Source organism: Mytilus edulis, chromosome 8 (assembly GCF_963676685.1).
Source record: "Mytilus edulis chromosome 8, xbMytEdul2.2, whole genome shotgun sequence".
Lineage (NCBI taxonomy): Eukaryota > Metazoa > Mollusca > Bivalvia > Mytilida > Mytilidae > Mytilus > Mytilus edulis.
The window spans coordinates 45,725,525-45,797,613 of NC_092351.1; the positions used below are offsets into that span (position 1 = coordinate 45,725,525).

Below are 72,089 nucleotides of genomic sequence, written 5' to 3' on the forward strand. Positions count from 1 at the left end.
CAAAGTATATTCCTAGACTTTTAATGTGGTCTTGTTTCCAGTTTATATTTTCAAATTTATCTTTTGACTTTTTAAATTTGCCAAGCCATAAGCCTTCTGTTTTGTTTCTATTCAGTTTGAGCCCAGAAAGGCTTCCAAAAGTTTCAATGATATTAAGGGCAATACTTATATCTTTGCGTGTTTTTAAAAACAATTGAGTGTCATCTGCCAGTTGACATATTTTTAGTGAGCAAGATTTTCCATCTAATTTGATTTCAAATCCTTTTAATTCTTTATTTTCTCTTAATTTTATTGCCATTATTTCAACACACAATACAAAAATTAACGAGGATAACGGACATCCTTGTCTAATCCCACGAAATGTATTGAAGGGGGCAGACACCCATCCATTATTTAAAATACATCCTTTTATGTCTGTATACATAGTTTCAACCCATTTTATGAATTCTTTTTTAAAACCAAATTTTTTTAAAGATTCAAACATAAAGCACCACTCAAGTGAGTCGAAAGCTTTAGTAAAGTCTAAAAATAAAATTGCACCATCTACATTAAATTTTTCAGAATAATCAATAATGTCTTGGATTTGTCTTATGTTAAAACCTATGTATCTGTTTTTTATGTAACCTTTTTGATCAGAGTGAATAATTTTTGGTAGTACTGATTTTAATCGTTGCGCTAAGGCATAAGCTAGTAATTTAACGTCATAGTTTAATAATGTAATAGGTCTATAGTTATCAAGGGAGAGGGGATCATTTTTTTTAAACAAAAGAGATATGGCTCCAATTTTTTGGGAATTTGTTAATTCTCCTTTTTTATAGCAATAGTTGAAAACTTGTACTATGAAATCTTTAATCTGTTCCCAAAATTTTCTATAAAACTCCACGTTCAGTCCATCCAGCCCTGGGGCTTTGTTTAATTTCATCTTAAATATAGCCTCTGTGCATTCACTTATAGTGATTTTTCCCTCGCATGTATTACTTTCAGATTCATTTATTATTTTACTTTCTTTGATAGTTTCAAAGTATTGTTTTACCTTTTCTGTATCAGGTTTTGTTGAAGTATATAATTTAGTATAATAATTGACTTCCAAATTTAGTATTTTGTTTTGGTCATATGTTACTTGATTATTTTCATCATACAGTTGAGTTATAGTTTTTTTACTTTGTCGCGTTTTTTCTAGACCAAGAAAAAAAGATGTGTTTTTCTCCCCTTCTTCTAGCCATTTTACGCGTGATCTAATTTGATTTCCTTTAATTTTTTCATTATATAAACTTGCTAATTGTTTTTCAATGTTTTCTTTTAGGTTGACTTTCTTCTTATTTATATAATTATCACAATCAATTTCTTCAGATAGGGTTTTTAATGTGTTTTCGAAGATTTCAATAGTATCTTTTTTTATATTCGCCTTTAATTTACAGTATTGGATGGTATAATCCCTTACCTCAACTTTAAAGTTATCCCATAAAATATCTAGGTTGAGAGATGTTTCTGATTTTATTTTATATTTATCAATCAATTTTGAAATAATTTTTTGGTACTGTTCATCATCCAGGATGCTGCTATTTAATTTCCAGTAACCTCGCCCTTTTGAGTTTCTATTTATGTTGATTTTTAATGAAACAGCGTAATGATCAGTGTGTTGAAGAACTATTGGTCTTATGTCGCATGTAATGCAATTTTTATTAACTTCATCACTTACTAAAAAGTAATCAATTCTTGTAGATTCTGATAAGTTTTTCCTTCTCCAGGTAAATTGGGTTTTATTTATGTTTTTGCTTCTCCAGACATCAGTTAGTTTAAGATTCTTGATTAACATTTTAAGGTTATGAACTGGTTTATCAAATTTTTTATTTCCTATTTTTTTCTTTGTGTCTTTTATAGATAATATGTCGTTGAAGTCGCCCCCAATTATTAACTGGCCAATACTGTGATTTTCAATTAATTGTTTTACTGATTTAAAAAAGGTGTTTCTTACTTTACTATTATTAGGTGCATATAGGTTCACTAATGTATATATATTGTCATCTATTTCTATATTAACTAAGATGAATCTACCTTCAGAATCCTTAAATTGGTCAATAATCTTAAAGTTTAATCTGCTTTTTATCCATATGGCAACCCCTCTTGCATTACTTAACCCGTTACTAAAGATTACTTCACCTTTGAATTCTTGTTTTAGCTTTGGTTCTAAAGTTTGAGTGAAATGCGTTTCTTGTAGGAATACTATATCACATTTTTGTTGATTAGCCCATTCAATAATTCTATTTCTTTTTTCAGGTTTTTGTAACCCGTTGGTATTTACAGTGCAGACATGGATACAGTTTTTGTTTGTCATTTTGTGTAAATATTAGGAAGGTAAGTTAGATAATTACAGAGTTCTGTTGTGTTTGAAATTATATTTAACTTGTAAATCAGCAATAATTTAGATTTTATGATTTTATCTATATCCTTGCTTTGTGGATTTTTCTTTTTATATGATATCTTTATCAATATTAAATTCGTTCTATATTTACATCTATGTACAACTACATGTACATGTATAATACTCATGATTATAAATGTGTAAACATAACACAACATTTCAATTATTGACCTCAATATATAGGTCATGATTTGGGTCAACAATGTGACTTCAGATACAGACTCCTCTGTGTCCAAAAAAATTATTTTGGACTCATTAAGTTTGTAAACATACATAAAAATACAATCAATAGCAAAATATATACAGAGATAGTTGAAAGAAAAAAAACATAGCTTTAAGCTAAACACAAAATAAACAACTATTTTTTTTAATGTTTTTACATATAACATAAAAATATATACTGGACTAAGTGGACTTCTATTTACATAATATTTACAGAGCCAATGTTGCATAGTATTATTGGCTACTTGATAAGCTAACTTAAAAACTAGTTTATTTGTTTTAAAAGCTTGTATTGTATTACTTATCAAAGTTTTTGTGTGAATTATAATAATTGAATTTTGTTTTGATTTTTTTAGGTGTGCTTTATCCTGTTGAAGTTTGGTGTATGAAATCGCAGATGATAATCTAATATCAACTTGAATCAAACATATTGATGGATTTATTACGATTACGCTGGAACGTTTCTGAAAAGTTATTTGATAACAGAAAAGTGACGTAAAAGTACTTGTGTAGTTATGCGACACGTGAAATAAAAATGCACAAAAAATTATATGAAAAGGATCTAAAGATTTCGAGATTTTGTGCATGCTGCTTACTATTTGGTGTGAGAATATGTACATAATTCCCAAAGAAATGTAAATTTCTTTAAAGGTGGTAAACTTGTAGCTGTTGTGATGTGTACTGACAATTAAGTGATATAAAATTAAAAGACTTATAGTTAAATGGTCAGCTGATTTTTGAAATGTGGATAAGTGATACATGTGTACTAATAATAAAATATTAATTTATATTCATATTGTTGTGATTTGAATTCTTATACAAACACAGGTAAAATAATTACATGTATGTATATAATTAGGAAACAGTTGTTTTGGACCTCTTGGCAGTAGAGTCGCTCTCTTTGTCGTGAAGCTTCTCAGTTGGTGTCACTGGAGACTTCAGAAAGGAAATACTGACAGGGTGCTTGGATGGAGTTTGAGATTTTTTTGTTGATTCTTTTTTGCTTTGTTTGTTACTAGACATGAATAAGGTTATTTCAGATTGACTTAGTTCACTAGTTTTTTTACTGCTCTTTTTTTTTTTTATTTTCTTCCGTTTTTGTGGATCAGCTACTGGATTGATAATAGATTGCGACTGTCCGTTGTCATCTTCATATCCAGTAGTTAATACACCTTCACAATCAGCAGCTGATGCACCTTCCCGTCCGTTAGCTGTTGTACTTGCACATATTTCATCATTGTTCATTTTAACTGATATTTGTGTTGCATCAGTACCAGATTCAGATTCAGAAGTCTCATCATCTGCATCACTTGTTTCATGGCTTTCTTTTGTGTTTTCTTTATCGGATTGATCTGGTGCGTCTGAATAAGCATCTTTGGTACATGCATTTTGTTTGTGACCTTCTTCTCCGCATGACCTACACACCCAATCATTTGTACAGTCTCTTGTATGATGACCTTCCTGCAGACATTTTGAGCATTTCATATTTTGAGGGTTGTTTTTAGGCTGATCGCGATAGATGATGGTGGCTCTATATTTGCCAATGAAAATGGATCTTGGGATGTGCTCTGAAAGCGGTCCATCGCAAATAATGATCCTATCTCCTGTTAGACAGTTTGTCACTTTGTTGTTGTATCTTAGCCGTTCACGCATACTACTCAAAATTAAGCAGCCATGATAATTCGGATTACGGCCCTTGACTAAGGTAACGGGTGTGTAACCACTAAAGGAAAAAAGTCGTAATTAACTTTGTTTTCTCATTGACAATTACTTCACAGTACTATAGATGCTTGCTAGTATGTAAGCTATCCTATAAGTGACTTAAAATCGCAAAAACAACTTTAGAATAGGTGATTTCAGAAAAGTTATGGCAAAATCCAATGAACAAAGTGAACCCAAAATGGCGTCCTACGCAGAAAAAACAAAAACAGACCCTAAAACAATTGAGCCCTCAGACATGGTTAGTATTAAACCTGTATTTATACAGGAAACAGATGTCTTTGGGTCAATATCGGATGGAGAGACTCTAAAAAAATTATACCTGACTCACCCTGAAATGTATAAAGCTGTCGGTGAAGTAGTACCAGAAAGAACAATTACTGGTCTTCAAAGAATCCGAGGCTTATGGAGAATTTACCTCGATGACGAAGCTGAAAGAGATATTCTCATATCCAAATGCCTCAAACTTCGTGGTAAATCAATCTGGATTTACTCCAGAAATCCACGTGTAACTGCACATGAAAACGTCACTGATATACGGATAAGAGTTAAAGATGTACCGCTTTCAGCAGACGACGGACAAATAATTAGGAATATGTTTTTTTCTAAGCTTAATGCCAAAGAAGGTTTTTTTCCCCTATTTCACGCTCCACTGAACAAAGAAAATGATAGGGCAAGTGGGGAACGGTGTACGATGGACACATTCTTGTTTTTGTCGAGCCTGCGACTTTTGTCGCAGAAAGCTCGACATAGGAATGGTGATCCGGCGGCGGCGGCGACAGCGTTAGTTCACTTCTTAAAAGCTTTATATTTTAGACGGCGAACGACCTGGATGCTCCATACTTTAAATGCAGATGCCTTAAGTTTGGAAGATTCCGTCTGTCACATGTCCATTGTCCTTGAACTCATTTTCATGGTTCAGTGACTACTTGAAAAAAAGTTAAAGTTTTTAGTAATTTCTCTCATATTATGGGTAACTATGTTTAGTATTTGCGTACCTTGGTCAGCATGCCCATCAGACAGTTTTCACTTGACCTCGCCATCATTTCATGGATCAATGAAAAGGATTAAGTTTTTGGTGGTCAAGTCTATATCTCAGATATTATATGAAATATGTCTTGTATATTTGGTGTATGGAAGGATTGTAAGGTGTACATGTCCAACTGACAGGTGTCATCTGATCTTGACCTCATTTCCTTAGTTCAATGGTCAAAGTTAAGCTTTTGAGTTTTGTTCGTTTTTTCTAATACTATATGCAATAGGTCAACTTTATTTGGTGTCTGGAAATATCTTATGATGTCAGCCTCGCAAGTCTCATTTGACCTTGACCTCATTTTCGAGGTTCATTGTTCAGTGTTTAGTTTTTGTGCCAAGTGTCATCTGACCTTGACCTGATTTGTATTGAATGATTGTAAGGTGTAAATGTATTCCTCATTTTGGTCATATGACCTTGATCTCATTTTCTTTGGTCATGTTATTAATAAGTTTATGTGATAATTGTAGTAAAACTTTATATTTAGGTCTATCAACATAAATAAGGCGAGAAATTTCAACGTGTGTACTCTTGTTAGGAATTAGGAACTATGCCTTCTGAACTTAGAATTTCGGCCTAAATATACTTCTGCATATCTTCTGATATTACACAACAGAATTTCATGCGTGTTTGAACTAAATAATCTGTTGAAATTTTGTTTGCTTAGTGACAATGTCGGGCTGTGAAGTATGTGAGCGTGCTCACAAAGGTTCTTTGATTACACACAGTCAATGCATTGTCTGTGCTTCCCAGATACAGTCTGTATGCATTTTCTTTGTTGTAAATTAAATTAAGTTTATGTATTGTACGTCGTTCTTAGTCTTTATACATTGTTTATATGCTTTGACTATGAGTCTAAGATACTTCTATTGTCGGTATATCTTAGATTTGGTCGGTTAACACTGTCTATGGATCAGAGACACAGTATGTATGCATTGTAAGTTGTTCCAAGTTGAAATAAAAGTCTGTATGTTTTGCCTGTTACTGCAAGATAAAGTATGTGCACTGCCTGTGGCTCTTATATACAGTCTGTATGCATTTTCTGTATGCTTTATCTATGGGTCTAATTTTTAGATTCAGTCTGTATACAAACTGTATCTCTGACCCATATACAGTGTCCAAAAAAACTCTGTTTTAAGATCTCTAACCCATATACAGTGTGAAAATGATCTTTGGTTCTAAGATGCATTTTGTTTGATTGGCTGAATGCTTAGTATATATTGGTTTGGTCTGTATGTATTGTATGGATCTTATATATTTGTATTTTTTTTCCATCTGAAAAGTAAGCCTTTTTCAACTGATTTTTATAGTTCGTTCTTATGTTGTACTGTTACACCAAAGTCACAGATTTTTGGAGGTTTGGGATCCCGCTAACATGTTTAACCCCGCCACATTCTGTATGTATGTGCCTGTCCCAAGTTAGGAGACTGTAATTCAGTGGTTGTCGTTTGTTTATATGTTACATATTTGTTTTTCGTTCATTTTTTGTATATAAATTAGGTCGTTAGTTTTTTCGTTTAAATTGTTTCACATTGTCATTTCGGGACTTGTTATAGGTGACTATGCGGTATGGGCTGTGCTCATTGTTGAAGGCCGTACGGTGACCTATAGTTGTTAATTTCTGTGCCATTTTGGTCTCTTGTGGAGAGTTGTCAGTAGTGTTTGTGGGACAGAATGAACCCATAAAGGTGGAAGTCGGACGCTGACTCTATATTTGGACCTGGGTGTGAACGCCGACGCCATATTTGGGCCTTAACGCGGACGCCATGGTCGACCATGAAATCGGGACACGAATTTGAGGTTGGACTGTATGATTCGGACATCGAGACACCGACGTCATATTTGGGCTTTAAACTTGGACGCTATACCTTAATGTTGCATCAGACTACCCTTTAAAGTGACGTCATACCCTTAAAAGTGGACGGTATATTCTCGAAAATGGACGAGAATTTGTCTTTGATAAACGCTTACCCAACCCCTAGGTAATAAGTCTGTGATAATTCTGAAAAGAATCTTCTACCTCTTAAATAATTAACTGCTTATACATGTTTATAACAACTGTAAGAATTCTCCAAGATATACTATTTATATTAATCAGAAAAACTGTCACTCAATGCAGTAGGCGGAACTATTCCCGTGTAAAGAGAATTGGATTAAAATGTTTGATATCAGTACATAAAATATTTGTCTTTATCTTTTTAATTTTTGGATTTCTTATCTTATTAACATGACAATCGTGAAACATTCAGTAGTATTGCTTTCTACGGAAACCCATTTAGGACCTCCCAAAAATATAAAATTATTTGAATTCGAAATCACGAATTTAAATTGTAATCTCGAATTTTATAATTCGTTTTAACAGATTAAATTTGTGATAATGAATTGGTGAAAATCGTTATAACAGATCTTGTAATTCGTTATTAAGAATTAAATTCCTTCTCACAATTTTTTGTAATTTGTGATAACGATAAATTCGTTATAACGATTTTATCGTTATAACGAATTGTGGAATTTGTTTAAACTGATTAAATTTGTGATAACGAATTTGTGGAATTCGTTATCACAGTTTTTATTGTAATTGGTAATTTCAGATTAAAATTCATTATCACAGATTTTTAGCTCACATGGCACACAGAATAAAGAGAGCTTTCTTCCTCACTCTGCACCCATCGCTGTTTATTACTTTTACAAAAATCTTCTTCATTAAAACCTTTTGATAAAGTGAAACAAACTTGACCGCAATCAATTTAGTTTTAACGCATTTTACACTATACCTAGAAATTTTTGTCGTGTAAACGGGTGGGTTTATTAGCCAGTGACCCAGTTTACACACGGAAACTCTCCGGGGGAAAATATGTCTAATTCTCATATTTCTTGACCGAAATATTTTTATTTTTTATTTTCTACCAAAATTTTTTTAAGCGGTGAATATCATTAGTGTGTGTACCTGGAGACATTTTACACAGATGCAACGGAAATAGTTTCGCCAACATGGTTTATCGAAATGTAAACCTAGGGATGAAAATCTTAGGTATTACCCTTCGATTAACCATGTTGCCGAAACTAATTCTTTTGCTTCTGTGTAAAATATATTAATTGGCGATACACACGAAGGAAATCGCCTGTCTGAGAAGACTTTAAATTAAGAAAAAGGAATACAAATGTTACTGTCACGAATTATGGGTATCAAACACATTTTTTATGCCCCCGCCGCTAGGCGTGGGAGAAGTTTAGTCTAGCCCTTGTCCGTCAGTCCATTCCGTTTGTCGGGTACGTTCCCAGAAATGGTTTCCGTTTGCCTCAACCAAATGTTATAAATTCAACTTATACACTATGCCAATTACTAAAACACACAGATAAAATTTGAAATTGAAGGGCGTCTCTTTTATAGTTCGTGAGTTATGCCCCTTTACAAATGGTCAAAGACGTAGTGTTTATTCTGTAATTTCCGCTCTCTACATTTAGTTTGCCTCAACCAAATGTTATTGAATTAATACACAATGTTTATTAACACAAAACACTGAGTCTGATGATCAAGTTTGAAATTGGGTGACGTCACTTTTACCGTTCTGAACTTGTGCCCATTCAGCGCTAATTTACAAAAACAAAACAAAACCAACAAACAATCAAATTAAGTGTCCAATCAATTTTGCTAATTTTTAAAATAGAAATCGTTAAAACTAAATTGCTCGTGGTCAAGTTTGTTTAACTTTGACCAAAAGGTTTCAGTAAAGAGAAAAAAGCTAACTTAACCCTGTGTGCCAGGTGAGGTAGTTCAAATTTAGGTGAAAATGTTTTTAATCTGGAATCACAAATTACATTAAAAAAAAATGTGATAACAAATTCCACAAATTCGTTATCACGAATTTAATCCGTAATAACCATTTATACAATTCGTTATAACGATTTTAATTCGGTATCACACATTACAAAAAATTGTGATAACGAATTTAATTCGTAATAATTCGTAACGAATTACAAAATCTGATATAACGATTTCCAACAATTCGTTCTCACAAATTTAAGATGTTATAACGAATTATAAAATTCGTAATAACGATTTAAATTCGTGATTTCGAATTCAAATTATATTTGTGGGAGGTCCTATGGGCGTCCGTGGCTTTCCGACTTATTTGAACCACTTAATTAATATCCTATGGTCCTGTTTAACATGACATCTCAAATAATTAGATTAAGAGATAAAGCACATGTGGTGATTAAAAATAAGTATCTTTATACACTTTCTTTCAATAACATGTTTACAGGTGTACACTTTTTTATTTGGTTCTAATTAACGGACACCAATTATAAAAATATAGTCTGTGACATTAAATAATTATCTTTATCTTTTAGATAAGAATGACAACCGTAAACATTGAGTAGTATTGCATTCCAACTCATTTCAACCACATATAATTACTATCATATGATTAGGATTTCAACCCAAATGATTAACTAAAACCACGTCTGGTCATTTAAAATTGTTTCTCATTTAACATAATCTGAACTATATATTTGAAAATTCCACGGTCGTAGTTGGTTTTTATCTTCAAAAATACACGGATAATATATTTAATCAATCAATATTTATATACAAGGAGTTTGGATTGGGTTTACAGAATAGAGAATAATGGACGAAAAAATAAATAAAGAATGATATGGGCGAGAAAAATAAAGAATAAAGAAATATGACCAAAATAAATATAAAGAATAGTGAAATAGGGACTGGTAAAATATATCGAATAGAGAAATATACGGCTGCTTAAATATAAGGAATTCAAAATTATGGGATGTTAAACTATAAAAAAATTATAAAGGAATACAAACAAATACGACTGTTACAGTATATAATTACAGTAGCATTTTTTGTTTGTTTGTGCACGTGCAAGAATTATGTCCGTGCAGAGAAACAAGAACCGGTTTGAACCGGTATAAATGAGATGATTCTGGCTCTGTAGGTGGCCGGCTGATATCATACGGTCCAATCAAACAAGTTTTATGTCTATATAGTCCTTAACATAAAATTATGATGAAGATTACTAAATGCTTAAGGAAGAAAGATGATCAGGAGGATTCATTAATTATACAGAAACACAAAAAATTGTATTGACTATAAAAATTATTTCAACCGTATAGAAGATAAATTAGTCTACTGTACTTATACACAACACATTTTAGCCTATTGCAAGGCAAAATTTATGTTCCTATCCAATATACCCTTTATCCCGCGGGGTGGCCTCTTTTACAAGACCTATACCTATTGTATTTATGGTTAACGTGTTCTAAACATTCATGAATTATTTGCCACTGGACGTTAAGCAATCAATTACTATTTCCGTTTATTTCCTTAAATACGGCTTTGAGTATAACAAAGCTGTAAGAGAGATACTAAAGTTTTCACTGGAATTAACACTATGGACGAGTTTTGTTTATTTATTAATAGCGAAAACTCGCTTTCATCCATCGTTTGAAAATAACGTACGTGGCAATTTCAAAGTGCGCCTTGCAAAACGCTATACGTTGGATGGATCGTGGGAATGTGCATTGAAGTTGTCATTCATACCGGAATTAGAAGCCTAAACGAGACGTATGTACTTCTGTTCCGATTTCGTGCACCAGTCGTACGTTAGGGAAAATCTCTCCATATTCTCCAGTCGATACGATTAAATGAAGATATCACGGACGTGACGTTTGGGAAACCAGTTTATTTCACGGTAACCAGGAATGAATTGTATCACATCGAATTTGTTTTGAGATACGATCATCTTCAAATATGTCGTCTAAAAGATGACCATGTATTTCTCTTGCTATATTTTCGAAGGAAGTGAAGTAAATCTATAAGAGGAAACTACTCACTGTCATTTAGGAAATTACGAGTATGTTTAATTGCAATATTTGCTGTAAAGTGTATGTGTGGCCGCACGATCTTCAAAGACATATAAGGAGTAAGCATTCTTCCGATGAGCCACTATACCACCCAGGTGTTACCCAGCAGCAGCAAAAGCAGTAACAGCAGCAGCAGAAAAAGAAGCAGCAGCAGCAAAAGCAGCAGCAGAAGGCTTTCGTGTTTAGACACCCTTTCAACATGATTGTGTCCGGTCCAACCTCCTGCGATAAAACTTATTTTATTTTATTTGTTTCAACACATAAAAAAACTGTGAAGTCCTAGTCCAGACAGGATCGTTTGGTTGTATAAAAGGTGGCAACCTCTTTACGAGGAAATACAACGAACATGCAGTGCTTCCACGCGTTGAATTCATTCGTGGAATTCCTTTTGATCTCGAAAGGGACGATTTTTTCGATCCCAACATTCGAAACATGATCCTATTAGATGACCTCATGTCGACATCGGACAAAGACTCCAGAATAAATGATTTGTTTACGGAAGGGTGTCACCATAGGAATTTATCGGTCGTCGTTTTTAATCAGAATTTATACTTTGGCAAAGACCCCACCCAGAGACGAAACTGTCATTATCTCATTCTCTTTAATAACCCCATTGATCGACAGCCCATCGTGACTCTTGGCCGACAGATGTATCCTTCTCGAGGGGACTTCTTTCTCCGGAAATTTGAAGAGGCAAAGAGGACACCTTTCGGGTACTTTCTTGTTGACCTAAAAGCTAGAACCCCAGAAGCCTCCAGATTGCACACAGAGGTCTTGCAGGTCGGTCAAGGAGAGACACCAGACGGACAGAGGGACGACGACCGTCTCTCGAATACTTTTGAAGACGATAGTTCGGTCTCATCAGACGAAGATATTGCCGACGAGACAACACATATTTCGTCAGAGGATGCTGAAACACGGAAAGATCTCATCGCCTGTCAGGATTGCGGAGTACTTAGTGTTTGCTCACCTACGTGGATGAGAAGCCCAACGTCAGCAAGGTTGTGGGAATAAAAACGGCATTGCCCTTAACGATGACCGGGAAAGATGTAGAGGATGCTTTGAGTGGATTGCCCGTGACCGTTTGCTGTGCAGAAGACTTGCCTAGATATGTGAGCGACAGGCGTAGAAGGTTTGTGGTCAATACGGACAACTGTGATCAAAAGGGGAGTCATTGGGTTGCATTTCATTTCCCCGCATCGGGTCCATCAGAATTTTTAGGACGATTACCGGAAAAGTACCAACGCTATTTCAGAAATGTACTCATCGTCAATGGACCGAAATACTGTGTGGTTTGCAATCAAATCCAACCCGATGATTCAGATACATGTGGCCTGTATTGCATTTATTACGTCAAATTGAGATGTCGGGACTCGAGATGAAGGACATTATCAACAACTTTTCATCCACTGACACGATTCAGAATGACAGTAAACTCGTATCACTATTTGGTTAAATGAAAAATAATGATACAAAAAAAATAATGAAAAAAGAAAGAAAAAAAACAGAAGAAAAGAAAAAAAAAATCTTAAAACACCTACATGGATGTATAGCAGGTCTCAAGTCTTGAAAAACTCTTTCTAGGGTCACTAAAAGTATTCACCCTGGAGGGTAGCCTGGTCAAACATTAAGATATAGCGTCCAGGATTTAAGCCCAAATATGGCGTCGGCGTCTCGATGTCCGAGTAACATGGTCCAACCCGAAGTTTGCGTCTTGATTTCAGGGTCGACTATGGCGTCCGCTTTAAGGCCCAAATATGGCGTCGGCGTCTGCGCCAACTTTCGAATATGGCGTCAGCGTCCGACGTCCACCTTAATAGAGGTCATTCTGTCCCACAAACACTACTGTTGTCTCATTGACGATCATACAACATCTACTTTTTTTATATTATATATGTATTATCTATACGTTTATATTTTCTATATACGAATTTTACATGTTTAGATGATGCAATGAAAATTCAGAAGATATGTGGTAATATTGCCAATAGAAAACTTATCCACCAAAGACAAACGAATGTGAATCAGCCATGAGTTACACATATGTATTCATGTAAAATGCAATTAAAACCCATTCCTGACTAGATGTGACGAAAAACGAAAACTAACAGCCCGATTAATGCTGAAACGATAAACGTAAAATTAATATCAAGACAGCAACAAATAACAATATAGTGCTCCTATATACCGTCTACCAACAGTATTTATCTATACCTACCGTCGGTGGTTAACATGCAATACAGTACTCCTATTTACCGTCTATCAACAGTATTTGTCTATACCTTCTGTCGATAGTTAACATACAATATAGTGCTCCTATACACCGTATATCAACAGTATTTGTCTGTACCTACCGTCGGTGGTTAACTTTCAATATAGAGCTCCTATACATCGTATGTCAACAGTATTTGTCTGTACCTACCGTCGGTGGTTAACATACAATACAGTGCTCCATTACACAGTATTTTGACAGTTGTCTATACCTACCGTCGGTGATTAACATGCAATATAGTGCTCCTATATACCGTCTATCAACAGTATTTGTCTATACCTTCTGTCGATAGTTAACATACAATATAGTGCTCCTATACACCGTATATCAACAGTATTTGTCTGTACCTACCGTCGGTGGTTAACATACAATATAGAGCTCCTATACATCGTATATCAACAGTATTTGTCTGTACCTACCGTCGGTGGTTAACATACAATACAGTGCTCCATTACACAGTATTTTGACAGTTGTCTATACCTACCGTCGGTGATTAACATGCAATATAGTGCTCCTATATACCGTCTATCAACATAATTTATCTATACCTACCGTCGGTGATTAACATGCAATAAAATGCTCCTACATGTATATACCGTCTATTATTTTTTTTTTCTAAACCTACCGTCGGTAGTTTACATGCGATATAGTGCTCCTATATTCCGTCTACCAACAGTATTTATCCATATCTACCGTCGGTGGTTAACATGCAATACAGTACTCCTATTCACCGTATATCAACAGTATTTGTCTATACCTACCGTCGGTGGTTAACATACAATATAGTGCTCCTGGTCCGAGTACACAGTTATTTTCCCCTGTCTGTCTATTATAACTTAATGATAAATAAAAAAAATCCCACCTGCGCTTTTCCAACAAGATTTGGTGTACGTAAAGTTTGACATTAACCACAAAACATATAAAAAAATTAGAAACTTCATCAGCTCATTTTCTCTTGACAACACAAAACACATGGACACCGGTATGGGTTAAGCCAGAGAGCTTCCGAAAAGAGGAAATTGCACGTATGTTTACCTAACCAAATCACTCATTTCTGCTAAAAATATCAAACAGAAATTTTACAGAAATTATCTTAGATGACTTAACACTCACATAAAAGCAAAAAAAGGGGAAAAAATTAAAAGGAAAGGCACAAAAAAAATTTAAGAAAAAATATACTGAAATTAAAGGGAACTATATTTGTGGACAACGAAAATTGAGGGTAGATAACTGTGTACTCGGACCTCCTATATAACGTCTATCAACAGCATTTGTCTATACCTACTGTCGGTAGTTAACATACAATATAGTGCTCCTATATACCGTCTATCAACAGTATTTGTCTATACCTACTGTAGGTAGTTAACATACAATATAGTCCTCCTATATACCGTCTATCAACAGTATTTGTCTATACCTACCGTCGGTGATTAACATACGATATAGTGCTATTACAAATACCGTCTATCAAAAGTTTAAGTCTTTACCTACTGTTGGTACTTAACATACAATATAGTGTTCCTATATACCGTCTATCAACAGTATTTGTCTATACCTACTGTCGGAAGTTAACATACAATATAGTGCTCCTACATGTGTATATACCGTCTATCAACAGTATTTGTCTATACCTACTATCGGTAGTTAACAGTCAATATAGTGCTCCTATATACCGTCTATCAACAGTATTTGTCTAATACCTACTGTCGGTAGTTAACATACAATATAGTGCTCCTATATACCGTCTATCAACAGTATGTGTCTATACCTACCGTCGGTAGTTAACATACAAAATAGAGCTCCTATATACCGTCTATCAACAGTATTTGTCTATATCTACTGTCGGTAGTTAACATACAGTATAGTGCTTCTATACACCGTATATCAACAGTATTTGTCTGTACCTACCGTCGGTGGTTAACATACAACACAGTGCTCCATTACACAGTCTATTGACAGTTGTCTATACCTACCGTCGGTGATTAACATGCAAGATAGTGCTCCTATATACCGTCTATCAACAGAATTTATCTATACCTATCGTCGGTGATTAACATGCAATAAAATGCTCCTATATACCGTCTATTATTTATTTTTTTCTAAACCTACCGTCGGTAGTTAACATGCGATATAGTGCTCCTATATACCGTCTACCAACAGTATTTATCTATACCTACTGTCGGTGGTTAACATGCAATACAGTACTCCTATTCACCGTATATCAACAGTATTTGTCTATACCTACCGTCGGTGGTTAACATACAATATAGTGCTCCTATATAACGTTTATCAACAGTATTTGTCTATACCTACTGTCGGTAGTTAACATACAATATAGTGCTCCTATATACCGTCTATCAATAGTATGTGTCTATACCTACTGTCTGTAGTTAACATACAATATAGTGCTCCTATATACCGTCTATCAATAGTATTTGTCTATACTTACTGTCGGTAGTTAACATACAATATAGTGCTCCTATATACCGTCTATCAACAGTATTTGTCTATACCTACCGTCGGTGATTAACATACGATATAGTGCTATTACACATACCGTCTATCAAAAGTTTTAGTCTTTACCTACTGTTGGTACTTAACATACAATATAGTGCTCCTATATACCGTCTATCAACAGTATTTGTCTATACCTACTGTCGGTAGTTAACAGTCAATATAGTGCTCCTATATACCGTCTATATACAGTATTTGTCTAATACCTACTGTCGGTAGTTAACATACAATATAGTGCTCCTATATACCGTCTATCAACAGTATGTGTCTATACCTACCGTCGGTAGTTAACATACAATATAGAGCTCCTATATACCGTCTATCAACAGTATTTGTCTATACCTACTGTCAGTAGTTAACATACAATATAGTGCTCCTATATACCGTCTATCAACAGTATGTGTCTATACCTACTGTCGGTAGTTAACATACAATATAGTGCTCCTATATACCGTCTATCAACAGTATTTGTCTATACCTACTGTAGGAAGTTAACATACAATATAGTGCTCCTATATACCGTCTATCAACAGTATTTGTCTATACCTACCGTCGATGATTAACATACGATATAGTGCTATTACACATACCGTCTATCAAAAGTTTTAGTCTTTACCTACTGTTGGTACTTAACATACAATATAGTGCTCCTATATACCGTCTATCAACAGTATTTGTCTATACCTACTGTCGGTAGTTAACATACAATATAGTGCTCCTGCATGTCTATATACCGTCTATCAACAGTATTTGTCTATACCTACTGTCGGTAGTTAACAGTCAATATAGTGCGCCTATATACCGTCTATCAACAGTATTTGTCTAATACCTACTGTCGGTAGTTAACATACAATATAGTGCTCCTATATACCGTCTATCAACAGTATGTGTCTATACCTACCGTCGGTAGTTAACATACAATATAGAGCTCCTATTACCGTCTATCAACAGTATTTGTCTATACCTATTGTCGGTAGTTAACATACAGTATAGTGCTCCTATACACCGTATATCAACAGTATTTGTCTGTACCTACCGTCGGTGGTTAACATACAATACAGTGCTCCATTACACAGTCTATTGACAGTTGTCTATACCTACCGTCGGTGATTAACATGCAAGATAGTGCTCCTATATACCGTCTATCAACATAATTTATCTATACCTACCTTCGGTGATTAACATGCAATAACATGCTCCTATATACCGTCTATTATTTATTTTTTTCTAAACCTACCGTCGGTAGTTAACATGCGATATAGTGCTCCTATATACCGTCTACCAACAGTATTTATCTATACCTACTGTCGGTGGTTAACATGCAATACAGTACTCCTATTCACCGTATATCAACAGTATTTGTCTATACCTACCGTCGGTGGTTAACATACAATATAGTGCTCCTATGTACTGTCTATCAACAGTATTTGTCTATACCTACTGTCGGTAGTTAACATACAATATAGTGCTCCTATATACCGTCTATCAATAGTATGTGTCTATACCTACTGTCTGTAATTAACATACAATATAGTGCTCCTATATACCGTCTATCAACAGTATTTGTCTATACCTACTGTAGGTAGTTATCATACAATATAGTGCTCCTATATACCGTCTATCAACAGTATGTGTCTATACCTACCGTCGGTAGTTAACATACAATATAGAGCTCCTATATACCGTCTATCAACAGTATTTGTCTATACCTACTGTCGGTAGTTAACATACAATATAGTGCTCCTATATACCGTCTATCAACAGTATTTGTCTATACCTACCGTCGGTGATTAACATACGATATAGTGCTATTACACATACCGTCTATCAAAAGTTTTAGTCTTTACCTACTGTTGGTACTTAACATACAATATAGTGCTCCTATATACCGTCTATCAACAGTATTTGTCTATACCTACTCTCGGTAGTTAACATACAATATAGTGCTCCTACATGTGTATATACCGTCTATCAACAGTATTTGTCTATACCTACTGTCGGTAGTTAACAGTCAATATAGTGCTCCTATATACCGTCTATCAACAGTATTTGTCTAATACCTACTGTCGGTAGTTAACATACAATATAGTGCTCCTATATACCGTCTATCAACAGTATGTGTCTATACCTACCGTCGGTAGTTAACATACAATATAGAGCTCCTATATACCGTCTATCAACAGTATTTGTCTATACCTACTGTCGGTAGTTAACATACAGTATAGTGCTCCTATACACCGTATATCAACAGTATTTGTCTGTACCTACCGTCGGTGGTTAACATACAATACAGTGCTCCATTACACAGTCTATTGACAGTTGTCTATACCTACCGTCGGTGATTAACATGCAAGATAGTGCTCCTATATACCGTTTATCAACAGAATTTATCTATACCTACCGTCGGTGATTAACATGCAATAAAATGCTCCTATATACCGTCTAATTTTTTTTTCTTTTCTAAACCTACCGTCGGTAGTTAACATGCGATATAGTGCTCCTATATACCGTCTACCAACAGTATTTATCTATACCTACTGTCGGTGGTTAACATGCAATACAGTACTCCTATTCACCGTATATCAACAGTATTTGTCTATACCTACCGTCGGTGGTTAACATACAATATAGTGCTCCTATATAACGTCTATCAACAGTATTTGTCTATACCTACTGTCGGTAGTTAACATACAATATAGTGCTCCTATATACCGTCTATCAATAGTATGTGTCTATACCTACTGGCTGTAGTTAACATACAATATAGTGCTCCTATATACCGTCTATCAATAGTATTTGTCTATACTTACTGTAGGTAGTTAACATACAATATAGTGCTCCTATATACCGTCTATCAACAGTATTTGTCTATACCTACTGTCGGTAGTTAACGTACAATATAGTGCTCCTATATACCGTCTATCACCAGTATTTTTCTATACTTACCGTCGGTAGTTAACATACAGTATAGTGCTCCTATATACAGTCTATCAACAGTATTTGTCTATACCTACTGTCGGTAGTTAACATACAATATAGTGCTCCTATATACCGTCTATCACCAGTATTTGTCTATACCTACCGTCGATGATTAACATACGATATAGTGCTATTATATATACCGTCGGTGATTAACATGCAATAAAATGCTCCTATATACCGTCTAATTTTTTTTTCTTTTCTAAACCTACCGTCGGTAGTTAACATGCGATATAGTGCTCCTATATACCGTCTACCAACAGTATTTATCTATACCTACTGTCGGTGGTTAACATGCAATACAGTACTCCTATTCACCGTATATCAACAGTATTTGTCTATACCTACCGTCGGTGGTTAACATACAATATAGTGCTCCTATATAACGTCTATCAACAGTATTTGTCTATACCTAGTGTCGGTAGTTAACATACAATATAGTGCTCCTATATACCGTCTATCAATAGTATGTGTCTATACCTACTGTCTGTAGTTAACATACAATATAGTGCTCCTATATACCGTCTATCAATAGTATTTGTCTATACTTACTGTAGGTAGTTAACATACAATATAGTGCTCCTATATACCGTCTATCAACAGTATTTGTCTATACCTACTGTCGGTAGTTAACGTACAATATAGTGCTCCTATATACCGTCTATCACCAGTATTTTTCTATACTTACCGTCGGTAGTTAACATACAGTATAGTGCTCCTATATACAGTCTATCAACAGTATTTGTCTATACCTACTGTCGGTAGTTAACATACAATATAGTGCTCCTATATACCGTCTATCACCAGTATTTGTCTATACCTACCGTCGATGATTAACATACGATATAGTGCTATTATATATACCGTCTATCAAGAGTTTTAGTCTATACCTACTGTTGGTAGTTAACGTACAATGTAGTGCTCCTATATACCGTCTATCAACAGTATTAGTCTATACCTACTGTCGGTAGTTAACATACAATATAGAGCTCCTATATACCGTCTATCAACAGTATTTGTCTATACCTACTGTCGGTGGTTAACATACAATTTAGTGCTCCTATAAACCGTCTATCAACAGTATTTGTCTATAACTACTGTCGGTAGTTAACATACAATATAGTGCTCCTATATACAGTCTATCAACAGTATTTGTCTATACCTACCGTCGGTGGTTAACATACAATATAGTGCTCCTATATACCGTCTATCAAGAGTTTTAGTCTATACCTACTGTCGGTAGTTAACATACAATATAGTGCTCCTATATACAGTCTATCACCAGTATTGGTCTATACATACTGTCGGTAGTTAACATACAATTTTTTGTTCCTATATACCGTCTATCAACAGTATTTGTCTATACCTAATGTCGGAAGGTAACATACAATATAGTGCACCTTTATACTGTCTATCAACAGTATTTGTCTATACCTACCGTCGGTGGTTAACATGCAATATAGTGCTCCTATATACCGTCTATCAGCAGTATTTGTCTATACCTAACGTCGGTGGTTAAGATATAATATAGTGCTCCTATATACCGTCTATCACCAGTATTTGTCTATACCTACTGTCTGTAGTTAACATACAATATAGTGCTCCTATATACCGTCTATCACAAGTATTTGTCTATACCTACCGTCGGTGATTAACATACGATATAGTGCTATTACATATACCGTCTATCTAGAGTTTTAGTCTTTACCTACTGTTGGTAGTTAACATACAATATAGTGCTCCTATATACCGTCTATCAACAGTATTTGTCTATACCTACTGTCGGTAGTTAACATACAATATAGTGCTCCTACATGTGTATATGCCGTCTATCAACAGTATTTGTCTATACCTACCGTCTCGGTTAACATACAATATAGTGCTCCTATATACCGTCTATCAAGAGTTTTAGTCTTTACCTACTGTTGGTAGTTAACATACAATATAGTGCTCCTATATACCGTCTATAAACAGTATTTGTCTATACCTACCGTCGGTGGTTAACATATAATATAGTCATCCTATATACTGTCTATCAACAGTATTTGTCTATACCTACCGTTGGTGGTTAACATGCCATACAGTACTCCAATATATCGTCTATCAACAGCATTTGTCTGTACCTACCGTCGGTGGTTAACATACCATACAGTACTCCTATATACCGTATATCAACAGTACCTGTCTATACCTACCGTCGGTGGTTAACATATAATACAGTTCACCTATATACCGTCTATTATCAGTATTTTTCTAAACCTACCACAGGTGGTTAATATGCAATATAGTGCTCCTATATACCGTCTATCAACACTATGTTTCTAACCTGTTTCTATACCCACCGTCGGTGGTTAACATGCAATACAGTGCACCTATATACCGTATATCAACAGTATTTGTCTATACCTATCGTCGGTGGTTAACATGCAATATAGTCCTCCTATATACTGTCTATCAACAGTATTTAGTCTATACCTACCGTCGGTGGTTAACATGACATATAGTACTCCTATATACCGTATATCAACAGTACCTGTTTATACCTACCATCGGTGGTTAACAAGCAATACAGTACTCCTATATACCGTATATCAAAAGTATTTGTCTATACCTACCGTCGGTGGTTAATGTAAAATATAGTGCTGTCTATTAAAATTATGTGTCTATACATACTGTTGGTGGTTAACATACAATAAAGTGCTCCTATAAACCGTATATCAACAGTTTTCATTTATACCTACCGTCGATGGTCAATATAACGTATTATATGGTCCGTATATAGTGCTCATATATACCGTCTGTCAAAAGTATCTGAATTTACCTACCGTCGGTGGTTAACATACAATATAGTGCTCCTATATACCGTCTATTAACAGTATTTCTTTATACCTACCGTCGGTGGTTAACGTAAAATATAGTGCTCCTTTATATACCGTCTTTCAATAGTATTTCTTTATACCTACTGTCGGTGGTTAACATAGAATTTAGTGCTCCTATATACCGTCTATCAACCGTATTTGTCTATACCTACCGGCGGTTGTTATCAAAACAAACTATTTTCAATCGACAGTCCAAAGTTTCGTATCTATACTTCACTCTGAATGACTGATGACATTTATTTGACCAGTAACATTCCCTATTGTATTCATTATTTAGTTTTCTCCCTGAACTTGTCTGAAATATTTGCGGCTGTACTGATGGCAAACAACAATCAATCGATTTCTTAAAGTACTTCTTAATCTAAATAATATATTAGTTTTTAATCTAACCAGTAATATGTGATCGGTGAATGTACGTATGACAATTACGCCAATTTTGAAAAAGCATATTTTTTTTCATTTGCGCACATTGACATTTTTTAATTTGCGCCAAATTGATTCGAAAGGTTAGGTCTGATAAATTTAGATGATAAAATGTAACTTGTTTAACCAAACGCAGCAATTCAATGAACACAAGCTACAATATAGATAAATGTGTGTATAGACACATGTTGAGCTCATGGGTATCATCATTTAATCACACTTCTGGTACCCGAACATTTACTTTCATATATGGAACCGATGCCATAAAGAAAAAAACAGGCTTTAACTTATAAAAATTTTGATAAAAAAGGGGATGCTTTATTGTAGGGAAGATATCACAAGGTTGCAGTTCAACAGAAGTGTTGCATGACAATACTCAGTTAAAAAAGATTTGTGCATATGCAAATGTGCTTTTTATGTCAAACTGTTACAATCTTATTTTATAAAGTGCTACTTCAAGTGTGATGTACACTTGCAATAAACTTATCCTGCTTTCAATCCCCCTCCTCCTCCTCGTCACGTGTGAGCAAGTGGCAGGTGGCAAAAGGCCAGAAGGAATATTTTTGTTATTATATAAATAAATTCTATACATCTTATATGCCTCATGACTTGTGTTTACCTGTTAATTTGTGCAAATGAAGAAAATAAATTTGGCGCAAAGAAATAAAAAAAAATAGGCGCTAATTAAGTGCAGATTGGCGCAAACGGAAAAAGCCGAAGCAAATATAATCTTTTCTCGTATCAAGATTTCAAGATTTTATTCATAACCTCAGACACATACTTGTGTACAAGAGGACAATAATATATACAACCATATTAAGATAATACATAGCGAGACAGGACAAACGAAACACAAATACATAGTATATTTTAAAAGACAATTGGTATAATTAGATTAAGTATTTTATGATTTTCTTCACGAAAATTGATAATTTCCTTTGAACTTGTACGTTACATATAGACAACAAGCCAGTGAATTTCTTCTTGCTTGGATTCATTACATAGTAATTTGGTACAAACTTTGATCTAAGAGCAGAAACATCAGCATTTTTACAGGTAAACAATATATGAAACTCATCCCCTATTCCCTCATTACATAATGTACATATTCTATTTTCCCTCGCGATCCCCGCCCATCTACCCGTCTCAATAGGTAACTTCAAATTCGAGCATCGAAGTTCAGATATGTAATATCTGTCCTTGGGTAATAATCGCAATAGATACGGTTCCAAACCAAACTCGAGTTTGAATTAATAAAGAATAGAATTCACCCCTATCAGATCAAATTGGTGTTTTCTTTCTTTTTTTCGTTCAGTTTCATCTAGTCCATTTGTTCATTTGACTCTGTCTCCATCACGACTAGGATGCATTTTAATTTATAATGTAAAGTCGTTCAGGTTTTTGTTTTATTATATAAAAAAAAAGAAGATATAGCATGATTGCCAATGAGAAAACTCTCTAAAAGAGACAAAGTGGCACCGGAATTAACTATTAAAAAAAAACTTTAACAGATCACGGTACGCTGACGGTACAGATGTCTGTAAATTCAGAAATTAATGCGAGGTTTTTATTATTGCGACAATAATTAAGTCTCGCATTTTGAAGTATTGCGTTTGAATTTTTTCTTAATCGTTGTAATCAAAATCTCATTTCAGGCTATAATGACACTCATCGCATTAAATATTTAACAATTGCACGCAACAAATTTACATTCAAAAGACTATGAAATTGATGTATATTTGACAAGATCAGTTCGTTTAAGTTGCTAAAAATTCTATAATTAGTGTATTATTCTCCCAAGTTTATTTGAAAAGGTATAATTCCTCTATACAAATGGCAAAATCTTTCATAAAATATCCAGTAAGTTGGATAAACGTTTACCAAATCATCCCAATACAGTTTGATTTATATATTCACTTTGCTATTCCGTTCTTGCACAGTGATATAGTTCATTTTGCGTCATCCCATATTCTAGCAAAGGGAGATTATCTCAGCATCACCGTTACATTAGTAATGAGGGGGGATAGGACCTTTATCGGGACTCCGGGATCGGGTGTTTTAAAGCTCGGGATTTCGGGATTGACCCTTTCGGGATCCGGGAATCCTTTTTTTCGGATTTCGGGATGTCGGGATTTGCTTTATTTAAATTCGGGACCTCGGGATTTCGTTTTTTCAAGTCCGGGATTTCGGGATCAAGACCCCTCCTATCCCCCCTCAGTAATAGCTGTCGTACATAAAATAGTTAGCTCGAACTGTATGATCCTGTGTGAATCTGATCTTTATATTAAAAGTGCATAAATGGTTCACATATGGGTCTTATTTAAACATTAAACAGTATCAAAACAATTACTGCATTATAATATAACCAAATAGGCATGCAAAAAAGAATCAATAGGCAAAATATGCTTGTCTACCGTCTAATTCTAATTGCTAATATTTACTGTATTGTACATAGCTCAATTCCATTCCATTCCATTCAATTTTATTTATTTTTTAATTTTCAGCAGAAAACAGTATTTCTAACAATTAAATTGAATTAATTTGATATGACGTTGACACACGGTAATCACTCTCATGTTTTTATTTACATCGCTGTCAATCATCCGGTAAAGATGAATATTCATTACTACCCTCGGTAGTTAACGTCCCTCGATGGTTAACTTTAAGTGCCTACCTAATATTTTACACAAATGATTCATCTGCATAGCAAGTTTGGTCACTATTAGTTCTACAGTACAAAAGTTATGAGCGGGTGAGAAATCAGACAAAAATTTTCGATCAAAAATGTCAAAATCAAGGTCAGAGTGACTTGATTGGAACCTGAGATAATAGATTATACAATTCAAAAGGTTGGTTGTAATTGAAAAAATACCATTATAACTGATCTATAATAACGTGTTCTTTCTTAATAAAATTGTGACTGTACAAATTACGAAAAGATTGAAATCAAACATTTCCATTCTCAATTTTGATGTGGGCTTGCAAATTTGTGTGTGCAATTGATATGATTATTGAACAATTTACACAAAAATAAGATTATAAATGCAATTTCAAAACACGCTAAATATACAATTAACGTAACCCCATGCAAATTTTGCAATTAGAAAAACAATACAAAAATTCCTAATTTTCAATATGAGAATTCGGCATTCTTAATCATTGACGACCATATATAAATCTTTTTGTTTTAAAGTTTGAGTCTTGCTGTCTTATTGACGATACCCATATAGCACTGTAGAAGTTATTTCAAAGTTAAAATGTTGGTAGGAAATCCTCCAATGAAACGTTGCAAATGCAATTTATTTTTTATAGGAATGCTTATATTTAGTGTTGTCAAATCGTACACTTTTGCCTAACCGGTCACTCGGATAATCGTTCGACCGATTAACAGGTTATTCGGTAGTTTAAGTTGATGTTTGAAGGCCTTATCTATAGTACCCTACATACATGACATATAGATATAAGAAGATGTGGTATGAGTGTCAATGTGACAATCTTCCATTCAAGTCATACATTTACGTTTTTATAATACGATGATTTGAAGTTTGTTCTTTGGTATCATAACGATTGTCTGTAAAGATTCATGGCGAAGTTTGACTTTTGATGATCAAATACACCGTATCAACTATAGCGTTTGTACAAACTTCAGATTGAAAAATAAAAAAAAGCCTTTCTATAGATCTCGTAGAATTTGAATGCCTGAAACCGATGATTCTTTCATTTTCTCTTGTTGTCTCCAAAATAAATGTGGATTGTTTCAATTTAAACTGATTGAGCCAAAGCTTGTTACTATCAGGTAAACATTGATTACATTCACATTGGTTTGCATTTCTCAATATTTTAGTTAGCATTTCGTTTAAAGTGTCGACAAAGCCTTGCATGGCGGAGATTGCACATTCAGATGTAGGTCTACACAATATAAGAACAACAAGAATGTGTACATGTCCTAAGTACACGAATGCCCAATCCGCACTGTCATTTTCTATGTTCAGTGGACCGTAAAAATTGGATTAAATCTCTAATTTGTCATTAAAGATCATATCATAGGGAACATGTGTACTAAGTTTCAAGTTGATTGGACTTCAACTTCATCAAAAACTACCTGGACCAAAAACTTTAACCTGAAGCGGGACGGACGAACGGACGCACACACCAGAAAACATAATGCCCATAAATGGGGCATAAAAATGAAATAATAAAGTAAATTGTAAAATTTAATCGTATTACTGATTTAAAGTTACTGTTGAAAAAACATGTATACCAATTATGTTTCCTTAAAATATTGCCCCGAGCAGACAAGTTCCAATTAATTTTCATATTTTTGGATTAACAATAGCAATCAATATACTGGACAATTGATCTGTCAAATTAATTACCACGACAAATTTTAAAGAAAACATACCAATTTAATGATTTCAATACAAATTATATCAAATCTATCAAAATTGAAAAAAAAGTCCGGTTTACTGGTTAGCGTTTTTTTGTTTTCGGTAGTCGGTCGTTCAAACGGTTAACCGGTAAACCGGTTAACCGTTGACAACACTACTTATATTACATACAAGAATCACCCACAGTTCATTGACTAATATGTAGATTTGATATTGAAAGCGATGTCTAGCTTCATAAAACCTATGAACGGTCGGCATTGATTTAAAGTAGTGTCTCCTCCGTGACAGTCTTGAAAATTAAAACTCAATATTAAATAAATTAAAGACACTATTCAGAGTTTGGTACTGGTTGTTTATCATTGTGCACAACAGTTCAACATGGAACACCTTGAAGAAAAAAACAGAGAACATGTTTTGTCAGAAAACACTGTCAGTCTTCCAAACAGACTATCCACACTGATCTGTGTCCACACTTGTTCCGGTTAACAAAAAATAAGTGTTTGAGGAGTTTTATTTCATGATTTCTTAGTTTGCATAAGTGTTACATAGTTGAATACATACGTTTGTAGAATTTATTATATATTATGCAAGTAGATGTTGTAACTTCGATATCAGGCAAAATGATGATGACCATTTACCTATGTTTAGTTTATTGTAACTAACTCAGATTACCCTCTTTAAATAAAGAATTTATTATTATAGACAATCCTTTTAGTTGAGAGATATTTTGTAGTTTTTCTAGAACAATTTTGTACTCGCACCGAAATGCATATAGACATTTTTATTTACGTATTATTTTCATATAGTTTTAATATAACTTATCATTCAAACTTTTGTATTTCTAAACCGTAACGACACATGGTTTAAATTGGTGCCGTAATAGGATTCCTGAAATACAATGAGAGTTTCGAAGGATAGCAGTCGAGCCATTAACAGTTGCGGTAAGTGTCTCTTAGCTCATTTTTAATTAATTCTAAAATGAGTTACCAAGATATTGGGGTTGTTTTCAAAGATTTTACCAAAGCGGTAGGTTTGTTATATGCAGTTTGGGACACAAGTGATAGCTTAAAAAATCGAATTCGTTCCATTAAAATTTCAGGAATAGATACGAAATATATAAAAACAAGAATGTGTCCCCAGTACACGAATGCCCCACTCGCACTATCATTTTCTATGTTCAGTGGACCGTGAAATTGGGGTAAACCCTCTAATTTGGCATTAAAATTAAAAAGATCATATCATAGGGAACATGTATACTAAGTTTGAAGTCGATTGGATTTCAACTTCATCAAAAACTACCTTGACCAAAAACTTTAACCTGAAGCGGGACAGACGGACGAACGAACGGACGGACGAACGAACGGACGGACGGACGGACGCACAGACCAGAAAACATAATGCCCCTCTACTATCGAAGGTGGGGCATAAAAAAGTATTCACTATTGATAAATATTCCAAAAGGTAGGGTAAAATTAATCGCCTATCAAACAAGCTCTGAGTGCATATGCATCCGTTTGCAAAATTTTTTAAACGATCATGAAAACATCCCGCTGCCGAATGTATCAAGACGGAATAAGCGATAGGAAGACTGGTCTGACTCGATCGACAAGAATGATCAATCACGTTATAATCGTAGTCTCGTGAGCCTTACGGGAGCGGAAGTTTCGTTAATACATAAAAGTGTATTTAAATCTTTGAAAAACACAATAAAATTAATAAAAAACAGTAAATATATATATACATGTAGTGGATAATATGACAAGAAATATTATTTTACTTGGTTTCTTAACCAATATACGTCTACCCTCTTCTGTATTCTTTATATATCAACATCCCCATATACGATGGATATACCGCGTTATTGTTCGCTAGCTGCAGCCTGGTTACGCCATCCTTCTTTCTTTTGGGCCTATGTTCTCTATCATTTATTTTTTGCCATTTATTTATCACGTTTTGCACATTATTCTCTATTCTGTAAACCCCGTCAAGACCCTCATGTCTTTGTGCATTGCAATACATTGATAAAATACATATTACCCTTGTCATACGCAAAAGAATATTTTGAATCCTTGGCAATAGTTTTTTGCATGATTAAGAGATACTATATATAATAAGAAGATGTAGTACATTGTATGTTTGCCAATGAGACAACTCTCTATTTTCCATCAGAGCGTACTGGTGACCGGTACTTTGAATACACTTTCTATTTTCCATCAGAGCGTACTGGTGACCGGTAATTTGAATACACTTTCTATTTTCCATCAGAGCGTACTGGTGACCGGTACTTTGAATACACATATACTTATTTGTTTTATTCAGAATTGTCTGAATTTTCTGTAAACACTCGTCCTGAACATGCATGTCATATTTGCCACTGACCGTTAAGCAACCAACAATCAACCAAGTGTAAGGTTCCACTAATGTCAAAATATAGGACACTTCATAAACATATAAACTTTGCCTGTATTTTACAACCTATAATGAATAAAGTCCTAAACTATGGGAACATATGTTCATTTAAACATACTTAACATATACACACTGTGAAAATTGTAAATAAACTTGAAATTTTTATGTTGTGGTCAAACCGGTTTTGGGGGTGAACACTAAATTTTCCAAAAAATCTGGAGGCTTGCGAGATGACTTAGTTTGTTTTAAATTGGTATGAATGAATACTGTAACATATAATGCAGTAAAAGCTAATGTTGATTTTTAAAAAAATGTATTGATATACGAGTTTCAGTTAAATTCAAGTATCTAAGTGAACGCATATCAAAGGTACAATACAGAAATTGGACAAAAATGTCATTGAAACATATTTATTTGACAGGCAAAGTTTAGATATTTTTGTAGTGTCCTATATTTTGACTTTAGTGGAACCTATCTATTATTATTGTTTTTTAATTCTTCTTTTGAATTATGATAAAACAATAGTAATGTCTGTTGTCGGTTTTCAGTTGTTATCTTTAATTATTACCTCTTTATACATAATGTTAATTATCTAATGTTATGTAACGTAACATCCAATTATCGAGCCTCCGGGTCAAAATGTCTTGCTCAATATTACTTTTAATGATCATTGATGATAGCAATACTCATTGTCATATTGAATATAATAACTCGTGTTGATAATACGAAATCATATTCAATTCTCTCTCGTTATTGAACTGAAGCATATAAACAAGGTTTGTATTTTTGTTGACAATTTTCCTTAATTATTTGTGTCCTTCTTTGTACTTTATGTAAATTGAAACAGCCTCTTTGAGCATTATACAATGTATACACAACTCCCTGTCTGCTTCATTGCTAGTAACGGAATGGTATTGTCAACCTGTGGGGAGTATGGTAAACACAGGGTACATTATATTGGTTATAGACCGGGCAAAAATTTCAGAATGTGAAGATCAACTTACTGTCCATATTGATCAAAATAACAAACAAAAAATGATTACACTATTAAATGATAGAAAACCCTGTTTGTCGTTATTTTGACAGCCTCTTATTCATACAGTCATGTAGTTGGCACACTCATGTTGGTATTTGTGATGGATATGACAAGACCCTTATTAAGGACGGTATATGAAGATTACAGCATGTCTTTATTTAAAAAAATAAAAGAGATGTGGTATGATTGCCGATGAGATAACTATCGTCAAGAGTTCAAATGAAATGGATTAGAAATCGAACAATTTTAATTATTTAAAACTAAATATAGACAGCTCTCTCACAGACAAACACCGCATAACTACATGTATTAAAAAGAGGCTATCTGTGTCATTTGGTCTCTTGTGGAGAGTTGTCTCATTGGAAATTATACCACATCTTCTTTTTTATATTCACCGCACGCACTAGCTGGAACACATTCTACAGCATACACACAGCACGACGAACAAACCCTGCAATCAATTAAGAAAAAAGGAGATTGATCATTTAGTTGACATTTATTCAATGTTTTTATCATTTTTATTAAATGGGGTAAAATAAAAATTTTAAATTAAAATTGAATTTTCTTTTCTTTTGCAGTGTAATATGACAAAAGAATTTCAAATGGAAGAGAATGAGTGCCAGCAAAGACTATTTCTAACAGATCTGCCTATGGAAATAATTATTCATATATTACAATTTTTACCATTATCTTCAAAATACAGAGCATCTATGGTTTGTCATAGTATGTATAATATATTTAATGATCCAGAACTTTGGCGTCAGTACGAAGTGTGCATAGAAAGCGATAAAGATAATGACTCTATAACCATTGAAGAACATGATGCAAAGATACTTATATCAAAGTTTGGTAAATATTTTAAGATTTTAACAATAAATATTTGTGGCCATCTTATAGGTATGCCTAAAGATTGGCATCCAGTATTATTAAAGCTCAGTAATCAATGTTCACTTGAAAAGCTGATTTTGAAAGTTGGCCCATATTATCCGGGAAGTGAAAGTTTGCGTAAAAAAATACCAAGACCACCTAAAGAAGATATGGTTGTACTATTATCTCTTATTAGAAATGCGAAGAGAATAAAGCAGCTGGATATACAATATTGGCCATTCCTTCCAGATTATCATGAGGACCAAGACATTATAAAAGTTATAGTCAGAAACCCAACATTTCAGCGATTAGAGCATCTTAGTATCCTCTGGCCCGACTCTAGACAGATGTTATCAGTTTACCAACCGACTCTACCAAACAGAAGAATGGTTTTAGAATTAGTAAGCCACCTAAAGAACATAAAAAGCTTGCGACTTAGATCGACGATGTTGTCTAATGATCTTTTGAAAGAGTTTGCACACTGCGAGCGAGTTGACAAGCTACAGTTAATGAAGATATACGTTACACATGGCAAAAGTAATCCACAATTCCACATTCCATTTATCAATCCGTCGTCATGGAAATGCCTAACCGATATCAACCCTAATTTCTCTGTGAATTGCTGGGTAATACCCAGAGTACAAGCAGCTGTCTTAAGTAATATGTTGACATTTGACTGCCCACTTTCAAGAGTTGTCTTTCTTGAATGGTCCAGAGTAACTGATCTAATGCTTGAATCAATTACTTCTAAGTACAGCAAAACCTTAAAAAGGTTTGAACTGTACTGCGGATTAAAAAACTATGACAACTCCTTGATAAGGATGGTAGAAGAATGTACATCACTGAAACATCTAGTTATAAAATCATGTACATGGTATGGTTTACAATACAGAACAGTCATAAAATTAGCCGCATCACGGGGAAGTGGATGGAAAACATTTCTAATCGACGAGAAAAATGTTTCGATTGTTGACAATATCGATCATGCGGAAAATGATGAAATGGTGGATCATATAGAAAACAAGTTAAAAGGAATTGCAATAGATCCAGAAAACGATGATAGGAAGATGAAACGAATGGAACTGAAAGAGTCTTTAGCAGCCATACTAGGTTCAGAGTTTGATGACAGACGCAAAGCATTAATTATCTACAGAAATAAAGACGGAGTGCAAATATAATACGAGACCTGTTATTTGTTTGAGAATGAAATCATTTATATTATTTCTATGTATTAAAATAATGAATAAGTACATTTTCAGTTCAGCATTGAGGTTAAATTATTTTATTATTTAGAGGCATTTGAATATTTTGAATGACACCTTCTGAAAATTTACGCACTACATATCATCAGGGAATCATGTAAAATCAAATAATTTGTATTTCTACTTGTATCTGTGACAAGATTTATATATAGATTGTGGGTTGCTTAATGTCCAGTGGCAAATATTTCATGAATGTTCAGGATGAGAGTGACAAGATTGAACAATTTCTATGTTCAGTCATATAAAATAAGGAAATGTACGTTGTACACAAAATGAAAACAACACACTATAAATGTCATACATCTGTGAGGCCCCTCATGGGGGGTCCTAGTAATCACATAATCACCATTTTTTTGCCAATATAATCACATAATCATTAAATATTTGCTTATCTTTAGTAATCAAATAATCATAAACTAAAAATACAGTCCTAGGTAATCAAATAATCATGAAATATTTGGCTTAATAATCAAATAATCATTAAAAAAACGGCCAAGTAATCACATAATCAAAAACCCCATGAGGGCCCTCATCTGTTAAATATAGATTTACCTACAATTGTCAATAAGACAACTATCCACCAAATATATCAAATATTAAATTATGTAGAAAACAAATATAGGACACCATCTGCGTTCAACATGAGCAAAACTCATACTGTATGATAAGCTACGATTAAAAATATTTTGCAAATTACAAAAAAACTCCTCCTAACTGTTATATCTCTGACTTTACAGAACAAATGGAAAGGGCATGTTGCATTGCGGCGATACTATTTTCTTTATAAAAGCTCAACCCTTTTATGATTGAAATGGGATTGCAAAATATAGACAATTATGCATTCATAACATAACTACTTATTTATTTAATACATCATATTCATAAAAACTATTTACAAAAAAAACCATCCTCCTTCCGTAAGGTTTGTACAGGCAGGGATAAAGTTTGTTCAACCTAGAAGTTGTGTAGTAGCGTAACGTCGAGTGGCAAATATTACGTGCATATTTAAGACGGAAAGAATGAACATAATACAATAGGTAGGGTATGTATAGTTGAGCCTGTCCGGAATAAAGTTCGGGAAATTTAGACTGCTACTAGCTGGAACAATAGGATAATTTTTTATAGAGACAGACATTTTACATTGCATCAGGCCATATACGGACCTCTTAAAGAGTTGTTGCAAGTTGGGTTTTTTTTCAAGTCTTTTAGTGTGACGTCCTTTTTTACTGAACTAGTACATATTTTTGTTTAAAGGCTAGCTGAAACCCGCCTTCGGGTGCGGGATTTTCTCGCTTTGTTGAATGACCATTGGTGGCCTTGACCTGTGTTCTGCTCTTTAGTTAGGTTGTTGTCTCTGACACATTCCACGTTTCTCTTCAGTTTAATAGAGCATTGCACACGAAAATCCGATTCGACTGAAACGTCCCTCTTCTGACTGGACGAGGCTGCCTACTTGTACTTCAGGCACAGCCAAACGGACTCACCATTATTGCAAAGATTTTACTGACGGTCGAAAGAAGACCAAAATTACCATATTTGTATTCCCTGATCACACGGGTGGTGGGGGGACGGGGGGGGGGGGGCTTAATCGGGAACGGAAAGGTGTACGTTTGTGCGAGTAAGTTAACCGCGAGAGGGAATTGGGATGGATGGTAAGACAAATATAATATACTTATGTATTGACGAAATTCATTAAGTAAGTACTTTTGATAAATTCTTAGTGTTAAAAAAGTTCAATCTGTCACAAAACTAAACCCACCAAAAACATTTTAGTCTGGTTGATTTTTCTCTCAGATGTCTGCATAATCATAAACATGCTGACCGTATTTCTATCTTGGACCTGGCTCGTGATGTCCGGACAAGGGGTTAACTAATCTGTGCAATCAACTTCTCCTACAGTTTTCGACCAAGATCTAGATCCATGAAACTTAACAGGGATATTGTACTTAATATGAAGTGATGCACATACCATTTTACATTTCATGTTTCAAACATTTTTTTTTATTATTATTTTCCAGATCTAGGGCTCTTTTACAAATACAACCATGTCAATCAAGTTGCATCAAGACAATACACTCAACATAGTCATGATTAGTATTACAATAATAGATATATGAATAAAGAGAAGTATGTCAATGAGACAACTGTACACCTAAGTTCAATAAAAGTGGATGTAAGCATGCAATCATAGAGCATTCTCTATACGGTTTACGAACTATTCTGCGCAAACCGGCCATTTGAGTCTTTGATCTCTTTTTCGTTTTATTTTTTTTCTTCTTGCACGTGAATAAGCTTTTACATGTTAGTTTTTTTAAAGAAGATTACGATTCACCTTCAAGCTTTCATAGAAGTTATGAGCGAATGTAATGACAGAACATGGTTTCTTTGCCTTTTTGAACGCCCCTTCATAGTCACAGAATGGCTTTACCGTGTCAACGGGACCAGAGGAAGTGATCAAGAAAAGAAACGCCAAGCATTTGGAAGAGAAAGTACGAGAAATAGACAAAACTGGGGACAAAAAAAAACCAAACAAATTGCAACTTCACGCTGAAACTAGTGACAAACGAGAGGCACCTACGGTCTAACTCTTTTTAGAAACTGGAGCACACATTCTTAGATCTTCTTTGAAACAACAAAACAACATGTTTGAAGCATCTTGAAAAACATATAAATTATGTATAGTAGGTCTCGATTGGATTAAAAATGTTAAAACCTAGCAGAAATCATATAACGCTTCTTCGGATGTAGTGAAAAGAAACAAACATTGCAGATAATTACATTCCCGAATAGGTATTAAACATATATTAATACTTTTGACCGTATGAATGGTCTCATGAGGGTTCGTGTGGCTGTAGAGGTGTTACATTTAGTTATTTGAACATTTTTGCTGAAAAATCCCTAAGTTTCTACCTCCTGAGATCTGCAAAATATACCCTAAATACCATTTAAATAGGAGGTGCACGCTTTCAATGTATATGGATATACATTGTGCAGATTTGAAAGATCTAAAGCCTCGGTCACACCTTAACGGATAGCTCGAACGGATGCCTAACGGATAACTTTTTTTCAATCCGTTCATGTCCGTTAGACGTCCGTTCTTATCCGTTAGACGTCCGTCCATATCCGTTAGACGTCCGTCCATATCCGTTGCATGTCCGTTTAGCGTACGTTTTATCCGTCGAAGTCCGTTTTGTCCGCTGGGAAATTTTGAGCATGTTCAAAACTTTGAACGGACATCCAACGGATGAAATGTCCGTTGAACTACCGGTAGGCGTCCGTTTTGTACGGTACTCGTCCGTTTCGTTTCCGTTTTGTATCCGTTACGTGTCCATTATACATCCATTGGAGGTCTGGCAGATAAATTCACCAACGGACTTCTAACGGACGTCTAACGGATAAAACGGATGTTGAACGAATATGAAACGGACTTCTACCGGACGTATAACGGATAAAACGGATGATGAACGGAAATGCCAGTAAAAAATTTGCGTCAGAAAGGCCAATTAGATTGTTTAAAGTTCATGAATTCTTTTTATTCATAATCGATTTTAGAGTAAGGGCACGTCTTCACAATCAATCAGCTCTTATTCAGGCCAGAAACTGTCCTTTGACGACATTTTGAAGAACAAACCAAAACCAGTTACACAGAAACATTTTGAATATTTTTGCGACTTACATGTATTACAATTGTTGCCTTTAATTTTTTCCGTATATCTTGTTCGTCCGTTTTATCCGGTACGCTTCCGTTAGGTGTCCGTTTTATGCGGTACTCGTCCGTTGAATGTAGTACTACGTTCGACATCCGTTCTGTCCGTTACGTTTCTGTTTCTCGTACGTTGCATATCCGTTGTATGTCCGTTTTATTCGTTCAGTACATCAACGGACTTCCAACGGATAATAATTTTGTCAACGGACAATTTTTATTTTCAGCCGTTAGCCGTCCGTTCGTGCAATCCGGTAAGGTGTGACCGAGGCTTAAGATTTAAGCTGTGAGCGCTAAAAAAAAAAAAACATTTTAAAATTCGCCCTAAAAAAATAAAATGTTAAAGTAAGTTACAGATAAAAAATAAAATGATTTTAATTTGAAAATAAAAGAATCAACCTTTGCCTTAGAAAAAACCGATCGGACTCTGTACCATTGAAGGGAAGTAGTCATCATTAATCCATTAAACTAAGTTGAAAGCGATGTATGTATGTATGTATTCTATATAGTATGTAAAGGAGTGTAAAATCAAACAAAAATATTTGAATAAGATTAGTGAAAGGAAAGCTAGAATGAACTGACTTTTCATGTACCAGTTCACAAGTATTGAACATAATTCATACTTATTATATCAGTATCTATGATCTGCAATTGAAATATTATCCATTCAAATATAAGAAAGGATGGACAACGCCTCAGTGTTCAAAGTTAATCAAAGCGAGCGAACTTTAACTTTTGAAATTTAAAAACTGATGCAGGGTGGGCATTGATACACAGTGAACAATAACCTTTTTATGTATTGCATTTCAATCGAAAAGTAAAGCGTGCACTTAGAAGTATTAGAATATTACTGAATAAATTGTGATTTAAATCATGAAATTTATTTTTAACAAATTTTAAATGTAGAATGATAATTTGAAAGTATTTTTAAATTGATGATTGAAATTACATTTCAATAAAAATTGAACTGATAAATGAGTATTGTATATGACACATTCAATTAGTCATATGATATGGGCTGCTTCAGTTACCACCTGTAGTGTTATGAAGAAAATATGTAAATGTTATTTACATCGTTTTAATTTATGAAAGAAATAACTGTTTGTTTGTTAATCACGAACGTATCTAGATAGGACCCGTTTAGAATGAGCGGTACGGATTTTGTTGTGAAATGAAATTTTCTGAATTTGGATTAATTAATTTGTTTGTCTTTAATTTAATAATACGGACAGGTGAGTTTTATTGTAGTTAGAATTACAGTTTAGTGAAAATTCAAAGTGAAACACTTATATTCCAAATAAATATGTATTAAAAAATAGAATGTGTAGCCTGGTATGGTTACAAATAAAACAACTCTCCACCAGAAACCAAATGACGTACATGGTAGTGTAACTATGACTATTTTCATAATTATACCTTATCATATGTATTGAAATGAAGCTATAAGTTAGTCTGTATAGTATATGATAGATAAATAATAATTCTTTTTGCAAATTTAATGAAATCGATCATGTCTCTTGTACTTGCTACGCTTTTGTCTCTGTCTGAAAGATTTTTTCGTTACCTGAATTCGATTCAATTTATACACAAGTATGACTGTTCAATCAGAGCAGACAATCTTTCACAATGATAATTCTGTCTATAGTGAACCAGTCACAAGACGTAAAAACACTTTCCCCATTATACAATTCATTTTCAATCGATTGCTTTATTAAAAAAATAACTTTTAAATATATAATAGGAAGACAACACAAAATCAACACGATAAAAAATGAGGAAAAACTCTAGCATGGCCATGGCAAACAGTAAACTTACAATCAGACAGCACTACTAGTATACACAACAGCAAAACATTTAAGCAACATGAACACGATCTTAAACCATGCAGATGAAGCCAAGTGTTCGTTTACTGCCCCGTAGTTCATACCCACCAAACATTAAAATTAAATGCAAAGTTAACCTTTACGATATTGGCTGTTCTGTCTATACTAATAGATTGTTAGCTATATATGCTCTTTGATCGAGTTGTTTCTTTAACACCCCCTTTTCCATTCTCAATTCTATCAGTTTTGATGTTAAGTATCTAAATGAAATTATTTGTTTGTATTGACGATCATTTGATAACGATCCAGAGTACCATGGATGGACAGTACTTCAACGAAGTATCTTGTCGTGACATTGTATAACTTCTTATATACTAGTAATATAATTTCAAGTCGTATATGGTGATTTGCATATCAATGTGTAGATACATGTATTAACTTATTTTCATGATTTATATAATTGTGTTTTTGTCGATCATAACTATATTAAAATAGAGAATGGAAATGGGAAATATTTAAAAGAGACAACAACCCGACCAAAGAGCATATACAATTGTAACAACCGATGGCCACCAAAGGGTCTGCGACAAAGCGAGAAGCCGGCCCCTATCAATGAAAACGTATACTAGTTCAGTGAAAATGGAAGTCATACCAAACTCCAAAACAATAAACTACGTGGTAGTTATTCCAGAGAAATATGGTTGTCTCTGGTTTTTCTAAAATAAGGAAACAAAAATTACTCTATATTTTCTAAAAGAAATGTTCATTTTAGAATCTAATTGATATTTTTCAGAGGCACAGTGTACGTTTCCATTGGACTTAAGAGGTGCTTGGATTAGTGCTGATCGAGGAACATTAACGTTGACAGCCAATACACTTTCTGGCTATTCTATACCACTGTCTGCCTCATATAGTTCGGTTGATTTTGAGTGTAAAACTCTTATAAATGATCAGTATTATTTAAGGTAACATGTTTATCAACCATCAACATTTTCATATGTTTGAAAAATAAAAACAACATGTTATAAATTTCATCATTCTGAAGCGCTTTTCTTGATTTACCTTCATCAGGAACGCTCAAAGCCGAATATTTGAATGCCAAGGATTCATTTATAAGATCTCAAACAGAAAAAAATATTTATGATAAAAAAGACATAAAATAAATAACCAAGTCTATCTAAGGTCAACTTTGCCCAAGGAAATTGAAACCTTAAATGCATAAAATAAGAAAAGGGTCTAAGAAATTAAACAAAGCCGAAGGGAAAATCAAAATTATGACCGAGTCGCAAAAACAGACAATACCATGACCAGGAAACAAGTTAAAATGAAACTAAGTACTAAACACAGAACATGAAGTATAAACTAAAACAGCTCGAGTCCCTCCAAAAACTGTGAGTGAATTCAGGTGCTGTGGAAGGGTAAATGCTTCATTAATGACACTTACCGTAGTTCACCATGACTAGAACAATATGATAGTGGCATATCATATTTTATAATGAGGCAATACCACATACAGTATGGTCTAATTGTTTGTGGCAACGACAGACACAACACATATATATGCCGTTCATTTGTGATATAAGACGTTAACTTCCTAAGAGATTTATTTAGTGTCGAAGAACATGAAAACAATAACAAACACAAACTTTGAGTAATTTGATATATCTTGTAACCTTCATTTGACTTGTATATTATTTTAATAGACACAAATGAAGACGAAGTTGGCATACATTAGTGAAGTATTAACCCAATACTCATATAAATACGCGAAGGCAGTCTGTGAAGTGTGGGGACTATTTTTAAAGATGTATGAATATATTCTCATTCATTCTAGTCACCAAATATGTAACATTCGTTTGAAAAAATCTGCATCAACTATAAAAGATACATGTAATTGATATTCCAACATATTCTGGAGGAGAAACTCGTATGCGTGTGAATAATCCGTGTGCTTTACATAAATTTATAAGATTTACCCAACTTTTAAAAGGTTTTTATATAAGTACTTCAGTTTAGTGTAGGAAATAAACTTGTATAGGTAAAATAGGTTTAATAAGTTACTGATACCAGATATACTTTTTTTTATCCATTTTCAGAGGTACTGCCACTTTTAACGTCCTTGGTATAAGTCGTAGGGCACACATATGTCTAGAGTTTTACAACTTGACGTCTGAAAAATATTATTATCATGTAGCAACAAGTAAGTATTTGCGGGAAAAAAAGGGGGAGGTAAACGGATTATGACTCTAATTATTCTTGAGGGGGGTTATGTTCGACCGATCATTATACGACCTCAAACAATTTCTGTGATCGAATAATGGTATGATGTCGTCGTCGTCGTCTGTGGTGTCGTCCGAAGAAACATTGGTTTCCGGACTATAACTTTAGTTTAAATGAATGGATCTCTATTAAATGTTTAAGAAGGTTCAATTCCACAAAACGAAGGTTGTGATTGCTTTTAGGTGATGTTCCCGACCGTTTAGGAACTATGGACCCAAAAGGGGCCCAAAACAAGCATTCTTCTAGTTTCAGGATAAAAACTTGTGTACCACTATGTTTAATACCACAAGAAGAATATGCAATGCCACAAAACGAAGATTTGGATTGATTTTTGGGGTTATAGGGCCAACAGTTTGGAATTAAGGGCCAAAAAGCTGGGGGCAATAAAAACAAGTATTTTTTTAAGTTTCCAGACAATTACTTGTGTGTAAGTTTATGGATCACTTTGACATTGTACCACAAGGTTTAATATGACAAAGGGAATGCTGTGATTGAGTTATGGGTATATTTCCCCCAACATGTATGAATTAGGGGCCAAAAGGGTAAAAAACAAGCATTTTTATAGTTTCCAGACAATAACTTGTGGTTAAATATATGGATCTCTTTGAAAATGTTCCACGATGTTCCATACAACAAAAGAAGGCGAGGATTGAGTTTTGGGGTTATTGCTCCAAGTTGGATGATTTTTTTCTCACTGTTTTTAGGGATTCATATTTTTTTTTCAAATTTTTTGAAAAGTTATAAGAAGAAATCTTTAATAACACGGTATTGCGCAATAGATTTGAAGTATCTTTGACCTCATTTATTTTGTGTCAGAAATCTATATTGTGTCAAAATTTTTATCACAATCCAAATTCAGACAGTATCAAGCTTGAATATTGTGTCCACATTTGCCACAATTGTTCAGGCTTCAACTTCTGCGGTCGTATCAGGCTGCGCTCAGCAATGCATTTTATTTAAATGATAAGACACTTTAAGTCTGATCCAGCAAATACATTTGACACCAAAATATGCATGCATTTATATGAATTAAAACATGTCCTAACAATCTAAATTAATGAACTTTGAATTATTCTAATGACAGCTAGAGAATCACCAGACTGAGTAAGATAATAACATAATTTCAGAATGTATCCTTTTCTTGTGAATTAAATGTCTCTGATGTTTTTCTTATAATATAGATATGTCAATTATTATACAAATACCAATTATTATAGAAATATCCTTTTTTCTGTAGAATAATACCACAGTGGAGTTTCTTGAAAATGAAAATGACTACATGCATTTCATCTAAAGCGTCATATTTCTGTAGGCTGCCATTTAAAATTACCCCTTTTTAATTTCAGCTATAGAAACGACGGTCAGTGACAGAATTTACGTCTCTGCAGATGCAAACACAGTAACACACAGCGATGTATGTAACAGACAAACACCCTTTGAAGTGGGAACCTATGTGATGTTAATTAAGGACGGTTTGTTTTACTGATTACACTATTCTGCATATTTTACATTTGTATAATGAACACTGGAAATTGCTAGTGTTTAGAACTGATATACAGTATGGCGGACACTGTGGAACACAGTGTAACATAGAATACGATGGGAACGGAAAAAACGTATGAAATGTTTTTCTCTGAAAAGCACTGTCAAATATTCTAGCATTGTATGCTGACTGATCTATGTCTGAACTTGTATTTATAAGAAAAATAAAACTGTTAATCTTACTTAGGTCTACTAAACGCGCCGTGTATGTTTCTATTGTGATCCGTTAGTTTTATATTATTGTTTTGCATATAGAAAAACTTGTAACAGATGCATCATCTTTGCAATATCTTGGGTTCGCCTGTCGTTATTCTCATTACTTTTTTACTAGATATTCAAATGTTGAGCAGGATATGCTTACCCTTCCGGAGCACCTGATATCACCCCTAGTTTTTAATGGGGTTTGTGTTGCTTATTTTTAAGTTTAATTTTTTTTTGTCTATTTTGTTCTATTGTTTGTCTGTTTGTTTTTTTCATTTTTAGCCATGCATTGTCAATTTATTTTTGATATATGAGTTTGACTGTCCCTCTGGTATCTTTCTCTTTTAAAGCTTTGATACTTTTAGATTTCTAGTGTAGTTGATAAATAAACATAAAATGTTTATGAATTATAACAGACTGTCATGATCATCAATCGCCATAATTCAATGATCATATCATGTTATGCTAAATTTTAATGGAAATATGTTCAATTTCTGTATATGAACGATATTAGCTTCACGTGGACTACTTAATGACATAATACAATTTTAGGTATCAACATTTATATTCAAGCTTATAAACCTCAAAATCGTCTAAAAAAAACCCACCCTTTTTTAACGAAATTACAGGCATTAGGAAGGTGCAATTTATTAACGTTTTATATGTTATCTATAACTTTGATTTTTTGAACAGGTGCTGACGATGCTAGTTTAGCAGTAAAATGTCCAAGTGATATTTTGAGAACATTTGAAAATGTGCAGTTTATTTCGGCTGATGGAACTGCTAGCTGCTCAGGAAAATTAGACACATGTACCGACAAGCTGAAAATGAATTATACATACAATTCGTGTGATAACAGTCTGACATTTTCAGGTACGCAAGTTTTATATGTCTATGGATGATGGTGTGGATTTGGGTGCTCATTTCTACAAAGACAACAGTAGTATACCGGTGTTCAAAATATAAATCGGTTAAGAGAAAACAAATCCGGGTTACAAACTAAAACAGAGGGAAACACATTAACTATACAAGGAAAACAAAGGAACAACAGGAACACTGAATTGTAACAAAAACAAACGCCAACACAGTAGTTTTACATATTCCATAATCCACCTCACTCAACAAATATTCACTTTTAGTTTTTTTGTATAAATTCTTAGCACCCCATTGTTCCCTCCCTTTCCGCATACGTCTGTATAACTTGTCCATTTTTTTCTCTTATATAAACACTATCAATATTGAAAGGCATATAGTAATATCTTAAAACAATGTATTATAAAATGACATATCAAGGGCTTTAAGAAGTTACTTGCATCAATTTATTCATAATGCTGGAATTGAATATGTTTAGCACTAACTAAATGGCATCTATTAATTTTATATATCATTATTCTAACCGGTTGCCATATATTAATTTGTAATGTTGATTTAGTTTAAAAGATTTACAAGAAACACATATTTTCATTTTGTAGTCTGATCATCAAAAATATTCAGTTTGAGGAGACACATGTTGTAAATGCAGTTTGAAATGTTTTAATTTATAATTAAAAGATAAAACAGTAAATGAAAGTAAAAAAAATAAACATGTTAGAATTTGTATTTTCTCTTAGCCGATGGACTCTGGCGTTGTTTATATTACACAAATTCTGGTAGCACTACTTACCTTGCCGCACTCAATATGGATGCAGCCCTCGTTAGTGGTCAGACGTATAGAATGGTTTGCTATGTACGTTATTTTGTTGTGTAAGAAGACGAATAGAAACATTGACAAACTTTGTTTAACGTTGTTTTTTTTAAACACATATTCACATATTTTTGTCATTGGATCTAATTGAAATATGATCACCTTGTCTTTCCCATTATTCATTCGTTTGATGTGTTATGGCTTTTGATTTTGCCATTTGATAGGAAACTTTCCGTTTTGAATTTTCCTTAGAGTTCGGTATCTTATTTTGCTGGTAATTTACTTTTTTTTTTAAATCTTATCGTAAATATGTACATGCTTTATAGTGGTGCCGTTTGTCTGTATATATGATGCATGAATACACAGTTACGTGTTTGTCATTTTACGTTAAAAAACAACAGCTAAAAGATAATTGCTTATACCCTTTTTGAGGATATACTGATTGTTTGTGTCTATACAATGTGTGCAACTTGGTTGACAATTGACGTTTGAATATAAACAATATTCGTTAAATTTATGAATCTTAATAATGTTAGTCAGACTTGTCCTGATAAAGTAATGAATCGGTCTTCGGATGGTTTTTTTTATATATCAGTTATCTCCCTTCTTTGTACATGTAATTGTGAAAATTTCTTTTTTGAAAAAACCCATTTTTTTCTCGTATAAACAATTTTCAACCAAGATGGGAAAACTTCCAGCAGTTTACAAAAATATCCACTGACAACTTATTTTATATAATGATACATGAAAGATAAATGCTTTACAAAATGTTGGTCTAAACAGGGAGGCACGACATAGACATTCGATTTGTTATTTATTTCATGACCGTTTAATGCTTTTTAAATTGATGTAGACTTTTCAACGGCAAGACGATGTTTTAAAGGCGACGACGCATCATGGATCTTGTTTACCCGATCAAACTGCGTCATCTGTTGTTTCGCCCGGTAATTTCTTGACAATGTCGGACATTTCAGGTATGTAAAAATTATGTAGTTTCAAAGAGGGACAAAAGATACCAGAGGGACATTCAAATTTATTGATCGAAATGAAACTGACAACGCCATGGCTGAAAAAGAAAATAAAATAAAAAGACAAACAGACAAACAACAATCGCAAAACTCAACATAGAAAAATAGAACATTAAACGATACTCTTAGCTTTTGTTCTGGATATACATCGTTTACAATTCCAAGTTTCTACCTTTCAATTGAGATATTATGACTCTAAACTCTAGTTAGGGTGATCGAAAGTCACGTTCTATAAACATCAAAGCACCTTTATAGCAAGTCTCTGCCCGAGGAGTCCGTAAGTGTTGCTAAGCAAAATTTCTGCTCCACTAATTTCAATATACACCTTATTTTCCAGTGACAATACAAATTATCGCCTTTCAATCTGATCGACATATCTATCACATGAGTTGTTGATGTGTTATAGTCCTGCGTTTGCATGAAACAATCAGCCTATCAATCAAATCAAGTATGTTCGAAAAATACTTTTTGTCATAAGATCTTCGTGAATAATGATTTCAGAATTTTGTTGGTTTAAAATGAAAAATGAAAAATATTAAAAACATATAATCCTACTTCTGAAACAAGTAATGAGACATGAAAGGGACAATACAAAACTTAAGTTGATCCAGAAGAGTAAACGGTTTCTTCTGCCACTTGTGTTAATCATCATGTACATCATGACAAGTATAGTTGTGTGCAGTTATGTCATCAAAGTAGAAAGGATGGTTATACTGTCACCGGTTACAATATTGACCATGTCTGCGATAATATTGTGTTGCATTTCAGTGTTCCAGTTGTTCTTTTTTTTTTTGCCTTGTATTTTATGTTATGCAACCGGTTTAAGTTTGTATCTATGGATAAGTGTTCTCTCTGATTTATGACTTTTAAACACCGGTATATTACTTGCACCTTTATTTTACACAGACTATTCCTTAATTGTCAAAATCATCAAATCATAATGCATAGGTTAAACTTTCGATGGAATGACATCTTCTTCATCATAAAGGTTCGTTTGTTCAATAGGAACATAATAAACAGCAACCCTCTGCTACACATATAATGAAAGGAAAATACACGCTATTAAGCAAGGTTTTATATTAAGAGGGGCGTTCTTAATTTTTTAGGGAACACAGATTTATGCATCATACATGTACAGGATTTTTTTAAGATATAAAAAGCTCCCTCTGCCCTTTTCCATAAAGTCGTACAGCCAAGACTGAGACTTTACGAAAATGTTGTGTGTGGGTTTTTTTTTTTTTTATAAATGTTTGTTTTATGAAAATGCCTGTACCAAGTCAGGAATATGACAGTTCTTGTCCATTCGTTTTTGATGCATTTTGTTATTTGATTTTGCCATGTGATTATGGACTTTCCCAATTGATCTTCCTCTAAGTTCAGTATTTTTGTGATTTTACTTTTTATATATGAATAGTGAATTGTGGTAAGTATATATGCACCTGTAAATACTGTACATTTTTCAATATATTTAGCATTTGTTTACAATTAAGAGTTATACCTTACGTATATTTTACATTACAGTATTATTATCCTACTATCTATAACTATAGTAACTAAGTATTTTAATTCGACTTAAATTTTTTCTTAATGCATAATCGATATGATTTTAGATTAAGGTTTTTTTTTTAAACCAATCCTACAGTATAATTCTATATGACTTAAATAGGATGTAAATTAAGTGTTCAGATAGTCATTAGTATGTGTATGACTGCATATACAAATTTTGTCAGTAATGGGGTGAAAATGATTGTTTTCATCATACTGAATATAAAAATAAGAAGACGAAGAATGATTGCTAACAACTTTCCACCAGAGATCAAATATCATAAAAAAATAACAACCATAGGTCATCATATGGTCTTAAAGAATGAGCACAACCCATGCCTCATAATAAGCTATAAAAGACCTGTAATCGTTTTAGCATAGTGAACAAATTATATGATAGGACTCTGCAAAAAATCAGTTATTTTCAGTATGACGGGATTTGCACTGCATCCGGACCTTATGCACATAGTCATCTCTGAGATTCTCCTAAAGAGTAATGCTGACTATATAATACCATCACCTGCCGTTAAAGGTGTAACAACACTTATTTGGGCCCGGCCAGAAGGCACAGAAAGTAGTACATATTTAACACGAAGTGGTTCCAACACATGAGTGTAACTTTAAAAACATGTAGATGATTTAGGTAGTTTTAGTATCAAATGAAAGCTGTAAGTGATCATTATAGAACTCTGTTTGACTTAAAAAAATGATTTTGATTTGTAATAAAATGCACCAAATTTTACAAAAAGGTACATTTTGCCTGCTTGTCAGATCTGAAGTACCTGCTATTGGTTATGTATCTAAAATTCCGGGAAGTAGTTGGTTTTCATATGCCATTAAAGAAATATATTATTTTGTAATACAAAACATCATGCAGTGATGCTTTGACATGCAATAATTGTCACTTGATTTGAACTTTAAACAAAAGAGCTGTGCCTTCTAGAAATTGAGTAATTTAACACAGAAAGCAATGGGGTCATGAGTATGTGATGTACCTCTTTTACAAGAAGGTCTTAATGAAATAACATCCAATATTTCAAAGTGTTGTTAATATGGCATTTAAGAATCCTTTCACATGAAGTTTCAAGCGAGCATTCTATCAGATTTGCCAACTTTAACAAATAACGTACTACATTTTACAGACAGGGGCAGAGTAAGAGAATTGAAAGCTGTTGATTCTCTGCAAAAAGGTTAAGAAAATGAGACGCCTAGATTGTGATAAAAATATAAATAGTACATGCATGATTATGTTTAACACACACTTAGAATCATATTCAAAACAGTGTAGCTGTGGCCATTGATTGACAACCTTAAATTATCCCACTGATTGGGGCAGATTAGGTGAAAGTGTGTCTGTAACGACAACTGCTCACTACCTACTTATTATAAAATTTAAACTGTGGGGTCACCAAAGGTTCTTAAAGCCTTTAATATTAAAATAATTCGGAAAATTAATCAGGAATAACTTTATGTTTTGATTTATATTATTGATATAAATCAAAACATCGTGTTATTCCTGATTAGTTTTTCTAATGTCTTTATTTAGGTGTTGAGAACCTTTTGTGACCCCACAGTTTAAGTGCCTTTAACAAGTACATAGTGAGCAGCGGTTGTTACTGACAAACGTTCACATAATCTGCCCCAGTCAATGGGATAATTTGAGGTCGTCAATCAATGGCCACAGCTACACTGTTTTGAATATGACATCAGTTAAGCATGACAAAAAGATATGCTAATGAATGAGTATTAACCCACCCATGTACAACATAAAACACATAACCTGTCGATGCAATCGGTTCTCGCACGTTTTGGGGTTCATGTTATACCGTAGGATTTAGTTTTTTTTACTGTTTATTCATTTATTTTCGGGGGAACCAATGTTTGTGAATTGAGGAAAACTTTCATGTTAATGGATATCCAATTTTGCAGTTTTTGCCGAAGTCTGCATAAAAGCCTATAGGAAATATAGGAAGGTTTTTATACCATTTTTAACAATCGAGGTTGTAATTTTGCTTAATCCTTGCCGCTTTCTCATCTGTTTCCTTGTCCAAGAAAGACTACTATTGTGATGTTCAATTGAACAAGACTCAATAATAATGTTAAAAGTAACTGCTGAATAGTTCAAAGTTGAACCATGGCAAAAAAACCGGAAAACAAATATAAGCTAGAAATAACATACTTTATCTTAGAATTGGCAAGATAAGGACAAGTCGGATTGGACATAGGAGGCCAGATATTTCCAAAAGGATTCTTACAAACGGTAATATGATCGATAGCGTTTGAAAATACTGTTATCTGCCTGCGAGTATTTTCTGATTTAAATTGACAAGATATCGTGAGTTCAAAAGAGATCATATGCATGGTCACCAACATATTAAAATGTAGATGATTAAATAAGTATCAAAATCATTACAAATGTATTCGAAACATTGCATCTCGTCGTACATGTAAGATATTTAGTGAAAGTAACAGTAGTATCCTTTAATTCATATAGATTTCCTGATTCAAACTTATTTTCTCGCGAAGGCCGTAATTTGACTTACTTTTACAAACTGTGACTTGTTTGGAGAGTTGTTTCATTGGTACTCAAACAACATCTCCTGTATCTAGTTATGAATCGTCTGGAATCATGACTTTTTACTACAAGTTCATCTGAGTCACAAAAACATTCTTAACAGAAGTAGAACAACTATATTAAATAAATGTTATCTGTAATCACAAGCAATTGCATGCATGTATACTATGAATAATGCTTAGAATATATTACATTGATATTTGAATATACTTCACGCTTTCAGATATAATTGCTATACAATTATTTGCTTTGACTAAGTGTATGTATGCATGTATGTATTAATGATAGTAATAACTTAGCTTGGTTCATGGTATAATGAGTTATTTTGTAAATTATGTGGTACGAAGTTATAGATACCATACAAATGTATGGCATTGGAATATATTGGATATGTTTTTTTCATATTTCGTTTTATCTTTGTCTTTTCATTTAATGGTTAACATTAACTCTTAATAGTAAATTTGAATTCGGTGTTAACATAGCATTTCAAGAATTTATTTCAATTAGACGCATTATTTGATTCATTTCACTCGACTGGGCGGGGTTTAACCGGTTTTGCGTATTTAAGACAGTCCATTCATAGACAGGTGTGTCAGGATAAACTCATCAATGATATGTCCAGTTATTCGTCCCATATCATACACTCAGTGTATGTGTATATCCGTTTGGTGACACTGATATATAAGATGAGAAATAATTATGATAATAACGGTAATCATCCGAATCATACACATCTTCAAATAGACTGTCCAATGCAAATCAAATCGTAAGCTCTATCCGATTAGTTGAAATAACATTGGTAATACCTTTATGCCTCAGTATCAGTGAAAGTGAAAATGAGTTTTCAATATAATACCATTGTTTTATACTGCATATATTTCCTATATATAGTAACATATTATAATAACTAAATTTGTATAAATGTAAATTTTATCATGGAACACATTCCCCACAATCAGGGGTATATTAAGGGATAAAAATAAGTTTGTATTTGTGTAACAATTTGAAAAGCTTTAAATGTATTTTACACTTGCAGTATAAAAACAATATTATTTCAATGTCATAAGAACCGGTAGAAGCTCGCCCTTCCCCAGTTTCCTAGCCTCATACAAAAAAGTTGATATTTTCCTGACATTGACCTAATATTGTATATTTCCTATTTTCAGATCCTGAACATGGTTTTGATTTAGTACCTTTTTATGTTGGAGCCATAGCTCTTGCTCTTTTAATTATTGGTTGTATTGGAGTCTGTGTGAACTACCGCCACTATACAAATGCTGACAAGCCTAATAGAGTACATACTATAAAAGTAAAGGAAATGAATAATACACCTAAACGTGAATCAACCAGTGGTATATTTTCCTATAGTGAGTATATTTTGAATAAAATCTATTTATTGTCTATGCTTATATTTCCTCTTAAAAGTGTAAATTTCATATTATTGAATGCTCTACCTAATTGCAAATGCTTGACTTTGTATACAAACAAATTGCATGACGTTTCCCTCTGCTATAGCTTTGTCGATGCCATTACCCGGTTAAAAACTACTCTATATGCAACCAAAAATATTAAGATGGACAAAAAATCGATTAATCTCCGAAATGATGAATTGTTGAATCAAGAAAATACGTTATATATTTTATTGTTGCACTAATTCTGACTAGTATCAGCCGCGCATTTCAACTCCAGATTCATGAATGAATCTCGAATAAATTGTATGAAGGCCAAAACCATAACAAAATTGAAAGAATTAAAACATTCCATCACCAATAACATCAAATTGTTCTAAATATGACCATTTAAGACATACGAACCAACACACCCATCACAGATGCATAACTGTATAAAAAAGGGACGAAAGATACCAGAGGGACAGTCAAACTCATAAATTGAAAATAAACTGACAACGCCATGGCTAAAAAAGATAAAGACAAACAGACAAACAACAGTACACATGACACAACATATAACACTAAAGAATAAACAACACGAACCCCAGGAGCTGTATAAGCTGTGTTTATATTGTTTATTGATTGTTTAAACAAACGAACACAATCTTGTTCTGTTTGTTTACTTGTCAAAATATGAATGCTATCAAATGGGTATAATTAACATTTAAGGAATGACTGTAATATTTTTTCTGTCTATGAAGAAATAACATAAAAAATTTGGTGCACACTGAATAACGAGCGTAGCAGGTTATTTAACAGTGTGCACCACATTTTTTATGTTATTTCGAATAGACAGAAAAAATATTACGTCATTTCTTATAATTTAATTCTAAATTCCATTTTAAACCATAGAAAACCAAGAAAAAAGGTTGATGACGTCACGATCACATGACTAAATTATGTCTATGGGCCATAACAAAATAACGTCAGCCAATCAGAAGACGCGTTACATCCAAAATTAAATTATTGTAGTATAGTATTGCACTAGCTGTTTCATTTATGTACACCCCATTCATAGTATTTTTAAAAGTCATTGATATTGCAAATCTCCATTTGTTTATGTATTGACAGTCTTAACGTGATATGTAATTGTAGGTTCAACTTCGCTTGATGGAGATGATCATTTTAGAATATCGTCAACACCTATACAAAAGACAAGGACAAAAAGAATAAGACAAAATATTACGTCACATCCTTCAACTCTGTCGCGTGTTCTACAATATTACGGCGTTCCACCAAATAACCATAGAATTAAAAACAATTTGAATGTTTATGACGACATCCATAAAGCATATTTTGACCACAAACATTTAAAGAAAACTGCAAACGTTGAAACGGCGGAGGATTTTTACAGAAACCAGAAAATTTTTGTCGATAAAGGATTACTGCCTAGAAAGGTTCTACAAGCCGACCCACAAAAACCACAAAAAGCTCAGAAAGCACAGAAACAAAACGTAGCGTTAACAGTGAATCAAAATATTTCATATGGTGGAAACAACATTCGAGAAGACAGGTTGATAAAATTCTCAGAGAGACACAATATTTATGGGCAAGACAGGCAAGACAGGCAAGACAGGCAAGACAGGCAACCCACGAAGACTAAAGTAGACCCTAGTGTAAATGATGAAGGACCATCTGCCAGAGGAAGAGGAGATATAACAAACACGGTCCATTATTTTAACAGACGAATACCAATGCATTGGAAATAAAAAATATTCAAAACATAAGATTTTTAAATAATACATATCGTCGCTGGGCTTCTAAAATGTCGTATATGACTTTTTTGGCTAAAAATACTTTTTGACACCAATGGTCTGGGCGGGAGGAAATCTTTGGTATTACAAAATAGCTTACAGTTAGACCAATAAAAATGTGTGAAATAAGACATATTACAAAATTGCCAATGTCAGTTGTTTGTAAAGTTTGCTTCCAAAATGTTGTATGAAAACTTGAAAATCGTTGTAGAATGGCTTTGGGAAAACAATAATTGTACATTTCTTTATTTCTGTGAAAATAATTTAAGTTCTTGGATAATCCAGAAATGTCAAAGTTTTTATTTCACTGCTATTTACAATAATGTTCAAGTTCACATACGACGTTTTGGACGCATGCATTATGTCAAAAGTTTCAAAGCCTGTTTGTGAGATATTTTTTTCTTTAAAATTTTGTAATTTACAACATTTTAGAAGCCCAGCGACGATATGTGAAATGAAACGCAACACTTATATGCACTCAGCATAGTATATTCATTTCTTGACTGATTTGTTTTGTCTAGTTGAGAATATATTCCCCTTAAACAGATCAAATGTTGTTAGCTTGCATTTTCTTTTTAGCTTATTAATCAAATTAGCTAACTAGTATTGCCACTACATACTTGAAAACAAACTCATCTTACATACCAGTAGTGACATTTTGTGAGTCAGTACAATTTTGCACTAATGTTGCAAAATGACATCAAAAGGTCTTGACCTGTTGTTTTCTCACAATATCTGATTATACGTGTAACCCCTATTTTGTCTCGGTTGCATTTATTTCATTAATAAATGTTTAGTGCGTATAGGAATCTGTAGTATTATTTTTGATATTGCTAAAACAAATTCTAGCACTTTTTCTTTCAACTAGGATAGAGATGGTCAAAAAGAAATATTTAAGAGATAAATGTATTGTATTTGAAGCTTTAAAGACGTCCATCGGTAGTTTTACTGTCGCAAATTTAGTTTACCTGGCGACGCGGAGCGGAGACAGGTAAACGGGTATTTGCGACAGTAAAACTACCGATGGACGTCCGCAAAAGCTTCAAATACAATACAGTTATCTCTATTCTAATGCAAAACAAGTTCACAATTAAATTTCAATCATTATTTCAGTGTAAAATCTTCATTAAAGAAAATTCCACGAAAAGATGTTATCTTCTTTGGTCCCTACACTAGGTGACGTCATAGGTATGCTTCCGGCGTCAAACATAAACACCGGGCGTTTTCTGGCTTCTGTGCCGCTTCAGAATGTAATAAAGTTTGAAAAAAAGAAGATTTTTAGGTGCAACATGTGAGTTGTTTTACTTATTAATGTAGAAATTACATGTCAATACATTCAGCAATTCAAAATGTCGGCTTCCTTAGTTACAGACAAGGAGATAGAGAATTGTACGCTAACTGTCATCCAATCAGAATCCTTGATACAAAATAATTGCATTAGAATTACCAATATCAAGTCTCTGTCTCAGATGCCATATTTGCAAGTTTATTGACACCATGGGTATTCACAAAAAAGAATAATTACTCGGTCCAAATATCTTGTAAAACATGACATATTTTAGTCTAAGTAATTTATCTCTGTATAGTTCCACTTTGTTGGTAATTGTTTTTACCTTAATTGTTTGTCAATAAAAACCACTGTGAATGATAATAAGTTGAACATAACTCTGTAATAAGAACCAAGCTCCTATTTTAGATATGTCAAATCAGAATTAATAAGTCTGGTAACGCAGTATTGAAAAATATGTTTATACGTTTCCGCATAGGCTTTATAAGGTCTCAAATCTTTGGTACATTTTTCATAAGCATTTACTTAATAATAACAAACGAAAGTATCAGACTAGCGAAGATATTGCTTAAACCATCAGTATAATGAAAGTGTATCAGATTATTGAGGAGAGAAGTATTCCTAACTAGGAAACTTTGACAAATCCCCTAAGATTCCACCTGATGTGAGCTTTAAATAGTCAGAACGGTTGTTAATTCCGAAATTGTCAAAGTTATTTATACCAACAATGTTCATGGCTTTTTTTTAACTTGTTTAGCACACAAGGGAAGGACAATACCTTAAACTTCGATACGAAGAAGGGAAAACAATCAAACGGACCTCTATTACGAATGTGATTGTTCTGTGTGTTCGCTTCTATAAAAATAGGACACATACAAGCGAGTTGTGGGTGCAGACGGGGAACATTGGCAGTGTAAATGAAGGCGAAGATTTTCATCCATTCACAAACTATGTGTCTGTCTTTCCCCAACATTTTGTAACTATTGCCTGCTGTACATGCACTTACCGGATGTGACGCAACTTCGTCTCTGTTCGTAATAGGTATACAAACTGTCTACAAAACTGCGAAGGACACGCACGACTATTTCAGTTTTTTTTTAGAGTTTCGGTAATAATGACAAAGATGAAGCACTTGTTTGGGCATGAAAGTTAATTTCAAAGCTTTATGATCAGAAATATCTCTTTTAAACCATTCCATCATAATACTTTTTCAAGTTTGCCACCAGTAAAGATGTAAGTTTAGTCAGGTTACCTTCCTGTGAGACGATACTGAAACAGCATGTTTTACGTACTTCGTTTCAAACTAAAAATGTTGACCGCATTTAACATTGCTAAACCCCTATCCGGTCACCTTTAGAATACGATTGGCGAGAGTTAAATGATTCATTACACCCCGTGTATTTTAAAGGGCATATGTCAACAGAATTCTTGCAGGATCCTGTGTCTTCGTTCAAAGGAAAATCTCCATGTGAAAGAGTCATGTGTTTGTTCACTACAAAACCTTACTTGTCCAGAGCGTTGCTCCTGTAAAGGGTCAGAATTATGTAGAAATTTCAAATCATGTTCCTTGACAATTAACACACATGATTAATCAGACGATACTCATGGCATAATTCTGTTGTGTAGATCTCTTTGATTGGATTGTTGAATTGTAACTGTTTTCGAGGTATTGAGTGCTTTTTAATTTTAATGAATTTTATGAATGAGCTTATGCAAAATATGTCTTCATGAGAGTAGGATGCAGATAAAAATAAAATTTATCATTTATTGATGAGGTTGAATATAGCCGGCACGGTAACTATTGTAACTTTAACAGAAAATGTGTTGATCTTGAACAAATGTTTGAAAAACGCCAATTACCATAATAAACCGATTTCAAATTCATTTTTTTTTTACATTTTCGAGATAAATCAATGCTAATGTTGTATTTGTTTTGTTAAATTTAAAAAGCTGTGGATTGACAGTATTTTTTGTTTTTTTCGTGAAGATCAAACAAAAGCTACATGTTGTTGTAGAAAAAAACTACGTGTATCTATAAGATACAGAACAAAGGTAACTGCAAAAAAGAAACAATTCTGAATTTCATCAGTTATGAATGAATTATTTTCACTTTGCTGTCTTTTTGCCCCAAATTTATAACATTTACCCACAATATGGAACAGTAATTTATGTAAAAGTAGAGTCTGAAGGTACCAAAGCACACTCAAAAACCGAAAAGTGAAAAATGGCAATATTGTTTTGAAAATACAAATAATCCAATAAGGAACCCCACAATGCCGTTACATAGAAATATTTTTTTTCAAACTAAGAAAAGTTGCAGATAATAGGTAACGACAAACGGACATAGTGATTACTATGTAACTCCGCTATTGCTGAGGGTACAACTAAATGTGTAAAGAACTATAATTTTGGACAGACATACCCATTATATTATCTCCCCATTTTCTTTATTAGAAAATTAGGGGATACCAATCGCCAAACATGCACCCAAGTAAAACTAAAGACAATATTATGTTCTCAAGAGGGAAACACGATTTCTACGCCACTCTGACACCAGTCAAACTCCTCACGGTAAAAGTTCGATATTAAGAACCAAGTGAGAAAACTAGGACGGGTTCACACAGAAAGCTATTGCAAGTAGATAAAACCGTCTATCCAATTCACTGCTTGACTTCATAAGACGACAATACGTTTACTAAATATTCCGGCTAAAATAAGACTTAATGATTTAAAGTCTATTCTATAAATATTTTGCCAAATAGCTCCGTCATTGCTAGATATTTATTTAAAATCGTACAATCTTGATATCATTCTTAGTATCATATTTTTTAATTGTTATTATTTGTAATATTTGTTTAGTATACAGTTTTGATAATATTCTTATTTATCTTCTGGTACATTTTATGTCTTGAGATATCCCCCCCCCCTCAAAAAAAAAATAATCCTATTTTTCAGTGTTCAAGGATCTGTGCATTTGTCACTAAATTTTGATATAATATACACTTTCTGTTTGAAAAAGATGTCATCAAGATCTATAAGCAAATGTACAATGAGGAGATACTCAGGCTGCACCACTTTAATCTTAATTGGCTTTGTCACGATCAAACAATTGTGATCGATTTTGCTAACGGTAAAACTTGTAAATTAAACAAATTTCGATTATTTTTGAAAAATGTAATTAAATCTTTGTTTCTTTTTAAAGGGACACTAGCTGTCAAATTCATGGTCACCGATTTGACTCAAATTCTCATATTTGATTTATACCAATGTAAAACATTTATCCAAACTATCAAAAGTCTAAAATAAACAGTTTACAGAGCATGGGGTGGATAATATATAGGTTCGTTTCGTTTGTATTTTAGTCCAGACGCCATCTAATTATAAATAAAGATATGAATATATTAAACTAACACGTGCAATTGGATTTTTATAGGTCTGTTTGATTTTATTTTAGAGATTAAAAATATATGTTTCTCATTGCTTTCAACCGTATAAGAATGATTTTATGTGCATCGAGTTAGTAATCAAATGATTTACCGTAGTTTCACTTTCATTGTTGACATTCATTTTCTTTAATTAACCAGTACACGTACAATGCATGCGTTGTCAATCTCTAGCTAGGGGTTAAATTGAAAGTCACATGAATACGTACGGATTTAAAGAGGTCGACTCATTCACTTGCAAGTGAATAACTAATTATCAATGTTTCTTAGCGTAATTTGACAAAATTGAACCTATTTGGCTGCAAAAAGCGAATTGTTATTTTACTATTTCACTTTCATTACTGATTGAACAAAAAAAATCAAACTTTAGATTTTTTATATATCTCGTAGCTAGTGCCCCTTTAAATAAATACATTTATTGTTATAAACATGTTAAAATTCCTCTGATTAATGCTGATTTGTAAACAGTTGCATACGCATTTATCATTTATTTCGATTTTCGTTGCAAACAACTCAAAAGTTGATAACTGATAAATAGTATTGTAGTCTTAGCTTTAGTACATTATCAAATCCTAAACTGTATGATCCTGTATGAATCCACATTATTTCTTTATACTAATCGTGTATGAATTTTCACATTTAGGTCTTATTTGAGCATAAAACAGTAGGTAAACAATGAGTTCATAGTATAACCAAATATGCAAAAAGCATTTATGATGGTATAAGACAGGGTTGCAAAATAGCATAAGTGTCTACTCCCAGGTAGCACAAAAACATTTTATTGATATTTTTAAAATATATTGCAAAATATCACCAAAATATCATTCAAAAACATGTTTTTGACGTGATTTGTCTGGCTGTACTCATGTGAATAGCATATTTTCTGGAAATATTTGTTCTGAATGTTTAAAGAGCATTATTTTTAAATATCTTGATTTTATATTGAAATAACATAATTTTGATATAATTCAGTTTCAATTGAAAATATCCAGACAACATCTTTCAAACATCTGGACAAAACATTCTTCTAATGTCTAGGATATGTTTTATTGATGTCTACCTAATGTTTTTTTTTAACCTTATTCTCATTTTAATAATAAGTTGAGGCATTGAATTGAATGATTATAAGTCAATTCATAAATTCTACTGATTGATATTATAATATATGTATTCAGTAGATTAACAACTATCAATTGGAGAGTAAAAAAAGTCACTCGTGTCAATGATGTGTTGATATACAAGAAAATGAAAAAAATTGAAAGTATATTCAAATTGTGTTTGTTGTTTTGGGCTGGTTTTAAATATTTTTTGTTTGTGCATAAAATTATTCAATCATTTAGGTAAAAACATTTAAATGACTACACAGATTTGAAAATGTTAGATAAACAGAAGGAAGAGCACATTTTTTGTTAGAACATTGGAATAATATAATTTTCAAGTATAAGGTATAAAGGGGGGAGATAAGTACCTAATACGTTGGCATATTGTTGGCACAATGTTGGCTTATATTTCTTTATTGGCATTGATATTTTTTTATAAACACTGTTTACAAAACTTTGAATTAGGCAAAATACGAAGAATTTTCTAGTTCTAGGCACAGATTATCGGAGTCCTATTTGGTATGACTTTATCATTTTGATTTTTTACTGGGTCCTCAATGCTCTTAGAACACAATCGTTATTCGCTAGATAATTTTTCTTTTGACTTGATTTGAATTTTCATTTAAGTTAGATTAGAATTGTTAAGACTTTTCTATCAAAAATGAGGAGACATTCATGTTAATCTGATTAAAAAATTATATAAAAAATATTTTCTTTTTCATATCAAACATCATGGACTTCACACAAATATCACTAACAAACATAAGAAAAACATTTGTCGTACATCTTACAAATATCAATTAAAAATATTATGTAAAAATGTATATAAAATATTTCTTTTTTCATATCAAACATGTGCTTCACTCAAATATCACTGACAAACATTTGGAGAACATTTCTAGCATACATCTTACAAATATCTATTAAACATATTATCTTAAAACTATTATGAAACAGTCTTTAACTAATATTTTCTAAATAAAATCGAAAAAATATATTGTTATGATGTTATTGAAATATTCATTAGATATTACCATTTTTATATTTTTGATTAGGACAAGAAAAGTATATTGATGTTACATCAAAAAGATATTTTATTATACATCAAACCTATGCTTTACATAGATGTAAATCAAAAATGTTTTATAAATATTTCTTTTACACATCTAAAAAATATATATATTAAATGTTATATAAAAATGTCCATCAGATATTGATTGAATATTGCAAAGAAATATCTCCTCGACATACAATTGTTCTCATTTATAAAACTGTCTTTTTAACGTTTTAAAAACATCAGCAAAGAATATTTATTATTCATTATAAAAAAAATATTTACAAAAAATGTGTTTATATTAGCAATCAAAAATTGGGACGAAATATTATTGTTACAATATCATTAATGCATAATTTCTGATGTAAAAAAAATGTCTTTAAAATATTTTTTGGTAAATATTTTTGAAAAACATATATATAACCAGTCAATAATATCATGAAAATATTATGTGTTAGCTGGGCTGTTACTGTACATAGCTCAATTCAATTCAATTTCAAAATAATTGTTTTAAACTTTTCACCAACATAAAAAAAACAAAATGTTAGAAGTAAGTTTTATTTGCCACCACATCATTATGCCTGCACTGAAAATGAATTATTATCTTTTTGTTTGTCAACCAATTTTTATACCACAAGGGAGGTCACATCATTTGCAAATCGTTAAGATTACCATGCCTATGTATATTGAAAAGACCTTTTCTTTTATGCACTCAAAGCTTTATTGACTGAATATATCCATAACGATAATAACGTTCTTAGAAAAGATATTTAACCTTGTTTTCTTGTGCCATCATTTAAAGATTTTTTTAAACGTGATTGCATCTGAAATTCGATCTTTGAAAACTCATTAAGATATCAGTGTTAGTTCATTATTAATATTGTTGACGATAGTTGCTTAGTATTTGAATTTTAAACGGTTAAATGATTTATTTTTTAAATGCATCAATGGTCCGACGCCCCAATAGTCTGACACCGAATAATTGAAAAATAGATAATATCTTTTTATATTAGAAAGCCTGACGACGTGTTTATTTTATATTTAAACTGTGTTTAGAACCAAACGCCTTGTTCGTCGACAGATCCAAGTTATCAAGGTAGGTTGGTAGATATGCATTTGTTAAAATTTCGGGAAATATTCGCCAATAATGGTGATAAAATATTTCCATGTACAAACCTCTCGGGGGTTTGCTTAGCAGTTAAGCTGAAATCTTTCGAATCGTCTAAATCGAACTATAAGGAGGATTTCCCGTTTTCTCTTCATGTGCATTAAGGAATTTGTCCAATCGAATTGTGTCAGCGCTAAATCAGTCTCAACGTCAAATAAACAACCACCCATTTTAGAAAGAGGGACGGAAACTTAGAAGAAAAAAAATTATTGTGTCACGTGATCAATACTAGGATCTACTCGAATATCACATTGCTTAAATGAGCATTAAATTAAAAAAAAAAATGATTCTCAAAATAAGTGAATCAAAAAATTAAAAACCAGACAAAATCGATTATTTTTTTATTAAATATTAATCCCCATAAACAATAATATAAAACCATTTTTTTTATTCATATATTTTGTTCTTTATTTTTATTGATTTCATATTTATACATGTTGTATTTTTGTTTGTCTAAATACTCGTTTTTTTTTCATTTTCATACGTCGTTGAATTTTTAAATGTCTTGAATTTGTTACTCAGGTTTTTGTTGTTTACTTTGGTTTTTTTTGGGTATGAGCCGGGGAATGGGGCAATTGCACCCCGTCTCCCCTCCCCCTCCCCCAACCCCCACCACCAATCCAATTTCTATGTAAAAACGTCGTACAAGTCAGATACAAAACAAAAGTAACAACCAGTTGTATAGTTTTTCTGCACTTGTCGTCAGGTCAAGGTCTTCGGCTATCGACTCGGACTTGACCTGACTACTCGTCCATAAAAACTGTACAACAACGGTTGTTACCAGCCTTTTATTTTTTGTTCTGTATCTTATAGATACACGTATTTTTTTTCTACAACAACATGTAGCTTTTGTTTGATCTTCACGAAAAAAAAAGCAAAAAAAATGTCAATCCACAGCTTTTTAAATTCAACAAAACAAATACAAGTGGTGACATCTTTAAAAAAATAAAAGGCATTATTAGGCGATCAAAAGTTTGTTTCATGTACAGGAACTTTTTCGTGATCTAGCTAGTTTATTACTGCAAAAAAACAATTCTGAATTTCATCAGTTATGAATGAATTGTTTTCACTTTGCTGTCTTTTTGCCCCAAAATTGTAACATTTGCCCACAATATGGAACAGTAATTTATGTAAAAGTAGAGTCGGAAGGTACCAAAGCACACTCAAAAAACGAAAAGTGAAAAAATGGCAATATTGTTTTGTAAATACAAATAATCCAATATGGAACCCCATAATGCTGTTACATAGAAATATTTTTTTTCAAACTTAGGAAAGTTGCAGATATTAGGTAACGACAAACGGACATAGTGATTACTATGTATCTCTGCTATTGCTGAAGGTATAACTAAATTAGTGAAGAATTATAATTTTGGACAGACATACCCATTATATTATCTCCCCATTTTCTTTATTAGAAAGTTAGGGGATACCAATCGCCAAACATGCACCCAAGTAAAACTACAGACAATATTATGTTCTCAAGAAGGAATCACGATTTCTACGCAACTCTGACACCAGTCCAAATCCATACGGTAAAAGATCGATATTAAGAACCAAGAATAACGTACTTAGCTTAACAGATATTTAACCTTGTTTTATTGTGCCATCATTTAAAGATTTTTTGGAACATGAAGTTTTTGTCATGACGATTGCATATTAATTATAAAAACCGATGCCTGCCTCCATCAAAGTTTTAGTGAATTTATTCGAAAAGATAAGGGACTCAACCTGACCTGCTTTCCGACTGTCAATAGGACATTCGGACGTGAATAATAAATAATGTAACTGATCTAAAACTAAGCATCTATCGTCAATATTTATAATGACGTAACAACTGTTATCTTAGTGAGTTACCATTGATCGACTTTACAGCTACAATTACGTGTAAGAAATATTGGTAGGCGAAATTCAAACGTTTGTGTTTTGTTAAAACAGGGAAGACTGTTTACCTTCATGTATATTATTGACGAGTTAAATGTTTTTGACTATGACATGGACTTAAGGATGGTCGCTGCAATATTTTTAAATTAAAATTTTCATAAATGAAGGCTATTTCAAAAGACAATACATAATGCACAAAATTTGGAAATTTAAAAATCTGTATTTTTGTTGTTGAAATAAATGCATCTGAAAAATGTAAGATGTATGGTGGGAAAACATATTTCATCTGTTTTTTTTTTTTAAATGAAATGTATGGGAAAACTATGTAAGACCCAGATCGACATCTGGTATCTAATTCACGTCCGTTCCTCAAATCGACGTCCAAATCTGACGTCATAATGAATAAGAATCCAAACATATGACCTACTTTATAATTGGCTTCTCTAATCGACGTCCTTTTTTCAAAGAAAATAACTGTCATATTCCTGATTCGATTAAGGCATTTTCTGAATACAAATGGTTGGTTGAACCTTAAACTCAAAAAGTTGTTAAAAAAGATCAAATAATAATACATTTCAACAATTGACTGTACTTCTTTATTCCGTCTTTTGTTTGAGACTGAATATTGCCCCTAGATATCTTTCGCTTATCTTAAGATTAAGACTGCTGTCTTTTTGTCGTATATCCACATGTCATTTATTGATATGAACTTTATTAAAAACAAATTCACCCATATATTAATACGCATGCATATGCAATAGGATGTCTGTGTTTGTCTTATTATCATTTACTTATGCTTGTCCCTGTATGTTTATTTAGTTGATTTTGAACTGGAGGTTGACTAATTTTTTTCCCTTCTTTTCTTTTATACGTGAACTAAGTCTTTATGAATTGTAAAGTATATAAAGATATATGAAAAACAATAGTTTTTTAAGCAGCTTTACACAAAGACTGAATGATAAAGATTTTTTTTTTAAAAAGACCAAACGGACAACAATTAATTCAATGATATAATGTATATGACATCGGTGAGAGGGGACTCCAATCGATCACATGTCGTTTTGAAAATACATGACGTCACATTGGACGTCTATTAGAGGGTAGACATATTGGACAATGATCTGAGAATGAACGTGGCTTTAAATTGGACGTCGATTAGAGACCGGAGGTCGATCTGAGTCTCACATTTTGCTTAACAAAAACTTGAACATTATTTACCGTAAATGTATTTGAGACCAAAGATTTTGACAAATATGTGTTTGAGTTAATTGCAGATCCTAGGGCAATATAAGATATGGAAAAGTGTTAATACTATTTTCTTTTCAGGGCAATTACATTTGTTCTCATTAATGAAACAATCGTATTTTAATTTTCAGATTTTATGCCGAAGGAGAGTATTCCAGTAAAAATGATATCGTTAAGTTGTATCTGTATAATGTTGTTTAAAACAGTTCTCCGAATTAATGGTAAGTTTGAATAGTTACAAGTCCTGCGGAAATTTGTTCAACAATGAATAATTCAACATATCAATAGTGTTATGATCGATCAGGTGCAATAGTCATACAAGCATATCACTGATTTCAGAGAGAAAAACTCGGAAAACTGGAAATGAACAAATCTCGGTTATTGATTGTTAAAACTTTCGAATTGGGATCTAAATAGAAAATAGAAAAGACTATCTAATGTTTATCTGAAGAAGTCCTATAGTTATTAGTCTTTAAAAAAAATGTTTTCCTTGGGTAAAATGTAATTTTTAAAGAAAAATGGAAATAAAAGAGTCGGTTATTCATGGTTAAAACTGTTAACATATGATCTTTATAGAAGACAGACTATATTATCTTATGTTTATAAACATATGTATTCATCTTGTTATCGATATCAATAGTAATTTATTAGTATATTGGGTTTTACGAACTAATTACAAAGCAAGAATGTGTCCGTAGTACACTGATGCGCCACCCGCATTTGTTTAGTGGATAGTGAAATTGGGGTCAAAACTCTAATTTGGCATAACAATTAGAAAGATCATGTCATAGGGAACATGCATTAAGTTTCAAGTTGATTGGACTTCAACTTCATCAAAAATTACCTTGATCAAAAACTTTAACCAAAAATTTCAACCTGAATCGGGACAGACGGACGAATGGACAGACCGAAAAACATAATGCCCCTAAATGAAAATTTAAGAAATTTTGGTTATTTCTAATTTGATTTAAAAAAACCCCGTAAAATGGAGAATTGAAACAGGGAATGTGTCAAAAAGAAAACAAGGCCACTAATGGGTCTTTAACATAGCGAGTAAATCCGGCACAGGGAGGTGGGCTTCAGCTGACCCCTTTATTATTTTGTACACGAATTCAGCGAAAAGTTTTTGTAACTTCTGTTACGATATTACAGTTTATGAATATAATAATATTTCTATAGTTATGTATTCTCCGATTTCTCTCGAAATTTACCAATTTGATCTTCTTATCGTTGAAAACGGCATCGAAATTCATTAACTTTATCCTTGGTTCCTATAAGACGCCTTACCTGGAAAATTGTTGTTATGTGCTCTTTTCGAGGTCCTCGTTCCTAGTATAAATAGTGGTAGCTACTAAGTGAAAGTTGTCATTTGTACCGACGACAGTGAACAAAGCAGATCAGAGAGGAAGGAAAGTAAATAGTTTAAAACAAGTAGCAGGATTAGTTAAAACAAACCTGCTGACAGGATATAGATAGGCTGAGACAGTTTGTTCGGTACAAATTGTTCAAACAGGGCTGGTGTTAAGGTTTTGCGTTTCACACTTCCCCACACTAATGCAGTGAGTGTTTGCTGATATACCATTCCTTATTGCTACCCTGTTGTTCCGACAGCTATAAACCTGCATTTCAATAAGGATATATCAGTTCAAATTTTGTTTCTTGCATTAGTTTTTTAATAGTTTCCATACATTTAGGTTTCAGCCTAGTTCCAACCATTTTGGTTTTAAAAAGTATCAAACTGAAAGGGTAATAAACAGTTTAATTTACGGTTCGGGTTAGATTGTAAAGTCATATATATATATATATATATATATATATATATATATATATATATATATATATATATATATGTAAGACTCAGATCGACGTCCGGTCTCTAATCGACGACCGTTCCTCAAATCGACGTCGAAATTTGACGTCACTATAAAATATCCTTCCAAATCGACGGCCAATTTTATGCATATCTAATCGACGTCCATTTTTTTTTTTTGGCTTCTCTAATCAACGTCCAATTGTTAGCTTCCCTTATCAACGTCTGTTTTGGACACAGAATACACAATTGACCAGAACCGACAGCAGCTTTAGACCTTTAAACATATTATGTGTGACAAAAAGTTTATTTTAAAAACAAAGTGTTTTTAAAGATTTATAATATACTAGACTAAATATGTAAACAGGTTGTGATATCATTTTGTTCATTTTAGAGATTACATAAAAATAAGGAGATGTGGTATGACATGAACAATGTAAACAATTTAAATTAGAAAATTAACGGTCTTATTTACAAAAAAAAAAAAATCATCCGAAAAAACAAATATCACAGACATAAACCATCGAAAACCACTGACCTACAGGCCCATAAAGAATATGTCGGGGTTAAACATGTGTTTGAGCATAGCATTTAATTTACCTTGAACAGCTGTGTAACAGCACAACTTAAAACATAGTAAACTGTTTCATTTCTTATTTCTTGCGTATACATATGTTTCGCTCCAGGTGTAAAACTTTAAAAATTTGTTGAAAAATATCTCACAGAGTGCGAATTATAATACTAAAAAACAATTGGCTGTACTTCTTCGATGTCTAAGGCAGCAACCATTTGATTTTCGGGGGGGGGGGGGCTATGGTTTTTTTTGGAAAAAAAAGTTTGTTTCCAGTTTTTGGAGAAAAAAAAAATTTGTTTTTTGATTCTGAGAAAAAAAAATTGTTTGTTTCACCCTCAGCTGCCACTATGTGTAATGCTAAAATTAAAAGAAAAAAATTGTTTTCGACTTGTTGCGAATAAAATAGGTTGTTTTTGCCCACGGGCGAAAAAAAAAAAATTTGTCCAGAAAAAAAAACCATAGCTCTTCAAATCCCAGAAAACTGGTACAAAATGTATGAACCCGATGATAAAAATATAAAAACGCCCCCGCCCGGTTACATGTTACACTTCTATAGGCAATTCGGATTTCTTCGGAAACAAGATTCTCGGAACTTCTCGAAAATTTTCGATCATTTATACAGTTAGTTATAAATGTCTTTTTCTTTGATGCGGTCCCTCTATGGATAGGCTACCACGTGAAATTGAATATTTCAACAGAACAAAATTCATTTGTAGATCGATTGGAAAGCAAAAAAACAAAGACTACGTTGCAGTCAAAAAATCATTTATATATTGGAACCTATTTGCCTTTTGACAAAACATATGTGTTTTTGATAATGCGAGTGTATATTAGAAATTAAGTATAATGCTAACGCAATTATATAATTCATGTTTTGAGACGGTCCCTGAACGCGTTGTGTATGTAGTATTTAATACAACGTGCTATTGTGCATCGTAACAATAGACCTGGGAATAGTTAATTATTATAAAATGTCCCAGAATAAACTGATTTGTCTGAACGTTTACCACGTGTTATTTTGTATTTCAATCATAGTCTTTGAAAATGGCGGAAAGCACGAAGAAAATTAACAAAAAGATATTTCTGTTATAAATATGTATCTTAGGTCGGAAACACAGTGGTCGGAAAGCAGAAAGAAAATTAAACAGTAGGATTTTTCTGTCAAAATTTTGTTATTATATACTACCAGACCAAGAGAACATTCATTAAAATTATTAAGTTGAAACTGAGACTAAATGTATCCATAATAGAAATAGGATATATTTAAAAATGTTATACGTGCATTATGTCCCACAGGTTTGAACAGTGATGTACATTTATGAAAATTATATGCAATATATGAGCACCAATGAGTAGGTGCTTACACATGAGTTAGTGTCTAAATTTTAAACGGTAGTGAATGAAAAAAATACTTGCATGGTTTCAAGTCACAAGGATTTTAAATCATTGCATCTCACAAAAAACGTAATTAATATTTTACAATAATCATAAAAAACATTTCACGTTGATTATTCTATACTGTTTTAGTATGGTTTTATAAGTCTCTGCATATATTTTGTATAGCATTATATCCATATATTAGTTGAAAGTTAGAATCTAAGAAGAGATTGATTTGATCAATTAATTTTCCATCAGTAAATACTTGACGTTTAAGTTTATTGATATTATAGTCTAAATTTTTGGAAAAGATTCATTAACAGGAATGAATGCTGAATGAATTTCAATTGTTTTTGTTTTTTTGTTTTTAATAGTTCAATCTTATAGTATCTAAATCTGGCAACATGGTACGATTTTGAAAGTGTATTCTTTGTGTTGAACAGCTATCTTACACATTTCTCGGTTCATTTTCATTATATATCACCCTGTTCACACGACACACACTATCGGTTAGGGTTCACACAAATGAATCCGGAGTTAAAGCACTTGATGTAGGTAGTTTGACATCCGAATTCAACTATTAAACATTTAGATTTGAGCCTAGATTAATAATATATGTGATGACGCAAATGCGTATTCTTATCCAGAGTATTAATGCGTATTCTTTCTTTTTTACGATTTCTTCCGCAAGAAATCCACGTGCATGCATAAATATTAATTTAACTTGCGAATGTGAATTTTCGCATTTCTTATCTAAACTCAGTGCATGGCAGTTAGAGTTTTGCATTTGACATTCAAGCATTGTCATCATTACTTAAGGTATTCTGACCTCTAGCTGTTTCTCTTTCCTTTTTCTTTTTTGAGGGAGTGTCCTATTATAAACTTTAACATTTTCGAAATGCTAAGGATTTTCTACCCCAGGAAAAGACTGCCTTAGACAATGTTAGATCTATTCGGCAAAACCTTTGTTTCGAGATTTTGGGGTGTCAATGCCATTCATCTTCGTAGTTTATTTGGCCTTTTTAACTTGTTTTATTAGAGCATCATTGATGAGTCCTTTGTAGAATTAACTTGCGTCTGGCGTACAGCATTCTAATACTGGTATCTTTATATATATATCTCTTTTTATATAAAATGGTTCTACTGAGAGTATGTACAGGTATTCATAAAACTTCTGAAAATAAGATATTCTTCAAAACCAAATTTTATGTAGAATATTTGAATTGATTTAAGTAACTTCAGGAAACATTTTAAATTTGATATGTTTTATGAGACCAAAATAATTGTCAGAAGATAAGAGGTGCCAATGAAGCTTGTGTGTTACTCTCAAGAAATATAAACAAAACCTTCTTATAAGTTGCATTCCGCAGGGTTTCACTTCACATGGCCATTGGACTTTATATTTCACTATACATCAGTATAGATAGCTTCAATAACGAGGATAAGAATAGTTGAAGACATCCAGGAAGCAAAATATGAAGATATGATAGATAAAATAAATGCATCCAGATTATAAAGTAAACTGAGTGCCTAAATTTATATTGCGATTGGTTTGTGCAATTTGCATTAGACATCAGGTTTGCAGAAACTTTGATTTGCAATAGGACTAGAAAATGATGTACACTCCCAAGTAATGAATACAATAATCAAGCCTTTAAAGGTAAATTCAAATTGTAGCTGTATATATACATTTTCTCTACACAACTTAAGTCCAACATTGCCTTCAATTCACTTGTGCAAGAATCTACACACAATAACATGTTTTCAATAAAGGTGGTTTAATATCATCATTACCTTATTCTATTCACAATCAATTATTTCAAATCAAAACCCACAAAAAATATTTAGCAACAATTTTTTGTTGACCCTTCAGCGGCCTCGGGTTCACGTATTACTTTTCTATTTTTAAAGGAAACAACTTTGCATCTACAAAATATCAAGTGTTAACTGTGTGTGAGTCAGTGAATTATAGTGTGTTATTGAACACATTAACATTATTCAATAATGAAAGTAAGAGAAAAATATATTTCACATATTAAATGATTTGTCTGAACAATACTCGACCAGTCTGAACCATACTAGACTAAAAAAACTCTACTTTTTAAACTGTTAAAATAAATTTCTTTTTAACTTATATATATAACAACAGCCAACAAAATTTATAAAAAAAAATTAACCTTATAAAAGAAATATATCTCTGATTATATTTAGGATAAAAAAAAAAAATTATATATAGCTTATATAAAAAAGGGATAAAATTAAATCAATAAATAAAATTGTTTTTCTGATTAGTGGTGAAATATAAAGTATAACCTCTGCTGGGGGGCAAACTCATAATAAGATCCCACCTGGCCAGAGGTATTAAATTCTAAATAACATTGATTCAAAATTGCAACATCCTGTTTAAATTAAATAACAAGGCCTTTCGAATATACATGTATGTACTAGATAAGTAATACACGATTTAAGAAAATAGGGCTTTCTTTTTACCTGTAAAACACACATGTACTGAGGTAATAAGAACATATTATAGTGCTTTATGTATGCCACGTTAATTTGACAAAAAAAATACTTAAATTAATTGAAATATTTTATAATGATACTCTGGAATACATTTCCTTTTTTAAAAAGGTTATCAAGGATTCCTATGGAAATTCTATTATCATGATTATATTAAATTCTTGGTTTAATAAAACAAAACAATTAAGCTCTCATTTTTTTTTTTAATTTATTAAGTTGTTTTATATACTATTTTAAATATATCTTAATAAAAACATTCACTGCATTATTACCTGAACTCAACTGACACCATAAATCTATACTAGGCTTAAGTTAATGGTGAAAATAGTCCAGTTACCATAAAATACTTCCGAAATATTTATAAAATTTTGAATAATATTGAAAATTAGTCACAACTCATTTTTTTTAGATTATTTGATAGCTTGTTTTATTTATATTTTAAAAGTTGATATTCATTATTATGTAAGTGTTGATTAATATTGAGTTGAAGTTATATTATGGTTGGTTATTGTGAAATCTTAATTTCAATACTGTATTGAATACATTTTCAATTTCAAGTTGTTGTTCAAATTCCATTCTTATTAAAAGAATTCCTAAATTGATAAAATTCAGTTGAAAGATACAAAGAATAGGTCTAGGTTGGTTCAGACTAGGTCGAGTACGGTTCAGACTAGGTCGAGTACGGTTCAGACTCGTATAAAATGGTTAAGTACTGGTCAAGTACACATTCAGACTGTTAAGTATGTTTCAGACTACAGTCGAGTATTATCAAGTAAATCTCAGACGAATTCAGACTGGTCGAGTAAAAATCAGTACAGTCGAGTACAGATATAGGCCATTTCAGACTTTTAATGGTTTGTAGTGTAATGAATTCCTTGTTTTAATTCAGATAAAATTGACTATAACTTTTTCGCATGAACTTTGTTATTATGAATTGTTTACGTGAATTTAATGTGAAATATTCACATGAATTTCACTGAAAATAGATTTTTTTTAAAGTAAATTAAGATTTTCAATGGAATACATGTCTTACAAGGTATTAGATGTTAAAAAAAGCAATTTTAATTTTTAATTTTGATTTTAATTTTTTTCATGTGAATTTCACGGGAATAATTTAACGTAAAAATCATGTGAAAAATTTCACTTTTTGTCAACAAAATTTGCCTTGTAACACATGCGTTACACATGCGTTTTACTATACATGTGTTACACATGCAAATATTGCATGTGTCAAATGCGGTATCCAACACATGCGTGACACAGGTGTATTTCTGACACATGTGATTCACATGCGTGTGAAACGCATGTGAATGCATGTGTATCACGCATGATTCCCATGTGTGGCAAGAAACATGTGTATAACGCATGTAACACACCTGTGACACATGCGTTTTTAGGTACATGCGTGACACATGTGTGGCATTTTTGCCCTTGTATAAATTAAAACCACAAAAATTACTCGGAAAGTTTCTACAATAATATTATGGTTTAGTAGAATAAATAGTCCAAGAAACTGAAATGGTCAAAATGGCGTATTTGGTATTTTATTTGATTGTTCGTTGTTATAATATAAATATAGTACTAATATATAAAAATTGAGATGGTATGGATAACATATGAAACAGGCTTGTGTTAAATATTGGGCGGGGTTTTCATTCAATTTTCAACAGAAACTTGTAACATAATCGAATTCATTCACTGTTGTTATCTGTTCAGTGGCAAATATAACAGTTATATCGGCAGTGCAAATAAATGGCGTTAATCTTGAAATGAAAAGGTAGTTGTCCACTTAAAGTCATATGCAACTTCAAATTAAAAAAAAAGTTGAACATGTTTTATATACTTGAATTGCTAAGTTTTACTCTTAAAGAAGTGAACGTGAACTTTTTATTAATAGAAAATCCTTTATATTACCAAAATCTTCATAAATATACCGATATTGAATTTTTGACTTCCCAGATACTAATTCGCTGATATTTTCCCGTATGTATCGATCTTTATTACAAGACCTCTCTTTATAACTTCGGCCACCGCACGGCGCCAGTTTGAGAGAAAACCCGTGATGAAAGAATGTAAATACACGTGCTCATGATAAATAGAAAATAAATAGTAAATAGAAATTACTGATTCTTAAAGAACAAATTTAATACAACAAGTCAGTAAACAACTGTTAAGGAATGGTTTAATTAACAAATGCGAACACATGGAAAGTATAAAAACAAATGTCATGGCGCTATCAAGTCACTTATCTCTCACGATTTTCACGTGCTTTGTTTTGATTGTTTATCAATGTCACGATCCGGTAAGCTTCGGCAATAAACTCGAAAGTTAATTAGCTTGCGATCAACAACCACTGAGTGAAATATTATTTGTCGATAATACGTTATAGATGTGAAGTACATATAAAAAACGTGCATGCAAAACTTAGTTAAGTATATACGCATGCATTGGTTCAATAATTTCGATAACATTAAGTCAACTCATCATCTTTACCAGAATTGAAATTTTATATTTGCGCCAGACGCGCGTTTCGTCTACAAAAGACTCATCAGTGACGCTCGATTAAAAAAATGTTAAAAAGGCCAAATAAGATACGAAATTGAAGAGCATTGAGGACCAAAAATTCCAAAAAGTTTTGCCAAATACAGCAAAAGTAATCTACTCCTGAGGTAGGAAAGCCTTAGTATTTCAAAAATTCAAAGGTTTTAAATCAAAACTCTAAGAAACTCGTT

General features: G+C 32.8%; 2 protein-coding genes and 1 long non-coding RNA gene across 4 annotated transcripts in view; all 3 read left to right on the forward strand.

Moving 5' to 3' along the window:
* LOC139485699 (uncharacterized) overlaps window positions 1-3,434 on the forward strand; it is a 5,559-nt gene extending 2,125 nt beyond the window's left edge. The window contains exons 2-3 of the long non-coding RNA XR_011655368.1: window positions 2,278-2,355; window positions 3,001-3,434. This is a non-coding gene — a long non-coding RNA (uncharacterized lncRNA). The remainder of the gene's footprint in view (window positions 1-2,277; window positions 2,356-3,000) is intronic.
* A 23,565-nt stretch (window positions 3,435-26,999) lies between these two features.
* LOC139487024 (F-box/LRR-repeat protein 21-like) lies at window positions 27,000-32,232 on the forward strand. The gene is made up of 2 exons (XM_071272044.1): window positions 27,000-27,678; window positions 30,761-32,232. The coding sequence occupies exon 2, from the start codon at window positions 30,767-30,769 to the stop codon at window positions 32,225-32,227; it is 1,461 nt and encodes a 486-aa protein (XP_071128145.1). The 5' UTR covers window positions 27,000-27,678; window positions 30,761-30,766; the 3' UTR covers window positions 32,228-32,232.
* A 4,696-nt stretch (window positions 32,233-36,928) lies between these two features.
* Window positions 36,929-51,870, forward strand: LOC139485712 (uncharacterized). Of its 2 annotated transcripts, XM_071270357.1 has the most exons (10): window positions 36,929-37,246; window positions 38,631-38,802; window positions 39,934-40,037; window positions 41,464-41,589; window positions 42,554-42,733; window positions 43,471-43,586; window positions 44,398-44,518; window positions 47,260-47,307; window positions 49,859-50,059; window positions 51,239-51,870. In XM_071270357.1, the coding sequence occupies exons 1-10, from the start codon at window positions 37,186-37,188 to the stop codon at window positions 51,850-51,852; spliced, it is 1,743 nt and encodes a 580-aa protein (XP_071126458.1). In that variant the 5' UTR covers window positions 36,929-37,185; the 3' UTR covers window positions 51,853-51,870. The 2 variants fall into 2 exon arrangements, with proteins under 2 accessions (XP_071126458.1, XP_071126459.1); XM_071270358.1 differs by lacking the exon at window positions 47,260-47,307 and having other exon boundaries at window positions 37,068-37,246.
* The last annotated feature ends 20,219 nt before the right edge of the window (window positions 51,871-72,089 follow it).

Bases quoted from the DNA above. Each gene is read 5' to 3' on its own strand.
- LOC139485712 (XM_071270357.1), top strand. From the start codon at position 37,186: ATGAAATTTTCTGAATTTGGATTAATTAATTTGTTTGTCTTTAATTTA. The intron at 40,038-41,463 runs GTAAGTATTTGC...TTTTAATTTCAG, and splicing joins TTATTATCATGTAGCAACAA to CTATAGAAACGACGGTCAGT. The intron at 44,519-47,259 runs GTATGTAAAAAT...TACATTTTACAG, and splicing joins GACAATGTCGGACATTTCAG to ACAGGGGCAGAGTAAGAGAA.
- LOC139487024 (XM_071272044.1), top strand. From the start codon at position 30,767: ATGACAAAAGAATTTCAAATGGAAGAGAATGAGTGCCAGCAAAGACTA.